This window comes from Balearica regulorum, chromosome 5, assembly GCF_011004875.1.
Source record: "Balearica regulorum gibbericeps isolate bBalReg1 chromosome 5, bBalReg1.pri, whole genome shotgun sequence".
NCBI classification, from domain to species: Eukaryota; Metazoa; Chordata; class Aves; order Gruiformes; family Gruidae; genus Balearica; species Balearica regulorum.
In genome coordinates this window covers 65,462,880-65,534,968 of record NC_046188.1, presented here as the reverse complement: position 1 = coordinate 65,534,968, position 72,089 = coordinate 65,462,880, and the positions used below count along the sequence as shown (strand labels likewise).

Below are 72,089 nucleotides of genomic sequence, written 5' to 3'. Positions count from 1 at the left end.
GTGGCTTATTTTCTGCATTATTGTAATTTTGCTGGTATAGCATAATGAGTTTGGGGAGCTGGGGTGTAAAATTAACTTTGGCCTGAAAGATTTTAATTTGAGATGCCTGGCATGCGTTTATCTGAACTGTATAGCTTAGATCAAGTGCTCTTCTATCTCTGCTGGCCAATAGCGTTTGCAGCAGGAGTTCCGGTCGTATTTTAGTTTTCACGGAAAAGGGAGAAAATGTGTAAGAGTGCCTCTGAAAAAGGTACATCCAAGGATGAACCAAGACTAACAAATGCAGAGGAATGTGTACAAGCAACATGCGTCACCACGCTGTGGTGACTCAGCTCAGTGGAATATTGCTTGTGGGAAGAGTTTGACTTAGCTAATGTGTCTGTTCCTTTGTAATTCAATTTTGGCACAGGGAAACAAAAAGGAGGGTAAAATGACAGAGATGATAAAACTGTCTCTGAGTTCCATGTTGTGTTCTGATCTGCGAGTGTTGGTGAAAATACTTATGGTATACGGTGAGAAAGGGCCTGCCTTCCTAATTATTTTTTTCTCCACTCCTTTTTCCTTTAAGGCTTTAATTAACTTAGGACATGAGAAGAAAAGGCATGAGATGATAAGAAATTCTAAGCAAAAAATAATCCCCTATTAAGTCCTCCGACTTCAGAGAGTACCTAGAAGAGTGAAGGAGGTAGCCTCTTCTCCCTCCCCCTGCACCCACACAATTTTTTCCACAGTAGGCTTTCTGTGTAAGGCCAGTATGGGGAGAAGATGGAATTTTTTGTTGTTGTTTATAACTAGCTGCCAGCTGTCACAGCTAATGAATATGAACAACCCCTAATCAATCTGGCCCCAATATAGGGGAAGAATTGAATTTTCAATCTTTACCGATAGTCAAAGCCAGCCAAAGCAATTGGATTCTGTGATGGCAGAAGATTGAATTTCTTATCAGGATCAGACAAGATAGTTTCCCTGCCTTCCAGAATGATGTAGAAGCTATCGTGTCCTGTTCTATAGATTATGATTATTTTAAAAGCTTATACAATCTTCCTCTCTGCTTATTTCTATATGTTATATGAAAACAGAAGGATTATGGATCTTTGTATGGAGTTTCCAATATGAATAGCTTCCTTTTTAATTTGTGATGTGAAGGGCTTTTTTCCTATTATTAAGTGAAGCATAAGTAAAATAATTCTCTTAGAGCTTTACTGCAAAACTAGGTATAATTCCATAAAGCACTCTCTTTGAAAAAGAGCTGACGTACGTGACTCATTCAGGTAATTTAGAGGTTACTGTGGGGTTTTGGGGGTTTTTTTGTTTTGTTTTTTTTCCTGCAATGATTTGTCCTGAATATCTGGATCTCAGCTTCTGTTTTAAGACTGCAAAGGAAGGTAACATTCTCCATCAAAAACCCTCAATATCTCTTTGGTATGAATATCTCAATTTTTAATTTTATCTTTTTCCAGCCATGAAGCTTCCATATTATTTTTGTATCCCTTTTGTCTCTTGGACTTAGATGAGCTGGTGGAGGAGACGTTTGCATACAAAGTAAATGCCACAGGAGCAGCAGTATTCTGGGGTGTGTGGGGTGACCCGGGGAGTCCAATACCGGAACTCTTTACCTTTTGAATCATAAAACAATAAAGCTGTCTCATTGGTTGTACAAAGGTAAATTTCATTTATTTTATGTATTTATTTTGAAACAGGCTCAATCTCAACAGCGATAGTTGTTCTTAGAGTCCCTCGGGCGGTCGGTGCCCTGGGAGGGGTTGGCTCCGGGCAGCCGGAAGGGTCCCTTGCTCACAACAGAATCGTTCTGGTTGTTGCAGTGGAAATCCTGAGGCACAGAGCAGTTCTGCGCCTGGGGTCGTGGAGCGAATAATCAGCAGAGGTGGGAGCAGAATAAAGAGCTCCAGACTTTCAGGCGTGTGTTTTAACCACTAAATCCTTTCTCCTGCTTAAAGCTGAGAAAATTTTTCCTCTGTCCATTTGATTCTGAACCTGTATATTCTCTCTGGCCCTCCTATAGCCTTGCTACAACTTACTGTCAGCATTCGTGCTCCTCCATACCTCTGCCACGTTTATCCTCTTCTCCTTCCACCTGTTACCTGTGGCCTTGTCCTGACTACCCCTGCTGCTCTCCACCCGCGGCGGTGCAAGATGATGCTGTTAGGGTGCTGTTAGGATGCTTTGCCTTTCTTTGAACCCTTGGGTTGGCTCCCTCTTCTGCTGTGGCCCGAGATGTTTCTTTTCCATCCAGCAGCTCTCCGTAACCCTTGTACTTACCTCTCTTTATTACCCCCCGCCTCCTACCCGCTCAGTGATGTGAGCCTCGCCTGAAGCTTGCTTGGATTCTCACGTCTATGCCATCTTGTCTCATATCTTTATCCTGTAAACATTCAATCCCTCCCGATGAGCTGGATACTTATGAGGCTGCAAAAATTCAGAGAGAATCTAGAGAGACAATTTTTGGTTTGTTTCTTCTTTGTGTCTTAAATTTGTTATCTTAGTAGGGCCACTTTTTTTTTTATTTTCCCTTCCTATGTTGTTGTTCTTTATCTTTTTTTCTGTGTTTTTGACTTCTAGGTTCATTAATATTTAGCTCCTCGCCTCTGCTGGTCTTTCCAATCCTCCTTTCATTTGGAAGCAGCACCCCCTTCCAGTCAAATTATACTGAGAATAAAACCAGCTCCTGTGACTTCTTGAAAAGATAAAGGTTTCGGAAATGACAGGCCGCCTTCATTTGTAGTTCAAGGGTGCATGAATATCCCGTCAGCACATTTGAACTTCTTTTTTTTTTCCCCTCAATGAACAGTGGTGAGAAGAGATGTGCTATAACTCAGGCTAAAGCTAAAAACATGAAATGCCTGGAGGAAATATTTGTAAATAATCCCTCATTTCCAGTCAGCTTTGAAAGTCGGTCAATTGGGGTGCCTGGAGCCCCAGACTGACTGTCACTAATCTTCCAGCCTTTGTCTCCAAACAGCTTGAACTCTCCTAGTCTGGTTTCCTTTAAGCTGGAGCTCTTCATGCTCCCCCTGCATTACATGTCGTGCATTTGCCTTACCTGCTTGAGATGCTGTCTAGGTGTAGCCTTCCACTCAGTGCTTCAGCTGGTCCGTGTAGTGTGTGTTGGTTTTTTTCCCTGCCGTCTGTGCCCTTGAAAAGACCAAATGCTTTTGTAATTATTCATTCTTTTAAATTATTCATGCTTTTAAAAGATTAACGTAAAGGCAGTGTGCATCTCCTTTCTGTATGTGTGTGTGTCTATATATATATGCATACATTTTTTTTAAAAAGTGGATGAGGTGTACAAGCAACACTACGTAAAAGGAAAGTATGTCAAGCAGCTTGGCTGCTTTCTGTCCCCGCGCTACTGTTCCTGCAGAAATGTTTGCTTGGTTACGTGGCACCAAGGCATCGCATCGCTCTGTAGCTGCTTGTTCTTTGGAAAATAATGGACACTGCTGCAGCTGGCTCTTTAATCCAAGCATTGACTGTGTGCTGTTGTGGTTAACAGCCAAGGACTAAAATTCATTAGTAACTTACACGAAGGAGAATTGTCAGAGGACTTTATGCCTGGTCAAGCGCAGCTCAGTCCTGTTTGGGTTTGGGGTTGGGTTTTTTTGATGGTATTGGGGTGGGGGTTTTTTGTATATCCAACAAAATTTCTGGAGACCAGTACTCATAAATAATTCAACCATGAAGCTCACTTGACATAATCAAGCCCTTAATAGCCTGTGGTCCCTAAGAAACCTGGTGAACTGAAATTCTTAGAGACGTCTAAGTGTTACACTGCCCATAGAGAAAAACGGCTAAGAACAACTGAGTTGAGGAGTACATGAAACCTAACTTTGCTGTGCTGTCAGGCACATTATTTTGTTTGATTTACCACACATTTTTTAAAAAATAAACCATATCTTGTCATATCTGTTGAGCACTAAAAAGATACTGCACAATTCCTGTATATTCAACAATTTTTAGAAATCTGGACACCATTATTAGATGCAGCACTCCAGGAATGTCTCAGTAATGATACATCATGTCAATAACCATTTTTTGTTTGATATTCTGCTGTGAACTCATTGAAGGATTGGATTTGCTACCATTTGCATTGTACTAGCATCTTATTTGTACTTGGCTGTTCTTTCTCTTACAGTTTTTGAATTCTTTGGCTTACCTGTGATATATATTCTTGGTTGCTGATACCAATTTGCATTGGACTGTGTTCCACATCATTTTTTACCAAAGCTTAACATATTGTGCAATATGAGATTTCTTGGGAAATAACTGTTGGCTTACTTCTGCATCGTCTACGAGGCTTACAACCGCTGCCTTTCTATCCTTTTCCATAGGATTCATAAAGATAATGAAAGTACTATTTCCAGAACAGATTTCCAAGGGACCTTCTTTAGAATAGCCTTGATTCGATTATACTTTGACGTTTACCACTTCAGTCTTTCGTTAATCTATCAATTAACTGTTTATTAATGAATGTAATAATAACAATTTCAGTCAGCATTTACTACAGTGTGAAAATTATTGTTGTACAAGGCTAGATTTATGAACACATAAGACACTTATCTCCACAATAAACACTAATTGTGAATTGGAAAAGCTCTGAAATTAAGGCTGAATGGGTATTCTTTACTGATTAAAACAACCCTTGGAAGTGAAGTGATTTTCTTCCAAGCTTATTTCTTCCAGGATAAGAACAGTGAAATTTCCAGTGATTGAAGGTAAATTAGAATGCCTTACTTGAAATTAGCTTAGCTCAGAATCAGACTTCTTTTATGGCTTTAATTACACTACTATTAATTAGTTGAAATAATATTCTTCTCTAAAATACTCTCCCATTTAGGTTACTAACTCAGCAAAATAATTTTCATCAACCAAACTTATTTTGGAAGGAAAAAAAATCAGCTTTGTTTAACAAAACCTGTTTGTTCCAATGTGTCACCATCCATCTCTTTAGCTAAGAGGGATGGGGGCATTCCTATCAGGAGACATCCCTTGATATAAAGCATAGGTGTAATTTGGTTTTAGCTTTCTGTTTACAGGATCTTTCCTGCAGCGGGTAAAAATAATAGCGAGCGTGGTATATCTGTAATAAAAACTAAATTTGGACGCCTTTGGTTTAGTTCATGTGTCTACATGCCAGTGTTTGGTTGGTCTACATACATTTGATGTTGGTGACGCTTATAAACGGTTAAGATGCATTAACCCAGACCTGCTCTTAAGGTGATACATCTAAATGGCACCCAGATAGAGCTGAGCGCACCCTCCCAGCCCAGTAGAGGAGTGGAATTAGATCATGACTTCCTATGCCTGCTCCTGAAATTGTTTCATGAAGAATGAAAAAACTTTTTGTCAAAAGTAGCTGAGGGGGTTTTTGGCTTTTTTGTTGTTGTTGTTTGGTCGGTTGGTTTTTTAAAGAAAAAAAGAAGGATACAAAGTTACAGAAAAATGATTTGGAAAATTCTCATAAACATCTAAGTGCTTCATTTTTTTTGAAATCTGATAATATGCCTAGTTATTTTTAAAATCTTACTAAATTATTCTAAGGTTGAAGATGAATGGTGAAATACTGATTAAAACTGGCCTTCCACTTGATTTTTTTGATATTTTCTTCAGCTCCAGGTGATATTTTTTTCTGTTTAATGGAAGAGGTTTATAGCTGAATGGAAAAAAACATTAAAAAACTCAAACAAACAAAAGCCCCAACAATCAACAACAAAAAACCCCACAAAAACCCAAACCCACAACATACAGGCAAATTGATCTGGTGCCTTTCAAGCTTTCAGTGAAACTGCTTCTTCTGACATAGCTGGCTAAAAGCCTGGGAAACTCTGACGAAAATTCATCTTACAAAAAGCAGATCCACCTCTGTAGTTTGTATGTGTCATGGGGTATGTTCTCTCTCTCTCTTCCCTGTTTTTCTTCTTTAGGTGAAGGAGGCTGTTGCCGGGGGTCCAGATAAATCCAAAGCAGGCAGGATGGAGAGCGGTGGGATTGCTCTGGCAGCAGAGATGTTGGGCTCCACTCTGCGTCTGCTCTTTGGAGCCCAAGAAGTTGGTTCTGGGTATGGATCGGTGATTGATTTCATTACACATTAGTAATAATATAACTGAAATGTTTCAGTTTCCTTAAAAATAAGGAGGCTGCTGATTGACTTGTCTTACTGTGTAGACTTCAAAATGTCTTCTGCTTCTAATGAAGAGTCTGACACTTTGATTTAGGATCACAGCGAGCCAAATAAAAATAGAGCTTTTTCTCTCAAACATAGAATGGGTCGGTCTGTCTTACCCAGCAGCTTTTTCTTAAAAGATTTTTTTTTTTTTTTAAAATTAAAAAAAGTATCATTTGTGCTTTCTCCCTATGCATTATCGTGGGCACTGTTTGAAATAGGTTACTGGGCCACTCTTATGCTAAGAAAGTAAAATACAAACCCCTTCACCTGTTTAATGCATTACAATATCTGTCCTGCAATTAAATTTTGTTGTAAAGTACAATTTTACGAAATAGAAAAGTACAAAGTGAGAGCAAGTGTGCTTGTAATCATATTTCAAGCTGAAAACTCTTAATAAAATTACTTTGGGAATGTAAGTTACATAAAAACATCAATACACTCTGTATACCTGGAAAAATCAGCAATGGCAAAATAGGTGAATTTGTAACTTTGAGGAAGTTTCAGTAAACAGACTTAACTTTGAGGTGAACCAGATTGGATTACAATAACCAAGTTTATGAGAAACTGGCATTAGCATTATGTTTCTTAAAATGTTATTGTAGAGCAGCTGATGGAGAAATCCTTGTAGTCACCTAATCTTTATTCATGTCTCTCTTGAAACACACTGTGCTGAGCATAAAGGTCGGCTTTATCTACTTTGAAATGATTGAAATTCAATTAAATATGCTGTTATAATCAGAAGAAGAACAAGATGTACTTTCCTCTTTCTGGAATCCCATCCTATTCCTAACAAAGAACATAGGTTACAGCAGAAATAACTGAATGAATATTGTTGTTTCCTATTTTTTTTTTTAATTAATATTCTTTAAATGATGGTTCAAGAGGTTTAACTTCTGAGACTTGCACAACAAATACAAAGTGAGTAGGACCACAACCGACGAAGGTAGCTGGACTAGTCTCCTTGTACAGTGGAGTTGAGATGAGCTGTCTTCGCTTATAACCAAAATTTTCATCCACTTCTTTCTTTTTACTATTACTGTAAGACAAAATAGTTGTAAGCAAACCAAAGGAATTCAACAAAGAAAGTGTCTTGGCAGCAAAACCCCCATGAAAGAAATAGTTCAGAGCAGGTTTATAATTTGTTCTGCCCGCAGGAACAGATTTTTATCAGATTTTTTTAACAGATTTTTATTTTAGGAATAAAAGAGATGCTTTCCTGGGAGAAATTGTGAGCATCTGGGTATTTTTAAGAATGAAATAGATAATTTCAAGATTAGAGACAAGATTTCTGTCTCAGCACAATCTAAATGAAATCATATTTTTGTAATTTTGCTGATATTGTAAGTATTAATTAGGCACACGTGATTCTGTTTAGACGTTCTTGGAAAACCACATTACAGAAACTGCAAACCTTTTATTAATTGGAGGACTGATAGAGACAAGTCAAGGTCAACACTATTTCTGGCAAAATGTTGCAAAAGTATTTACGAATATTCAAAAATCACATAATAATTTTACTAATACTGGAGACTTTTCTTTGTAAATTGTATGAAGGCAAATTCTCCAGTAGAAGATCTGGTATTTACAGGACTGTTCAGACTTGTGGTATACACAGCGATTTTGTCGGAGGACACATCCAATTAATGTTGATATACACTACTGCATTACTTTATACACAGTATCGGGAATAGGAATAACATGGGATTAATTTATTGTCTATTTTTTAAAAATACATTTACTTCAGATCACAGCTTAAGCTATGGTTATTTAGGATGGTAGAAAGAATAGAATGTTCTAGGCTTTGGGAAAATCAGTAATCATTTTCATCAGAATGGGCCTCATTTGGACTATACCTATTATTTTTATGTGATTTAATTTTCAATTCTGAACAAATATCAGAAAACTAGCTGCTATTGGAAAAACCACTTTAGAAATGGCTACCAAACACTGCAGTGATTCAGACCTTTGTGAATTATATCTATATTCCATCTTAAATGTTTCTCTGTTTCATCCTTCAGCATTCTTATTTTAACCATAACTTACGATGATGAGGTGAAACTAGTTATAGAAAAAGATGCTAGAGCTGTTGGTATTGAAAAGTTACAAGCTCATGCAGAAAGAGTCCTTGTTGTGTGTCCAGATGAGACCTTCCCTGGAACTTACTAATGTTGAAATTACCCTACAGGAAAGAATACCACCTAGATTACCAAGCGTAAGTAAAATTTTTTCAGTCCAATATCTGGATTCAGGAAAAGAGGTGGAAGAAGCAAGGGACATGTAATAACAGTATCCCTCTACTGAGCGTAAAAAACCCCCACATAAAAATTACTGTCTGGAACGAGGCAGCAATACCAAACTGCTTTAGGATGGCCAGTCCAGCTGTAAAGAGAAAACATGAGCTCTGGAATGGGCAAATTCTTATAGCACAGAGATGGAGAAATTCAAGAGATTTTCTCTGAAGAAGATATGTAATCTTACATATTTTCTTTTCGTTCCTTGGTTATTAAATGGTTAAATATTTTTTTTTTTACGTGAAAACATTTGTTCTTAATAAATGAAGTCACATTGCTTAATTAAATATAAAATAGAAAAGTGCTCTGAACTAAGTAGGGAGGAGAAATTGAACATAGAATGTATGCAAAATACACAGTGATCAGAGTTCTTTATTACTCTGGAAACTAGAGAAAATGGAGATGTTTCTGTGTCTGGTTTAATGAGAAAAAGAAAAAAGCTTTGAGAACTGTGGAAAAACACAAGCAAAAGAGCCATTTCTTCTTGTCTTGAGACTTTTAATCTTCAAACGCTTTGGCTTGAAAAAGTTTTCTCCCTTGTGACAAGCAGGCAGACAAGAACGGGCGCAACAGTTGTGTTGGCCTAATAAAATCTGAAGTGCAGTACACTGAGAACTACTGAGAAATTAATGCAAAGATTGTAGAGGTCGTTGCTGAAAACACCAGAGAGGCACTCCTGGGAGCAGGAATCAGCTACTCGGTGTTAACCTCTCTGCAGAAGAAGAGCAGAAGCGTTCTGCGTTTGAGGTTGCTGATGTTCGTCTCGGCGCTTCGGTGTGAAAGCTGAGAGGGGCAGAGAAGGCGACGGCGGATTTGGGATCGCGGCTCTGCCGCAGCAGGATGAAGGGCAGAATCTGAAGAAGAAAGGAAAGAAACCCCCAAACCTGCAGCAGTGAAGATGCAAAGGCGCCGGGGGTCTTGCTGTAGCCCCTGCCCAGGATGGGGAAGGCAGGGATGCACCCGGGCTGGTCCTGGCGCAAGGTCCCTGAAGTCAAAAACCGAGTTTCTCCAACTATTGCGACAAGCCCTGTGCTAGTCTTGGTTCAATTGTACCTCTGTGGGCTGGTAGAATGAAATATCTGCAGTAGTTGAAGCAAGTAGGAAATTACTCAAGCCAGGCGGTGAGCATTTCAAACTTATTTTCAAATGTTTTCAAACTTAGACAGAATAAATCCTGTATGCTTCATAGGGGAATAATTCAACTATGCAGGTTGTGAAATAAAAGTAAATTGGAGATAATGGGACGAGCTAGATGTTTCAGAATACCTATAATAGCTTTCTGAAATTTGGCATTAGTATCTTGACAACAAGTATTTCGGCGCTACTGTTTATAAATAACCAGGGTCTGTAAAATGTGTCTAAATGGGTTGGCATCTTCAGAAAAACATTTATATTTATGTAATCACTCTCAGACGTGGAAGACGTGAACTCAATATACACTTTAATTTTCTCTCTCTCTCTTACGCTCACCCATCAGAAGAAAACAGCCTCCCCACCCACCTCCGACGTCTGCTCTGAGATGTAAAAGACCCATTTGTGCACCATAGACGTGTATTTATTTGTGCTTCTCTGACGACTTTGCTAACGGTTGGTATTCCCTGGGTTCCTCCGAAGGATGGTCAGGAGCAGCGTTTGGCTGCTGGGAAGAGCGAGGCAGAGTCAGGTGGAGCATCCTGCGTGGTGGAGCATCCTGCGTGGTGGAGCATCCTGCGTGGCGTCGCATCCTGCGTGGCGTCGCGTAGGAGGGCTCTTGTAGAACCGGGAATAAAACGTAACTGTCTGCGCTCACGGATCTCTGCGGCATTGGAAACATCAGTGCGCGCATGGGAACGGTACAGACTAATGTGACTGACAGCTAAAATAATCCGCTGATTTGCAGGCAAGCATTCAAGTAATGCGTCGGTCTGATGGGTCTGAAATTTAACAAATTTAAAAGGTTTTCTATTGTATTCCCCTACTTGCCCTGCCCTCCCCAAGGCTTCCAGACTCAATCTTCTATTTCCAATTTACTACTTGAAACTTCTGTTGAAAGCAGTGTAGATTTTTATTATGAACGAACAGTTCTGGGGATTGAGAACAGCCTTCAAAATGTTTCCTCCTGTATTAATTTCATGGACAATATTTCTGACTATGCTTCCTGAAAAAGGACATTGCATGTTTGATTCAATTTTATGAGAGAATTGTAAAATACCTTCTGTGATATATTGCTTCCAGAAAAAAAAGGCAAATCAGACTGAAGTGAACCGAGCGGGATAAATTCTTGGCTATGCCTGAAATGGGTTTTAAAAAAAAAAAAAAGGGGGATGGATGAAGGATCTTCCATATAAGTGCCAGTCCTCGGCTCGTTTGCTGTAGAGGAAATGAGAGCAGTTTCTGGTTTCAGGTCTCTTTGTTTCTAACTGCCCAGGTTTGGGGATCACTGAAGCACCCTTCAGACTACCCAGAGCAGGATCTGTGCACAGCCGGCGGGTTAAATGGGCTTTTCATTTGGTTTGCTGGCTGAGCGGCAAAGAAGCCATCGTAGGGTGAGTAGCTGGCCCATTAATTCATCACATCTTTACTGGAGTGTGCACCTTCAGTTTTTAGAGACACGTTAACGATCTGCCATTTTTCATTACGATAAATGAAAACCCTCTGCATGTAGAGCTTGTCTGAAGAGTGAGTCTCTGAAAGAAAGCATCACTTCAGTGTTTTGCGTTTATTCTGATTCCCAGACAAAATCCATTGAATCACGGTACAAAACCCGTGACGTTGTGTTTTAACTGCGAGCTTCACCTGAAGCTGGGAATCAATCCCCGGGCTTTTGGCGTTACGGATTAATGATGGCGATAAGGACGGTTGCAGAAGCACTGGTAATTCTGATAATGGTGTGAAAAAGCAAGGAGGCCAGCTTGTTGTGCTTCAGCCAGCCGGGCTCCGCAGAGCAGAGAGCGGGAAGAGCTCCTGTGCTGCTTGCTGTAAATCCAGCAATTACAGCAGGAGCGGAGCGATAGCTTGTAGTGAGTATTGTAGTGAAGAACAGATTCAAGTGTGTGTTTGTGTATATATATATATGTAATCTTCTTTCTGTCCACCAACTGCAGTTCATATTTTTTGGGTGGGGTTTTTTTTTTGGTTTGGGGTGGGGTTGTAGGTGGTTTTTTTTTTCTTTTTTCCTCTCTCTTCCCCCCCCGCCCCGCCCCAGATTACTTGCAGAATAATTTAACCGATTGTTGGTTTGTTGATGTGACCTTAGAATGAGGTTTTTACACACAGAAAATTCCTCTGCACCTAGGTAAGATGTCCTTTTTGCAAGCATATATGTTACAATTGGATATAAAATGCTCTAGAGGAGCCGCTGAGATAATTCTGATCCAGAAAAGCCGAGGAGCATGTGCCTGAGCTGGTGCTGGTAGTCATAATATCCATTTGACTTGGAGTTGGAATGAATTATTTTGAGGAAAGGTTTGTGAGAATGTTTTATAATATTATTTGCAGCTGTGGGGATGTCATCACATTGTATGGAAATTAGATATGTGGGTATCGCACAGGTTGGAATCCAGCCAACGCTGTTGAATGTACTGGGTAATACTTTGCAGTTATTTTTCAACAGATGACCATACCTTGCTACTCTTTTTGAAGCATTAATTTGTTCCAAAAAGCAGTGATCAGAGGGAAAAACTTGTCTGACTGGTAAAACTACTGGGCTGGGACTCAGGAGTACGGAGTTCTTTTCGTACCGGTACTCTCCTTGACTTTCTCTTTCCTGAAAACAAAGATCACTCTCCTCTGTGAACTAAAGTGATTTTTAAGGGCTCACAAATTAAGACTGCTAGAAAACTATGCAGAATTTAGAGTTTCTTAAGACAAATACAATGCTTGTCTTTAAGATCCGTTTTCCAAATTTTTGGAACTAGTAAAATACGTGATATCCACAGGCATCAGAAACTCAGCCATAACCTTTTCTCAATTCTGCAAAGGGGGAGATAGATGTACGGAGGACTGGAAGTGATTTTCTGACACTGTGCTTTAGGGCCTGACACCCTGAAAGTAGGTAGAATTTTTCTGTTAGATATATCAGAATTAGGAGCGTGTTTTATCTCCGGATTTAGTAAAATCCGTAGACAGAAGTTCAATTCATGGCTCTTGAGGTATGTGACTACAAGGTAAGCTTTTGTTCACCTGTGTTAGCCAAGCAGTTTGACTGGAAAAATCCTCAAATGATGCTGACTGTGCAGCACAAACTTGTTGCAATGGGCTGCTTCAAGGACTCGCGTAAATCGCTCTGTCGTACTCTGCTCTGATGGCTTGCCCTCTTATTAGCTCTGTTGCTTCACCTTGATTTGTTTCTGAGTTTCTGTCTGCACTTAAAATCAACTGCCTTTTTTTCTCCTTAGCTTTCAAAACATCATAAATAAAATTCATTTCTTAAAATAGATGCCCTGTGTTTTCTGAAATAATACCATAACAGTATGGGGAAAAAAACCTGGAATGCTACTGGCTGTTTGAAGTTTAAATATCCATGCTCAGTTCTCTCATTCAATGCTTGTTTATCAAACAAGCACTTAATTGTTGTGTGGGGGTTTTGGTGGTGTTTCTACTTCTCTCCGAGTTCATGGTATTATTTGTCCAGTCATGGTTTCAATAATCTCTCATTCATCACGTCCTGCTCACAGCACAGAGTTACAGTCTGCAGTCATAAGGACAAAAATGTGCTCCTTTTCTGCAGCAGGTATTTTTCCAACAGCTGGCTAAGCATTTTTGTCTCTATGCTACTAATAAACTGGTTTGACAAAGATGACACTTCAATTTATTGGCAGAATTGACAAAAAAGAAAAGAAATCAAACCAGCTTTGTGTTTCACCTGTAGCCTAGGATGCCAGCCAGACTGCAGTTTAAAATCCAAATTTTTCAGTACAAGGAGAGCTGGGTTCCTTGTGCAGTGGCTATGTGTGTAGTCACTTAACTACTCTGATTTTACAAATACCTGGGTACCTGTTAGATCCCACTGAGAACACCGATCTCATAGATGGGGGGAAAAAAAAATAATCTCATGCAAGGAAATTTCCATCTCAGAGATGGAAAAAAAAAAAAATTGTGCAAGGAAATTTCCTCAGGCATTACATCCATGGTAGAAAAAAGAAGATTGAAGGGTCTTAGGGAGTCAGGCTGGTTTGCATAGCAAAACTGTGGCGATAGTTCAGAGAGCTGCCAGGTCGGTGACCGAAGGGAGAGCAGCCGGGCGGTGAGGACCACGAGCAGTGGGCCACGATAAACACACGCCACGGGGAAGGGTGAGCCTGCCTCCAACGCCAGCTTTTGAACAGGTTGGGGTCTTTTCCTGGGGCAAAACCAACGTCTTATTTCCTCTCAGTATCAGTACTGTCTCTGTAAACAATTTTTGTAAATCAGACTTTTCCAGCTAAGATAATTTCCTTGGGAAATTTCTGGTTGGCTGTAAGAATTTCAAATTCAAACCATGTGCTAGTGAAAAAGATAAAAATAAACCAGTAAGAATTTAGCACAGCAGGGAAGCTTTGATTTATGGTTTTTTCTTTTTCTTTTTTTTTTTTTTTTTGAATTATATTGCAAGGTAAAACTGGATTCATGTGCTTAATGTCATAAAAAAAAAAAAGGTAATGTTAACAATATGTAGGAGAAGAAGCTTCATTTACTGATGTTCTTGAGACCACAGAGGAGCAGTCTGACAGCTTTATTTGCTCTAAGTAAAAATAAGGAGTAGATAAATTCTTAAAAATAGTAAATGAAACCATTTGCTTATTTTAATTAGATAAAGATATGTAAAATTTTTTTCTCTGAGGAGGTCTGCATCTACTTAACTTCAGAGAATCCTTCTTAAGTAAAATGAGTCCTTAATCAGCAATGCGAGGAGTCTAAATTAATCATCAGGCAACTACTTTAGGCTTTAAATCCCTGCTTGATGATGCTTTGATCCACAGTAAATATTTAAATAAATGTCAACATAGAAACTCATTGTCCACTCCTGAGGAAAAAAAAATAAAATGAAGTAGCTCAATGTGTAATAGCAAAGCTGCAATACGGTGGGGTTGCCTGTAAGCAAAAGCTTTTGCAGATGTTGCATTTAAGGAAAAAAGGTCCAGACGAGGTCTGCAAATGGGAAAAGCATAAAAGTGCAGCGCACCCATCATAATACATCCCTTTTCTCCTTCCTGTCATCTGTAAACACCTCCACAATAGAAATTAACTTACTGACAGGACTCATAGGATAACTAGAGAAATTTCATCAGATATTTTTCCGTCATGCATAAAAAGGGAGCTTGTTGTATTTACCATACTGCTGTGTGCATTCCTCTCATTGCTTTTACTAAGCCAAAGCAATAGCCCCTATCCCTGCTCTTCCATTAATTAAGGGTGTGTTCAAGCCACTGCTGACCTTTGCTACATTTGCGAAGGTGTCCCGTGAAACAATTAAAAAAAACCCCCTATATAATGTATTAATGGCAACAGGAGAAATAGGTTTGGCCGCTGCGCAGAGCTGCGGGGTGGCCCTACCGCTGCCGCCTTGCCACATCCGAGTGTTTTCCTTCCTCAGCTGACAGCCGGAAGCGAGCAGCAGCAGGGCACGTTTGGTTTCTTCTTTTCAGGCAACAAAAGCAAAGAAATTGGGGCAACAAGAGTTCACCTTTGCGGCGCGGAAGACGTTGTGGAACAGGGTTGATGCTGATAGCCTCCTCTTATCTGGCCAAGCAGATTTATTTACAGATCTCATGTTTCCAGGCTGTTTGTAAAGGTCTAACGTGCCGCCGTAGATTGTATGCAATTCCTACCGCATCTCGCTCTTTCCTGGCAAGTCCGGGCTTCCTGTGTTTTGTGTCCAAAGACCAATTACTTTCAGAGTGAAGGAGCTGCTATTACCCAAGCTGTTACAGCAGCCCACACTGTATTTCATTCGGAAGAGGCATCTGGGTCACTCAGCTCTTTATTTTGTTGTTCAAGATGACAAAATATAAAAAGTTTAGAAAAAAAAAATCTCTCCAGCTGAGCTAAAGTACAGCGGCTAATGGAAATACAGAGCTTAGGAAATCATGACACATCTCGGCAGAGGGCTTTTGTTATCCTTGCACGAGCACTTCTCGGAGAAGATGCAACGTGACTTTCCTGTGAGGAACGAACCAGACGGGATTCAGGCAGTGAAGAAAGTCAGCTTGGCTGATATGGGAAACTAGGAGTGAGTTGAGACCAGAAATGATGCTGTCCCACTTAGCGCCTCTGACAGTTAATATCTTTTTTATTTAAGTGACTAAATCGGGATTATGTTTCTCAGTTCTGGGTAGAGTGTCTGGAAATTTTTGCTGTCGTGACAAACTAACATAAGCTGTTTTTTCTTTCATGCTGCCAACTCTGGATTTCTGCTTTTAAAATATCTTTTTTTTCAAAATGTTAGTAACAGTTGAGGGGGAAAAACCTCTACAAGGCAAAACTAATTTTAAAATTATATGAAATAAAAATATACTAGTTACTTAGCATAAGAGAAATGAGGGAAAAGAGTACTGAGTCTAAATGTGCAGAATAGAACTAGTGATCTTGGCATAAAAAAAATTTCAGACATTTTTAATAATTTCTTACATATCAAGAAAACAGTGATATCTCCGTACATCTGTGGAGGATTTTCATACTAAATTGAAGACTGTACTTCTGCTCAGAAGGACTTTCTGCTTTGCCTATCAGGAAATTGCCTCTTGTTTATTAAAATTCTTCTTTTTTTTTTTTTTTTTTTTTTTTTTTACCCCCAAAATCCCACCCATCCCCCAGGGATGCTCCTGGAGGAGCAGCGACCGATCCCAGCGGCAGGGCAGCACTTTGGGAGGCTGCCGTGTAGGCGCCCCGAGTGGGAAGCACACAACGTCCCGGAGTGGTCTTCTCAGTCGCTTTGACCCCAGCAGAAATGTCTTCTGCCTTCCCCCACGGGCCGTCTGCTGGCGGGTGGCTCTTAGCAGGGCTGGGGCATCTCTCTGGAAAGGAGGAGGTTGTCTCGCTGCATCTCTTCTTGCCCTTCCCCTGTAACACATTAGTGGCTGTCTTGAAAGGTTTTTGTTGTTGTTCTTTTTGTGGTTTACAACCTGGAAATAATTTGTGTGTAGGTCTCGTGGATGACTGAGGGTCAGTGTTTAGAAATGGAGTCTAGGCTGGGTACCACAGCGGTCCCTGCCCTAGGAGGACCTAGGTCTGCATCCTCTGGTTCCCCAAGGGTGGCACAAATCCCCTCGCAAGGTGGCACTGCCTCCGTGCTTACAGTAGACGGGCTCCTGGAATAAGCGGTGTGGGTGTTTTCCAATAGCAGAGCATAAGCATTCATTGGCGTGTCGCTGGGGGGACTGGTATGCGCATCCTGAATCGAAACAAGGATGCAAGCTGCGTTATTGTCAGCTGTCTTGTAAATGACATGACATTATTAACCCAGGGTCTGTCCCAGCGCAGGAGCCTGTACTCATATAGCTATGATGCTTTAGAGGAGAGAAGAGAGTCCTGTATTTTTTTTGCAGGACGTACCCTCTTGGCCGCAGCAGACTAGCACAGGCACGCTTCTCCTTCGCTGTAACCTTCCAAAAGGGGAGAAATAATGTTGAAGTACCTGATGGGCAGCACTTCTAGACTGCTGTGAATTTGGTGGTGGGGGGGGGGGGGGGGGGGGAGAGAAGGGGCAGGGCAATGCGGGGAGGGCAGAGGAGACAAATAAAACAAAGTCAGCTCAAGTCAAAAGCTTGTCAAGGGATGAGGCACCGCAAATCCCATCCCCAGCGCTGAGCAAACGTGCTGCGGACAGAGCCGTGACAGGCAAATCAGGTGATGGGGCGGCCTTTTACCAGTGAGAGGTGTTGGAAGAGCGAGCAGGACTTAAAGCTGCTTTAATTGTTAATAAACCTCTAGGCAGCGCCTGGCGATGCATTTAGAGGAAGAAAAAAATTATGCCATGTACTGAAAGATGATAAAAGATTATATAATGCGCTGCATCGTGTAATACAGTGGTGGAAAAAGAAAACCAACAAGATTTTTTAGTTATTGACCATGCCACTTAAATTGCACATGCATATATATATATATGCCTACATATATACAATGTTGGGTTGGTTTTTTTTAGCCCAGGCGCTAGAAAATTACTGCTTATTGTCCAGGTAAATTGCAGGGAAATGGGCTAGTTATTAATATCTACGTTTGCTGACTAGGCTCGGATCTGCAGCCACAAAAACTTCTGTTCAGTAAAGCAGTGATATTGCAACCAAGTGTAAAGAACTGTGTACGAAAAATTTAAGGCTTTTATTGAAAAGGATGCAAATAGTGGAGATGCTGTTTCATTTACCATAAGATAGAGAAGGAATGTTATACGTAGTCAAAGAATATGTTTGAAGAAAAAAAAAAACAAACAAGCAAACAAAAAGCAAAACCAAACCCCCTGCAAACTGATATCTGATTCTGCATAGATATATAGGGCATAATTTCACTAAGGAGAGGAGTTAACTGAAATTGGATTGAAATAATAATGCTGCATTCACACCAGCACAGCAGAACCTTTGGAATTTGTTTCTAACTTCTGGGTCGTGTAGATAGTGGGGTAATGCTTCAGTTATATAAAAAGATTATTTTTAAAAATAAAACTTTTGAATTCTGCAAGATGCCATGTGGGAAGAAGGAAGCTTCACCTGAGAGCTGAGCACCTAAATGCCATCAAAGGTCTGGCTTTAGTTTCTACGTTTCTCAATTTAATAGCCTTCTCCAGTACTATTTTCCATGTAGTCCGTTTTAATTAGAGATCAATAATAATGTCCCCGTAGTTTACTATTTCACTCATTTCAGTTGAAGTTGATTGCTTCAAGTATGTTCGGGGCTGTGTAGTGGGAAGGTTGCTCGGCAACTGTGATGTGCAGACAATAAAATTACGTGGACTTGGCCATTAACCGTCTGTAGGGATGAGTTTATTATTGTTCCACCCTACACTGAGACTAATCTTCCGAAGCTGCCCGCAATACCTGCCGCACTTGGAGGAGCGTGTCAGAAGAAGATAATCTAAATCATGTTTCCCCTGGTTTGCTGGGGCAGCTTGCTCAAGGGTCCATCCTGTAAACGGAGGGTTACACGTGGGACCCTCAGTGAAAATGGATGCTGAAGCCAGCTCTAGCAGGGACAGGCTTAATCCCACTGAAAACTAGTCTTGTCTTTTGACTCGTGTCAACGTTAGCTTAGACCATGCTTTCAGATCAAGGCTCATGTTCTAAGCTTTCAGTATTTGAATGCTTGAGAGCTTTATTTTTACCATCTTCACATGCAATGTTCCAGCAACGTAATGAAAGTTCATTACAAAGAGCCTTGATTATTGTCTATTTTTCTTGCAAAGCACAAGCCTGGGCGTAATCTGATGCAGATTTCATTGTACTTAAGAGAAGGAAAAAAAAAAAAAAAAAAAAGGTAGAAATTCCAGTTAAAAATTCCTGTTAAAGCTCCTGATTGCTCCTAATCAGGAATCAATCTAAACCCACTTTGTCCTCTTACTTATTTTGAAGTTTTTGTTTTGAACTTTCAGCAAGTGTAGGTATAGAAAAGATTAAAAAGGAAATATACAATTGTCCAGAATTATGAAAAAGCTGTGTAGTCCTTGCACTTCCAAAGGAAAACAAAAATTAAAAAAAACCCAACCCCTCAGAGCTCCTTCTATCTTGGAACAAATAATATCATAGTTGCTCTTGTCACTGCTGGACAGAGCCAGTTCCTGTGATAAGAAGATCCCTTTTTAATTAGGGAAATGGAACAGCAAAAACACCTGGGGTAACCCAAAGAAGGCATTAACTCCAGCATTTTAAAAATGATTTTTACTAATACAAGTATTGACTAGGTGCTTCGGTGAGCACGCGAGTAAAATGGAGCCTGTGAATTGGAAAGGTGCTCTATGGTACTGCATAGGGTACTGGCGTGCCTCATCGAGGTTCAGCAGACTCGAGCCTCTGCTGCTTCGAGTTGCTCTTTGTGCGGTGGCACAGAGCCACCGGGGAGTTTCCTTAAGGAAGAGACATTATGGATTTTCAAGATGAAAAGAAAGCTCTGAGAAATGAAGCAACTGTGACTAGACCTATACCATTTTCTCCCCTGTCCTGGTATGAGAAAGTCAACCAGAGAAGAATCTAATAGCCAGACCAAAGAAATATTCTTCTGACTGGTCCTTGTCTGGAGATCTGGGTCTGGGACTTGTCCAGTCCCCTTCTCTGGGACTGTTTCTCTCTTTGCTTTGTGCCCCGTGCACGATGATGTGCCTGAGCATCGCTAGTGCGGGATTCTTGTGAGCCACATGATGCTCCAAGACGCGGTGCTATGGCTGCGGTGAATGCAACGCAAAGCACGGCGATGGTACAGGAGGTTTTCTTGGGAGCCCTGAGGTCACCATCACTGATACATAGAAGTTAAGGTTAAATGTCTGTAATGTACTCATGAAGTTTTCAGACAGTGAATCGTGCTGGAGAGAAGACAGCAAGAATATGTGAACAGAAATTAGAGCTTTTCAGGTGTTAGGTTAGTGCTGTATAAACACGGGAGTGATGTATTGAAGAGTCCTTCGATTTTCCTATGCCTAATGCTTGTTTAAAGAAAAAAAAAAAAGGGAAAAAAAGCTTGCCTATTATAAGCAAAGTCTCTGTTTTCACTGTTAGAGCCTCACCAGAAACTCACATGGTGTACTTGACATAATTACGTGCCACGTTAAGTGCATTTTTCATTAGTTTTAGAAAAACCAACCCTCTATTCCCTTACAAAAATATAAATGTATACCTAAGCGTTCCATTTGCTTGCTTTCATGTCAGATGGACTAAAGGTAGAGAGGCTCTGACAGTGTTTCAGAAGAGGTGAGGAATTTTCCGTACTTAATACTGCAAGTGGGAATTGTCGGAGGGCTCACCCCCCTGCCTCCCCACACCCGGCAAGGCGTTTTCAAATTGTGTCGCAATCCGCCCCAGCTGACGTCAATGGCCGAACTTCAATTGCCTGGAGGCGGGAGAAGGATGAGGCCTCGGCAACGCCAGTTGCGGTTGTGAATGGTAAAAACAGAAATGCGGTCTTGCTACGTGGTGTGAAGTTATTTTGGTGGATTTCCAGAATCAGCAGGGATGACAACGGTAGATACTTTTGCAGGTCATCCGGTTTTCCTTACATTGGTAAAACTGCCTCTGTGTGTGAACTCATTAGCAGAAGAACCGTTCGTTGTACAAAGTGTTCCGGAAGGAGGGAGTGTCCATTAGCAGCTCCTCAGAAGAGTGTTAGATGAGTGCATTTTCTTGATGAGCTATCAAGCATCGTAAAAGCCGTGGACCTCTGTAGAAGCAGATCAAACACAAAGCTGTCTTTCCTGTGACTATAGAGGACCTCGCCTGTGACACAAGCTGCTGGTTGGAGGGGAATTAATTTCTGGGCTGCTTTTGAACGGGGATTTTCAATGCACTTTGTGCTTCGATGCTTAGTTCCTGCATGTTCTTGCTATTTTAAAGCTTCGTGGAACTTGGGGTGCTTGGAAACTGCCTTGAGGTAGAGCGAGCTGTGAAAATTAGGCTCTCGCTTTTATCCTGGGAGTCAGGGACGTGGCACTGCTGAACCACGCTGGGCAGCAGCTTTTGGCTGAAACTTTCTGTTCTGACGTAACTTGCCAAAAAGGAAAATTTCATTAGGGAAAAGTTGCTTTCAATGATTTCTTATTTTTTTTAATATAAAAAATTAAAATAATAATTTAATATATATTTAATACTTTTATCATTTGGTCTGGAAATTTTGGAGACTTAAAACTGCGCGGATTTTTCATGTGGAATAAAGATATATATGAGATGCGAATAAAAACAGACTTAAAGCTGAAAGCCTATTGAAATGGATTATTCTGATTGATGTGTATATAAAAATGTATCTATATTTGCCACTATGTTTCATTTGGGGATTTAAAAGGATTTTTAAATATCTAGCTTATCTGTATGATGGAAAATTTCAGAAATCTTCATCAACTTCAGACTTATGGTAATGTTTTAAGTGCTATTACTGTGTAATGTGGTTAGGAGGAAGAGAAAATGAGTATTTTTAGAGTTCTGTGACTGAAGATATAGGAAGAGAGGACTGGGGAAAGAAAAAAAAAAAGTCCAATTAATGAAACATGTTTCAGATTAAAAATTTCCTTAGGGAAACAATATAAAGTGAGTTTGGAAACTTTGGTTTGGAAGTTGAAATAGGCACTGTATTTACTTAATTTGAATTTGTTCAGATTCCTGTTTTTATTAGATGAGAAGGGTTTTTAATCTTAATTTTGAATATGACGAAACTTTTGGTCCCCAAGGCTCTAGAAAAGTAATATTGTTAGAAAGGCCACTTCCCTGTGAGTGTTTGAGTGGTTTCTCTGTGTACCTGTAGGTCTGGATGCAGAAATGGTTCCTTGAAAACAGCAGCCTGAAGAGATGGAAAACCAGGTAGCGTGCCAAAGTTTCCCAAGGACCGAGGAGCTCTGGTGTCTCCTGCCTGATGGTGTCTGCAAGGACTGGTGGATGCAGAAACCAGGTGCCAGCTGAACCTCTACCCGCCCCGTGGTGTGAATAACAAACCCGGCTCGAGTCTGTCCATGGTAACACCTGGATGAATGCAGAGCAGTCTAACAAAAACTGGCTCTAATCTGGGTCTTCCCAGGTTCAATACCGCAGCGGGGAAAAGGGAATTTAAAACAGTATTCAGGGAATTCCAGGCACAGGCAGTTTTCAGTAAAAAACAAGAGTTACCTCCTCTGGTCCCTGTGTTCCCAGCTAAGGTCTCTGACAGCAGGTCACTGGTAGGAAAAGCCACTTGGTTAGAAGTTTATCTGGATATATAGTCAACTATGAAAACATTTATTAACCTTACACATTAAGTGCAATAAGTGTCTCTTTACCTGAACCCAGCTACATGTCTAAACGTAGAACCACAGAATCATAGAGCGGTTTGGGTTGGAAGGGACCTTTAAAGGTCATCGAGCCCAACTCCCCTGGCACTGAGCAGAGACATCTTCAACTAGACCAGGGTGCTCAGAGCCCCATTGAACCTGACCTTGAATGTTTCCAGGGATGGGGCATCTACCATCTCTCTGGGCAACCTGTGCCAGTGTTCCACCACCCCCATCGTAAAGAATTTCTTCCGTGTATCTAGTCTGAATCTAACTTCTTTTAGTTTAAAAACATTACCCCTTGTCCTATCACAACAGGCCCTACTAAAACATGCTTCTCCAAAAGTTGAGTGAAAACTGCTACTGATGTCAGTGGGAGAGGAGCTATAGTAACATGACTATTTCTGATAGCATGCTGCAGCATGGGACCCAATGCTTTGCTCTCCATTCATACAGGCAAATCTTCCTCCTCAAGTAGTCCCATATGACAGGGAAACACCCAAAGGTAAAGCTTGAAGTGGAAGGTACCGCTGAAGCCATCCTTGTTAAAGATGCTTGGGGACCACTCGGTCCAGCCAGTCTTGTTGGCTTTCATTCGCAGTATCTGCGTTGGTGTAGGAGGTGGAGAGGAAATATAAGAAAATAATCAGGATATAAAGGCAATGAAACCATTGGTTTTTGGCCAACTCAATTTACTTCATGATGGTCCCTTGGAGGGTTGCTGTTCATTGGTGTTGTAAACGTTCAAAAAATACCATTTTGCGCAAAGATTAACTAATTCTCAGGACTCACCAGATAAGAAATACTGCGTGTGATTAGTTAACTTCTTCCAGTTGTGCATAATTTAAACATTTCTTGACATTCACAAACTTGATTTTGAAATTGAGATTCCGAATTTAGATTTTACCTGGCAAGTTCATAATTACACGTGCCCATAGCTTAATGAAGCCGCGTTAAATCGTTTGGCAGAGGCACAAAATGTAATAGCCCATGGCACCATCTGTCACCTGCAAAGTGGATTATTGTTGCTCTTCTTCATTTTGCTGGGTTAAGCACGTATTAAAGGCTATTGTCCCAGGAATGCATTTTTTAACAAACATACGGTGTGAATTCGTTGGACGTTTCTCTTGCTTTTTAATCTTTTGGAAGAAAGTTCCATCTGAAAAGATTTTTTAAAATTATTATGGCTGGTTTCAGATTTGATTTTAATTCTCTGTCATAATGAAGGCAATAGAGACTTGAATGAAATGATGACAGATCTACAAGTGATGCCTCATCTGCTACACTGTCTTGTAGAATATTATTCCTCAAAGTTGAACTTCCAAGATAAAACAACCTTGTAATGTAAAGGAAATTCAAAGATATATTTCATTAGAATTTTTGATGGCAGCAGGGAAAATTGGAGTTATTTTACTGATCTTGAAGGCTTAACGGGAGATATGAATGAATGTTTACCTAGTCATTTAGTGTTTCTCTGCAATAAGTGTGCTGGGATTTCAATGGGATCTTGTTGACGCTTAAGCTATTTATCCATTTTGTTAGTTATTTTTGCTTGGAAACGTGCTCAAGCCACCTCAGTACATCTAGCTGGACTCTCTCACCAGATCCAGACTTTCAGTCCTTTTTCAATGTCATACTCAATGACTAGCTCTGGACAACAACTTCTCTTTCCTTTTCCTAAAGGGATGAAAGGAGCACTATCACCTAGCAAAGGAGAGGTCAAGAAAGTTATACGGCTATTATAGTGTTGGTTTCCTAAAAACCAGGGTTCAGTTAGAACTATGCTAATTATTTTTTCCTTGGTTTCAGGAAAAAAAAAATAATGGGGCAAATAACTTTTGTACTGACCACCTACAACCATTCTGAAAATTATTTTTTCATTAAATTTTTAGAATAAAATGCTGCTAGCTCAAGGAAATATTTTGTTTAACTCTAAAATAATTTATCCTATTTGCATATTTAAAACAAAAATATTTTTTCTTAAATTAAAACCCGACTTGAAGTTTCATCGTAAAGCTGCTAAAGTGCTGAAAGTTCTGTGTCTTGAAGGGAGTATAGTTTGCCCTTCATAATCAGTCAGTTGAGTTAAATTCTACACAAATTCAAAAATGCTGCAGACCTGAATCTGAATACTTCAGTGAAAAATTGCATTCAGCTTTAATTTTCATCAAGTGTAGCAGTGAGTGATATTACCATACACAGTTACGTATAAATTCCAAGTTGAAAGTAGTGTTCTGAATGGGATTTAAATTCTGATGAGAGAGGAGGGAGAAAACAAAGAAGAGATGAATACAGGACAGGTTTTCCTCCTGTGAATATATTTTCAAAATTAGATCTGTTCCTGAGAAACTTCAGCCCCACTTTCTATATGATTCCAGAAATTGTGAGAAGTTTTTCAATAGCTTTGTAAATTGTTTAGAGTTTCCTGTAAAAGGAAGGCCAGTATTTACCAGCTAAGTCATGCAGCACTAGGTGTGTAAATCTGTGCAGTAGTTGCTGAACTGAGTGCTTTGATTTCAGAATCTCAGCATCTTCCGCACAGGGACTACTACCTTTGCAATTTTTTTATTTTATTTTTTTTTATCATGTATTGGCGGCGTACTAAAAGAAATTGTTATTAATGGAGAAAAGTACAAGATTTCAGTCTTCACAGGTGTAATAAATAATAAATGATATGTCTCCCTTTTAAACTTATGTATCCTTTTTAATTTTTCATGCAAAATGTTGTTGGCAGGTTTGAACCTGATGTATGAAAAGTTACCGTTCAATTCAGGGGGAAAAAAAAGTGATTTGATATCTGAAAATACCATGGCCTCATTGCACATGCATTAATGGGTGTAGAGCTTCTTGACAATGTCTTTGGGATGCTATTCTTCAGAAGGATACTCTGAGGGCTCAGTGACTCTGGAGACACCAGCTGTGTTGCAATGGATCAGTAATTCTTCATTGTTTTAGCAAATACATGTCTCTCTCGTGTAGCCTTTTTTGAAATGGAGAGAGTATTTTAATTCTATTAGTAGTCAGGTGCTGATGCATCAGGTGCTGTAAAGTCGAGATGGTAGATTCACTGGAGTGTATCTGTCTACAAATGCGAGCACGGAGTTGCATTAGAGAAAACACTGTGGCTTTTTTCCTTTATTCAATTTGCATTTTTATGTTATGCCACTCCGGATTGTACAAATCTTAACACCCGTTATTAGAATTATGCTTAGCCCATTTCTCCATTTAGAGAGCTTTTTCCCTAGAATTATATCCTTATGCAAGGGAACAAAGACAAATTACAGTGTGTTTTCAAGACATGCTAACAGCCTTCACTGATGCTAAATCCATTGCCTAGAATCCAGCCAGAAAGTTTTGAATGGAGGCAAATACTTGCAGTGTCACAAATGTGTGACCTTTTCCATACACCTACATGAGTCTACACAGGGTCTAATTGTTTTTCCTAGGGTTATATTTAGTAACTTATTGCAGATGGCTTTTAGACAGCAGGAAGGAGAAAAAGAAAACTTTTTCTATTATGTAGAATTGCGTTGAAACTTTCAAAGTGCAAATACATTTATTTAACAGAGACTGTCACCCTGAAAAGATTTCTTGCATCACCAATGAGCGCTTCTGATTAAAATACGTTGTTGTCTTGTTCTTGTTCCCTACCTGTTCACTTATATTTGCTTACTGTCCATTGTCTTATTAGTTTCATTTTAAACCCTTTAAACAGGAGCAATATTTTCTTCTAGAGCCACAGTGAAGTTGTGACGCGCTCACACCCTGGCACTCCTAAACACTAACACAGACACGTTTATTCTGATGTATTGCAACATTTGATATGTCTCATTGCTGCCATGGTATATAAATGCTTTTAAGGTGGGTTCTGTAGGATGTCACAGTCTTATCTGTGTTTTTTTTCTCATGGGTTGAAGCGTTGCTTTGGAGTAAGATTTGTGGGGGTTTTTTAATTTATGTAAACCTTGTATTTATTACAAGGAGTTGGAAGATTAAAATGAAAAACTCAAGATATTACTTCCCTCCATCGGGGAGTGAAGGGGATGGTGGGGCATGACGGTACGGTGGCGATTGACTCTCGGTGTGCTGGTGTGAGTACCGGTGTCCTTGCCAAGGCTTCACTTGCCTCTGTGAAACCTCTGCGGTCGGTAACGCCGGGATGTAAACAGCCCTGGTAGCAGCAGGATACACGTGAAAAGTTGTTCTTCATTTAGGTAACAGGGGTATAGATCTGTACTGCGCCAAGTCATGTGATATTTTTGGTGCATATGCCAAAAAAGTCATTTCATGAAAAGGAGTAACTTTAAAAGACAACAGGTCTTTTTTTTTAGAGGACAGACACACAGTGATGACCAAGATGCACAGAACAGATTTCACTGGAAAAATCAGCTTTTTTTTATAGAGTGGCCACGCTGTGATCTAGCAAGGATGCTAAGGTATTTTCCATATATTTAGCAGAAATAATAACATATCGGATGATATGAGGACAAGAATTTTTCTAACAGTGGTCTTTATTCACAATTTGGAAAGATTAAAATTGTTCCAAAGAGTTTATATGGCACGCTTGGAGATTTCAGTAGACGCAGTTATCTTGGGATGCTCTGTTTGACAGCCTTTGCAATCTTCAGGTTAGGTAGGTGAAATAGGAAGCGTAAGACCCGCGAGAAGGAAGAAATTCCACTTAACTTTCTGTTCTTAATTTCCCTAGGCTATCTGGAAGCTTTTCAGCTGCTGGCACAAATTTGAACAGCCTAAAATCTCCTGCAAGTTATATCCTGAGGAAGGGGACCCAGCAGCCTGCCCCATGGGTTAGAGAGAACAAGAGGGCAAGGCCGTCACGTTATTAGGCTTATTGTTTCAGATGAGTCCCCTGCACAGAGCAACTCCAAAGAAACACAGAGCTGGATTTCTCTGGGTCGCTGGTGGCACAGCTTCTGGGCTGAGGAACAGTGTACAGCAAGAAGAAAGCAGCCGAAACCCCGCGTCTATTTTCTTTTTTTTTAGTGACCTGACGGTAACTTGGAGCACGTGAGAGTTTTTACTGCTTGAGGTAAGTAATCAAACCGCTTATCCTTTCCCTCTTAGATTAATGAAACTGTCCTGGCGACAGGAATACATGAAGGAATGAATCCTAAAAATAAACAACATATAAGAGGGGAAAACAGATGGTTCACAGATATCTTTCGGGGAGCTGCAGAGGCGATATAAGAGACTTCTGAGGGCTAATCAGTGCTGTGAAAGCACTGCCGATCTGATCTGCTCCTATCTTAGCAGAAGGGGAAAGGAAAAGGGATTATTGATATTGCTTTTCTTGCTTTCGGGATTTGAATTCTGAAATGCTCACACAAAAGCAGAAAGGGAGCTCCGGGTACTGAGGAGCCCTGGTTTCCCCAGGGTCATCGGCCCGAAGGGACACTCAGCCAGCCAGCACACAAGCTTGTCCTCCCCCTCCTCTGCCAGTTCAACAGAAATAAACACCTCCAGCAAACTCCTTAGCATGCCGTTTCCACTTTTGTTGTCTTTTATTTTCCTTAAAGCTCTGTCAGTTATGTCCCACAGCACAAGAGCAAGAGGGCAGGAGAGAATTTCGCGTAGTGCCGGGTCCAACAGAGGACCGGCCAGTCACTAGTAAGTCTCCAGCTCCGTTGCAGTTTCGGTGCAGCAGCCTAGTTGCCGTATAAATCCAACTGCTGCAAAAGTATAAACGTTGTCATCTTGTCCTTGAAAATGCTGACTGAAACAAAGTGTTTTTTTCCTCTGAGTCTGAATTTGTGCTTTATTACCTTCATTATTTTCTTCATTATTTGTGTTTGCAAACTGAGCAGTGGAAAAAAAAAAGTATACACCATATGTTTGGGGTTTTTTCTCCTTAAAAGAAGCAGGACATAAAATGCCATTACCATTTCCTCAGACATTCAGCAACAAGGCATTTACATAAAGCTGTTATGCTTTCTGCTCTTACTTGTTTGTTCCAGTTGTTCAGTCCACGCTACAAGAAAATAAAACCAGGAAAAATACATTAGCTCAGCTCTCCCCAGGATCAAAACCCCGTTTTAAAAATCAAAATTTCAAATATAGAGTCATGTTCTTTCTCATTACTTTCTGGATTTGTACATGTGTTTTTTATCCCATGAGTATCTTACTTTTATTGCGTTTTATGTGAATCTTAAGCTTAAGGATCTTAAGATGTTACAGCATTTTCCTTCTGACTGTTAAGAAAGCTTTTAAATTAAACCGAAGATTTTTTTGTAGGTCATTGTGACCTTTATATTTTTGCATTCTACAGTCTATTAACTGTGGGAATGAAAGCTGCAGTTCACAAATATGTTTACAACCATATAAATGAGGATGTGCGTTAAACTGCAGGGCTTGGAAAACATAAGTAATGAACATTATTTGTACCTTGACAAAGCAAAAAAAGCATGATTAAGGATAATTGTAAGTAACTGTCATCATGAGAGAAACGTTTATGCAGTCAGAAGTACCAAACAGCATTTAAACGGTTTCTCTAAAGGGACCAGTAAGGAACTAATGGATGCCAGTACATGCCTCGAACAATTTAACTTAAAGATTTTCAGAATTATTTTTTTGTCCTTTACGAATTTAGAAAAATAGTTATTGCAATAAGCGTTGGTTTTAATGAAGGCTCAGAAATTTTCACTCTTACCGATGTTGTCACATAGCTTCTTTTGTTTGAAAAAACTAAATCTGAAAAACATTTCCTCGTGAGGTTCTTGATGCTGCCTTTCTAGTCGGGCCAGCAACCCATCTTACTGAAATGCAAGTTACGTTCATGGCTAATTTGGTTTTCATAGCGAGGACATTTCTACCCATTTTGGTGCCAGATAGAAGTTTGACAATTAAATTCACCTTAATTTTTTTTTTTTTTTTAAATAATCATTCTGCTAGTGTTTATGCATATATATATATATATAAAAACCAAATTATTTTAAGCAATAAGTATAACTCAGGGGAAGACTTCTTAATGCTTTTGCCTTCTGGGTATTGGCCATACTGCAAATTCATTCACATGAGGATAACTTGTGTGAGAGAGGAAAAGAAATGTCTCAGGCATTGGGAAGAAGTCTTGGTGATAATATAGGAAGTGAAATCTTTGAGGTGTAACTCCGTATTTTGTAGGACTGGAGTGGGGCGGGAACTTCCCTCAATTTTCTTCTCGGACGAGTAATATTGCAGCCCCAGGTTCTTGTGTCAATACCTCCAGGAAAACGTATTGGAAACTCCCAAATGCAGAATTGTCCTCAGAACAGGAGGTCCAAGGAGACGGTTGAAATTGCCCTCTCTAGGTGAGAGGCTGAATGAATGATTTTTGCACATCTTGTTTTGTAAGGAACCAGATTATGCCTTTTATTTTATTCATAAGAAAACCCAGAAGAAGATGATTCATATTTGGAAATGCGTATGTAGATTTGTATTTTCTATAAAGAGATTAGATGGTTTGAAAACTTCTCTGGAAGGCTTTGGTCCCAGCTGCAACCTCTGGAAAGCCTAATTTTGCTGATCTTGGAGGAACCTCTGGAATTATAAAAGCCTGAAGGATAGGACTAAGGAAAAGAAAAATGCTTTTGTTTACTTAATTTCCCCCAAATGCCTTGTCAGTGATTGTTTGCTGGTGGAAGTGGTTTGTATTCTGCAGGAAGTGAGACTGGACTATGTCTGCAGCTACTTATGGCCTTAGAATCCATAAAAAGAGAGAAAAATGGATTTGTGAGTCATGACAAGTGAGGATTCAGATGCTGGCTCCAAACTGACATTGCACAGTGTGCCTAGGCAAAAGATCTTGTTTTGAATTGTGTGATAGTTATTTGCATTTTTATTTATTAATTTTTCTAGATGTGTCAGCGCATTGAGTTTCACAATAACTTACACAAAATCAGACGCCTTAACGGTATTTATAGTTATTTCACACCACGCGCGTATTTCAGGATGCTGGCAGATAGCGGTCGTGATTTTTGATATTTCTGTGGTAGGAGAACAGCACATCCCTAATAAAGCGAAGGACTGGTTTACGCAATTGGGATTCTCACAGTTCTGCTGCCTTCCTATGAACTAACTTTTATAGGAGTGAAATATGATTCTCATTGTGGTTTCATGCTAAGCTATACTTCAAAGCTAGAGAAAATTCAGTGATCTTGTGATGAAAATTATTCCCAGAAGACAATGGAGGAAAAAGTTCTGGAGAAAAACAACAACTCCACAGGCAGAAAGAGTGGTTTATCTAATGAGCATTATGAGGAGTTGTACAAAAAAAAAAAAAAAAATCTCTGATGATAATTAAATGCAGCTTAAACTCCTACAAACCTTGATCAAAATCCATCGCTGGGATCAGACTCCCGTTACTGATCGGTACAAGGTGAGCTACCGCTGGTGCTAGGGATTAACAATTGCTTATTAGCGAGTGCTATATTGGTATCGCAGTAAGTGCCGACTGGAAAGCCACCTCTTAAACTGGTTGAACTGCTTCCATTTTCAGGCAGATTATACGTAGAGGCTGAGTTTTATGCAATGCATGCTAATACGTTTTTACGGGCAGGCGGTAAGCTTTAGTGCTGTAATGTGTCCCCAGAAGCTGCAAAAGACTCAATTTTATCTGGAATTATTTCTGCCTGACCAGGAGCCTGGTAACGTGGATGTACAGAACAAACCTCTTCTATCTGGATGATAGCTATTTGAAAGTGAAGCTGCGTGTTCAAATTAACTGCAATTTATGAGATACAAGCACCTGCTATATTTGCTACCAGCCGAATTCTGAAAAATGGCCAAGTTTGAGGGTGTATTTTCGTTACTGTTTCTCTCACCTGTAATTGAGAGGGCTGCAAGTGTGGGCGTTTGCGGCAGGGGCTGAAGAATCTGCCGCAGAAATCTCTTCAGCAGGTGATCCAGGTGCAAACACTAATTAGGCCACAGCTGAATAAGCCTGGCGTTTTTGTGCCAGCCCCCACATCCGTATTGGCATTGCCAGCAGTTTGCTGTCCTTCATCGCGGTGGCTCTGTACGAGAGCGTGATTGAAAAGGTTTATTCGGGGAAGTGCCGAGGTGTGCTGGCAGAGCCGCGGCGGGCTTGGAAGCCCACACGGTGTTTGCCAGCCTTTCCCTCTCCCCAACCTGCTAAATCTTGGCTTTGTTTTCACAGGGAGGTTGAAATTTCTGGGGCTGCTCGTCTGTGGGATGCTATCTTTCTGTGTGAAAAATTGTACATCTCGTACATGGTATCTCCTGAAAAAAAACCAACCAGAAAGGCCTAGAGAAAAGAAGTGGTGTAAGACAAGGGAGAATAATCCCTCTAAAGCTCTTGTTCCTTCCACAGCCTGCCTTGGCATGATAAGGTATACATTAAAACCAGACCGGTGGGTCCCAGATAACTTTGAACAGCATTGCCTTCAGAGCCAGTTCTTTCTACATTCTTACTAGGTTTCTACTCCTTTCTATATTTATCTTTGCTCTTTTTTCAAGAGTATTGTAATTTAAGGTCCGCTACCTGCTCTTTCTCACCCCGAAATTGTTACCCTGTACTTGCAACTTCATTTCTCATTGTAGTAAACCAAGGGTGACTACCAGTTCCTGGAGTGCCACTTTGCAGGCCGTATTCTCAAAGACCATACGGGCCATTTGCACATACAAACGTGCATGTTGGAGTGAGTTGCACTGGAGACAACGCTTCATCAGTTGGCTAGTGAAACTAGACTTTGACGTCAAGTCGTAACTTGCGTGGTGAGACCACTAAACTGAGACACACATTGCTAGTAAGACCACCCATGTCAATGTATGTCAGTAAAGGAAAATAAGTTTTATTTTAAAATTAGTAGTCTATTCTCAAGCTGTAAAAACATTTCAGTACGCACATGTTATGTGTTGTCTTGCACTGGAAGCAAACAAAGCAGGAGCCTTATTTTGCATTGGGAATAACAAGGTTTTCCTAAATGACAGGCATACTAAATGTCTCTTCTCCCTTTCTTTAAATGTGCACTCACAAAAAATAATCCTGAAAATATTCTTTATATTTATACATGGTTGTCTGTGAGTGGGAAAACATATAAAGATAATTCACTAATGAAAAAAAAAATAGTTCATTCTGCCTGTACCTGCTATTTAGCAACATAGAGTATTTTTAAAATATTCAGAAAAATGTGAAATATCATCAGGAAGCTCGCCAAACAAGACATTTCTTTTGTACTTCCAGAGTGCCTCTTCAGCTTTCTAAAGAAGATAAATAAGCCAGTACATGTTTATGGACTATATTTCATTCATGCATAAGACATGATGTAGAGTAATTGATCAAGGATCTCAACCATGAAAACCAAAGAGTTTAATTAAAAAAGTAACAGTGTTAAAGTGAGATCATGCTCAACAGATGAAAAATTAGACATCACTGAAATGACCAGGCGAAGCAATTTGCATTAAAAAAATACAGTAAAAAGAAAAGCAGAGGGAAGCAGAGACTGAACTAAGTCTCAATCTCCCACCAAAAAAAAAAAAAAAAAAAAAATAACATTCAGAACTCATAGCCTTTAATTCCTACTCTTGGACTGTAGGTCCTATTTGGTGCTTGTTTGTGTGTCCTGAGTAACAAACTCTACCAAATAAAACCCCTAAACCCCAAAACAACCCCCCAACAACCCCACCAAAAAACAAAACCCCCCAAAACAAACCTCCCAAAACCCAAACAAAAAAATCCACACCAAAGCTATGATTTTGCAGATAATTTTTTTTTTCTTTTGTAAAGATTACTTTTTTTTCTCTTCAGTAGTCCTATTCACTTCTAAATTTCACACAGCGGAGGAGTAAGATGTTACTTTAAGATGTTGTCTTTTGATGTCTTCATACATCCCAATCCCTCGTGCATTTAAAATAACACTATATACAGAAGAACTTCCACTGACTTTATGGCAGGTGCTCGTAGGGAAACCATGAGTGCCTTGGGTTAGAGCTGCGGGCTAACAAGCAGGACCGTTACCGTTTAGATGCCTACGGTCTCCAAAAGGCGCTGATGTGCTTGACGGGCGTCTGCGTGCTGCGGGCGCCGTGGGGCTGCCTCTCTCCAAGAGAAAATTCGTGTGTGCTGGAAAACAAGTTCTGGTGTGGGCTCGTTCCGGGTGAGAGAACTTCCCTTCTCTTCAACTGGTGTTGCAAATCTCATGCCTGATTACCGCGCTTTTAAAGTACAAGACAAATAGTTTTTATGTTTCTGCACTAACAGTGCTGTGTGTGTATAAGGGGGTGTGTCATTTTTTAAAACCATGAACCACACAGAAGAACAAAAAAAAAAAATACATATGTATTCATCTTTGTTTAAAATGCTACTGGAAAATTCTTGACGGCTTGATGATTGTGGCCATTCCAATTATTTTACTCAATACAATGAGATCTGAAATGGTACTTCCAGCTCAGCGGCTTTTCAAGAGAGTTATACTTGTCTTAATTTCTTTTATTGCTTCAGACACTGTACTTAGTACAAGTCAAAACTCAGGTATTAAATATGCTGAGTGTTTTCATCTCCTTGCGATATAGATTATGAATTGATCATACCGTTTGCAGCTTTAGAGGTGACTGTTGTCTGTTTTCACTTTTCTCATACTGTCTTTTTCTTTCAGCCTTACAAACTTTTGCTGCTTGTGACTTCAATTTATAATACTCCTTTCGCCTAAGAAGTAGAATACAGATAAATTACGCAACCTTAGTACTGCGATCTGGTGGGACTGAGACTTTTCTGTAAAAAATACAGAAAATACAGGTTCTGGAAAATAAAATCTGTCAAAAGGAAACATTTTGGAAAACATGCTGGTAGCCCCAAATCCCACCTGGAGTGGGGAAGGAGTTCAGACTAGAACTCAATTCTAGTCTGTTCTGTCCCGCACTAGAAACTGTTGCTTTAAAACGTTGATTTTTATTTGAAATTAAAATTCATGTTTTTTACTTTGCTGAAACAAAGTGTTTCTGCCAACTTTTTAAATTGACTCCAACAGGGAATTTCGTTGCTGAGGAGTAATAAAGGACTACATTAATCACCACAGCAAAATATACCGGCCGTGCTCACGTGACATTCACGTGGTCGTTTACTGAAATTAGAAGTATATAGTATTGCTCCCTGCTTCATGTTTTCCTTCATCAAAGGTGACAAAATTCGCAATGTTGGATGTCCTCTGGGCTTATGGCAGACCGAGCCCTGAAATCATCTGTGGTGAGGCTCTGAGCAGTTGTTTGTCCAGGGTGCAATCCAGTACTTGGGGGCGTGCAGAGCCCCCGTGAACTCCACAGACTTCTGCTTAGATGTAAACATTTTCCTGAGGAAATCTGTCTGCTAAACTCTAGCTGTCCTCTGAAAAGATCTGACTTAATGTGTTCAGTTTGCTTCGAGGGGTAAAACTCCCCTGTAATTTCTATGACCAACTCGACTGGCTCTGGAGAGCTAAGGGTGTACGCTCCACACGTGAATTATACCTGCCGCTACTGTCTGATGGGGAGGATGATTTTTCCATTGTATCAGAGTCTGAAGGCACTGTACGTGCAATTTTGGCAATTTTTTTCCCAAGATAACATCAATACGTGTAAGCTATTTCCTCCCTAGCCCTTCAGCTGAACATCTGAAAGTCCCTCAACCTGTCGTACCTGCAATTCATTAGCCAGTAGTTTTTACACCCGTAGGGTTTTTCAAAATGAGGGAAAGAAAAGCAATTAATAGTGCAACGACATACTCAGCAGCTCTTCACAGCAAAGCTCTTCACACAGAAGGAAATTTCTTGACGCATCTGTTAGCTACTGTCAGACGCATGATGAGAAATTGCTATGGGCTATTACAATGTATTTATTAACTTTTGTGGCCCTGTTATGCATAATTATTATGACATAAGTATCAATTAAAAGTGTAGCCATTTTAATTGCATTAGTTCAGTTTGAAGGTAATGTCTGCTCTGTGGTGGAGAGAACAGATAATTCTTTATGTTCCTAGGACTGGAGATACAGTTTTCCATTCCAAGACCTATTTCCAGGTAATCCGAACCTTCATTTCAGGACAGGATTTTCCATGCTTGTAACAATTTAAAAAAATAGATTTTTTTTCTTTCCTGAAGGGTGTTTTGAATTACTGGAACATATATAACTTCGACTTAAACATCTTGTAACACACTAACTCTGGAAAAGCTGAAAATCCAAATCCTGAGTTAGAGGAAGCGTGCACTGGACCCAAGGTATAGCTCTTATACCATTTTCTACACCTCTGTCACTGAAAAATCTATCCTGACATAAAAAGACAGGTATTATTTCTTCCATATACAAAGTGCAGATGTTGTTTTTTTATGTGCAGACTGCTTTTGTTTCCAGTTGCGGAAAGCAAGATGGAGCAAAAAGTGTCTTTGAAAGAGCGGCCTTTTCTGTAACCCCAGGGTGGGTCAGTGCTCCCGCATCAAGTGGCAGAAGAGTGCAAGAGCTGCTCAGGAATGCAGAGAGACAGAGATCTAGTGTTTGTTCATTAGTTTTAACTTGATGAGCATCTTATTTCTTTATTAGAGGAAAAAAAATGCCTGCACAGGTGTTTATGGTCTTTGCTTTTATTTTGTTGTGTGTGGGTTTTTTTGGTTTTTGTGGGGGTTTTGTTGTGTTTTTTCTTTTTTCTTTTCTTTTTTCTTTTCTTTTTTTTTTCTTTTTTCTTTTTTCCCCAATATACAGAATTTACAAAAATCCCAATATAGAAGTAGAGTTCTAAGGGTTGAAAATCCAGAATGGAGCCTCTAGAGAGCCAGAACCTGTGCAGCTCTGCCAGTCTCTCAGCGGATACTAAACCCCTGGGTCAGGGCAGTTGCTACGGACACGCGGTAAAAGCGTAGAGGCAGCAGAGGCAGGTGGATGTGTGGGTGACAGGGAGCCCCAACGCCTGGGACAGAAGCGGTCCTTCGCGTATGAAAGCTTTTTGAAAATGTTTTTGCTGCAGTCAGTTTTATTCTCTGTTACTACAAAGAAAGTAGACCATGTATCAAGAAATAGCGGCAGCTGGTATTGTTTTTAATGAGGAAGAAAAAGAAAATTATCTGCTAATAAGCTCATGCTAGTTAAAATGTATTGGCTGCAGCTTCCTACAGTTATAAAGTTTCAAGCTGAACAGGATCCAAGCTAAATGAATGGAGCCATGTTTCTGCAGATAAGGGACATCACTTGAATATTTCTCTACTACTCTGCTACAAAAAAATGGGAAGAGCTTCCTGGGCTTCACTGAGGTGGAACCATCACTTCAAGTGGGAGCCACCGGTGCTATATGCAGTAACGCACCTCAGAGATAAAGTAGGCTGCACAGAAAAGGATGAGGAATCATAACCATTTCGTAAAACTAGGTGAAGACTATAGAACAGACCCATCTGTTGCTAATAAATACATAGCATTAAAAAAAGTGCTGTCTGACTAATACGTTGAAATGGCGATAGATTCTGAGAAGGGGAGATGATACAAAAGATGGTACCCTGAGTAAAATCGAGATAAAAGAAAGTGATCTTCCAAAATGATGTGGCTAGGAAAGAACGGATCCTCGCGATGATTGTCGTGTAACATCTACTAGAGGTAATTGCAACCCAAAGGTTTGCTGTAAATTTAATCTGAGCTAAAAATCAGCATGTTGCTTGCCAGATTGAATGACAGTTTGAAAGAAGAGCAGAAATCTGCAGCTAGTTCCGGTAAGTACCTGGTAAAAGATGAGCTAAAAAGCGAAATCATTCAGTGTAGGAAAAAGAAAGCATATAGACGCGGTTGCGGTTGATACGCACCTTTGATGGCTACAGCCAGCCCTGCTGTGAAAATAATTGAATTATTTTCTAATACTACAATGCCACTGGAGGTAATCTGAGAAGTTCATTTCCAGAAATGGTCTGCCATTTATTTCTGCAACATTTCTTTAGCAATATATATTTGAATCTATCATGGGTTAACTCTCACCCTGCATCAAGTCAGTTGGCAAGTGCATTGTAGACACTGAAAGAAGCTAAAAGTATAGGAGCTTATAAATGTATTGCAATAAGGAGATTTCTTTTTGCATACATGTTTACCCCAGGGACTTCCCAGGAAGTAATTTACCAAAAATTTGAGGGGAAAGAAAAAAAAAAAGAGTGAAAGCTACAGAAAATATAGTTCTCTTTCTTGCATGAGTACATAGCAAGAAAGGGGAGAAATTAAGGTGATATATTATTAAGCAAATATAAACCAGGGACTTGATAAACAAAGAAATTAGGAAAAGATATTTTGATTGTTATGGGATAAAAACTATAGTTATTACAAAGTATGTCACCTGAGATAAGTAAAAATGATTGGTATGCACTGTTAGAGGGATAATAAAAATAAGAAGCAGATAACAGGAGCATTTCTATTTCTCTCCCTTTCCTTACTAAGGAAGAGCAATTACTAATTTGGGCGTGCATTTCTCTGCCAGACACATAGTTCTGAACATATAGCGAATTGAAAGCTAAACTTGTGGGGTTTATCTTTATTTTCTAATGCTGCTGTTATTATTTAAGAAATTTCTAGGGGATAGCATAGTGTACTGAGAAAAAAATGGGGTACATTAAAAGCATGAATGTAATATACATATTTCCCAACCACAGATTAGCTTTGGGAATGGCAGAAATTGGGGTTATAACTTTCAAGTTAATGTTTGAGTTATACTCACAAACAGGAAGATTTTCATGAGTGGACTTGGGGTGGGGGGGTACGCACTGAAACTGGGGAGTCTGGATCTTGGGTAAATTAAATATCATCCTTTTTCTTCAGAAGAAATATTACTATTTCTTAAACAGCAGCGCATAGTGCCTGCAGAAAACAAAAGCTGAAATTTTTTTGAGTGTTTCATTTTGTACATTAGATAAAATGCAAACACTTGTGCACAGTACCTTTGACTTTTCCAGCATAGCTCCAGCTGATTTTTAACAATCTTTTTTCTCTTAAGGACATAAGTCAGCTGCTTCTGGCTATGGGAGAAAACAACCAAATCCCTTTAAATTAATCCAGCTGATGATTTTTCTCTTTAGCCAACAATAAAATGTCATTCATCAAGAATTTAAGAAACAGTGAGTAATTTAAAGTAATCCTGAGAATACAATGGGGATGGAAAAGGGTGAAAGCTGATATACTATATAAAACGGGCTATTTTTGTATGGAACATGACTGTGTTTGGAGTACTTGCCACAATTTGGGTTTGGGTGCAAATTCTCATTGTTTCGGCAGGTTTACCCCATGCGATGAACCACAAGCAGATGGGCGAGGGCTGAGCGATGCCAGGTGACTGAGAGGTACAGGGAGCCTCAAGTGGCACTTTAAAGCAGTATACTCGACTGAAATACTGGCTCAGTGAAGAAAAAGGTTGAGATGAGAAATGGCAAAGAAAACACACCGTTAACCTTAAAATTGCAAATTGTACGTTGTGTTTCCTATATTACAGGGTGCTCTGGGTTAGTGGGGATTTTCAGCCACCCAATGTCAGTTTTACGGCATGGACACATGTTCCATGACAGTAATTTGATGATTCTGTACATATATAGCGTACATTTAGCTCATATCTAGTTTTTAAAAAAAGATAAACCTTTTCTTCCTACTCATAAGATTTCCTAGCAAAAAATACCCAGAGCTGCATGCTCTTTATAAACAACTTCTGATAGTTTTTCAAACCTCCTTAATATTCATAAAAGAAATTCCTATAAAGTGACTGTCTAATTAAAGATCTACTTTTATCAATTGTGCTTTACAATCCACTTGAGCTTTCAGAGTTTCAGTCAAGCACTTGAATTTTAAAACTTATGGATTATTGCTTTGAGCACCAGGGATCAAAGCGGTAATACCACCATTAAATCTCATGGTACTTGTCTCTCGTGTTGTCGATAAGCAGTATTTTAGTTCCTCATTTAAATTAGCCACTTCTTCTAAACGAGAGATTACTCCTCCTGTGGCTTCTTCTAAGGAGCTGGACTTTCAAGGAAGAGTGTTCTTTAAACACCTCATTTTGTAAGTGGTCGTTAGCAGTAACCATTGGAAGATTATTGATTTCCTTGCAGTCTGGAAATGTATGGAGCGCTGTATAATTACAAGTGGCTTTGAACAGTGGAATGTGCATAATTTGATGTGTTATAGTGACTATTTAGTCACATTTTTAATAGGGTTGTTAGGCAGCTTATGCATGGTTTTGTATGGAAGACTGAAAACTTAGGGCTGAGCTGGACCTCGTACCTCCCAGCAGCCAACTAGTATCATCTTCAGGAACTTGCTGGATAAGATGTCTTTAATGATTGTTGGATGGACGTCTATCCCATTACCATGTCAGTCCCTCGAATGGCTGTCATAGGCCCCGTTGGGAAGAGGTGTTGCAGGCCTCCTACCTCACATGCGAAGTTCTTTTGGTTTGATTTGAACGCAATCTCTACTTCCTTCACTTTGTCCCCCTAGATTTTTGCTAGAGAAGATGATGAAGAACCTCTCTGTACATGTCACTCATGATTTATTGACCACTAGCAGGGTAGCTGTATCTCTCTCTTTCTCACTAATAACTGTTCTCTGCCCCTTTCCCCCTCCAGAAAAGCAGAATTGCCTGTTAAAGACACTATGTGTGCTGAGTGCAGGAATTATGACTGAACACAAGCGGCGCTTGTCAGTTTTAGGAAGGGATTCAATTCGTTTGCCCTTGGCTCTTCTGACTGCTGATACTGAGAGATCTTATCCCCCAAAGGCTCATTTGCTGCTTCAAACCCAAGTGAATCATACCAAAGCCAATGGAGCGACTTTTGGATGAGAGGGCAGCAAGAGAAAAGCAAACTTAATGGAAAGATGCAAGAGTGGAATATATTATTTCACAGAATAAGTACACTGAGATATTCCAAAAAGTACATATGGTCCAACACCCAGATGAACTTACACTACTATGCAACTCTGAGATACAGGGCATGTGTTAGGCTAAGCTGTGAGGTTACATTACTTCTGTTGGTAAAGCTATTACAGTCTTAATATACCAATCTAGCCATGTCCATCTGAATATGAAATGTATTTCAGAATTGACTTTCCATGCAAAGGACCTCTGCCTAAATTAGGTTATTTGCAAATATAAATAGCTAAAGGTAATGTGAGAGAAATTTGTTAAATTTCACTTTTCCTGACTTCATTTTTTTGGTCCTTTCTGGTTTTAATTCCAGATTCCAACCAGGTAGGTTGGAAGAAAATCAAGCATTGTTTGATGCTTGACTTGTGTGACTGCCAGTTCTGATTAAAGTCCGCAGAGCATGTTTGTACACCATGAGGTCATTGTTTTTAATAGAAAATTGTTCTGGTGGATAGTGGAACTGCACTTCAGTTCCTCATCAGTCTTTCTAGAGAGGGATACTGACAATGCTTGGTAAGTGCTTTGATGCCCTCACAAAGATGCTGTGTAAGGGCAAAAAAGTCAGGTGAAATATTTTTCTAGACACAACTTTACTTCCATATGTATTGAATTTGGTTGCTAATTTGTAAATATTTATACTTGTTTTTTCTGTGCCTGGATTGTTAGCTTTTTTTTCCCTGAAAAAAATTATATATAACTCTAAATTTCATTTTCTTGTAACTGTATTTACTGCATTTTTTTCTTGTGGACTGAATAGTTAAGGAAGAAGCTGTTGATTCTGTTTTTCCCATTTTGCCCATGTTAGGAATTTATCACCTTGATGCAACTAATTTGTTATCCTTGCTCTGTGTAAATAGTTTCTGCCACTACCAGTGACTGTACTGGACTGTAGTCTTTAAAGAGTTTTCCGTGTCTGCGACCCAGGGCTTAGATCTCTTTCTTGTATCAGAAGCATTTTAAGTGACTAAAACTTCATGACATGTCAGGAGCAAGAGAAAAGTAATTAAGTAAATTAAATGTCAATTGTTGCTTTAGACAGAAAATCAATCTTTTTTTGCAGGAAACCCCTTCCAAATTTTGGCCTTTGCAGCATCAGACAGTTATCGGTCTTGTGATCCTGATTCAGGCTGTTGCCTCAGGGAAGTCAATAGGTCAAATTTAGCTACTCGTTTCATTGATGTGTCTAACCCAAGTGGAAGAAAACCACTCATTTCTATTATGAAACAAAACCCCCTGGTTTTGTTGAGGAGTTCTGGCCACTGAAGTGTTGAAGAAGAAGCTATAAAACGGTGCATGGACCCTGAGCCCTTTTTGCCTGGCAGTTCTGCTCAGCAGCTTCCCATAGCGCTTGGCCATCAAGCAGAAACAGCGGATTTGTGGGGTGGCCAAAAGGAAGGTAATTCATATGCATATACCCTGCAGAAGACTCTAGCAGAATCTGCACCGTTGGAGGCTGTTACAGATGGGCATTTGGCACATATATTGAAGCCAGATAAAGCTGGGAAGATAGACTGAAAAAAAAATTGTAGTATTTTGCTGTGTACTCTAGCTCTGGTACTTCTCAGTGAGTACTAGCGTAGAGCTGATTGCCGTTTTGAGGGGTATTTGTAGAGAATAAAAACAATGAGAAGAAAGCATCAGGAAGTGTTTCAATGGGTAATCACACTCATTATTTTCTTAGCATATGACGAAGATAATACTGCTGGAATGGACTCTTACTTGAATGGAAAGGCCAGAAAAGCTGCAGTTGGATAGCTGGCGTCCCAATGGAACGATGGACTTCTCTAGGATGGACTAGATTTCTAGTTGTACAGCTATGAATAAAGCAACAACATTTGTGCTTCTAAGGTGAGAAACAACCTCATTTAAAACTTTTAAGGAAGCTTTAAAAATTATACTTTTTTTTTTACCAGCTTGGACTTTATCAATATAAAAGCAATTGCTTTATTAAATCATAATCTATTGAATCAGAGGAAATATGCAATGTGATTTGGTTAGGAGCACATAACTTTTAATGAGTACCCAATGACCATTGCACAAATTAGTAAAAATTATAGCTAAATTCCAAATACTTAATCTCTGGAGTAACTGGTTTTGCTTTGGTAATTCTTGATGGAACATGCTCTCCATAACACCCTTCAGGCTGCAATGGATGCCGCAGGAGATCAGTCTTAGTCCATACTTTGAGGCTGGTTAGTAGAAGACCACTATCCCACTTCTTGCTATATGCAACAGAGAGGCCATTACAGTTGTGGTCAATTTGTGCTTATCACTTTTGGGATCCCTGAACGCGAGGACCGTGCTTATTCCTGCCTAGCTCAGAGATTTAGAAATTTCAGTTTTCTTTCCTCAGTAGGCAGGCCAAGCTACAGTTTTGTTCTTAATTGAAAATCCTGACTGTGATTGATCGGCTAATGATAACAGACTTCTAGACAGACAATGCTAATTAAGGATTACCTGTAGTCTGCCCATAATTCACACTGCTGGAAATTAGAAATAAAACTTCTGCAGGAGCTCTGGTCTTTGCTGGTGGAAAATTGTTATTTCAGCCGCTCTGTTTGCTGCCAAGCGGAAGGGACCTGACTGAGCAAATCCTGCTCCGCTCTGCCTTTATGCCATGACAGGAAAAAAGAAGATTCATCAAGTATATAATACTTCCAGTACATAAGAAAGATGCATTATGGACTCAGTGTCCACTAGTTTACCTGTATTTTATATGTCATTTATGAACACAGATGCCCACAAGTACACACATTGTTATCGGGAATATAAATATTGAATTTTCACAGAAACATTGGCCTGATTAATGATGGAAAATGAAAACAAAAGGCTCTGAAGTGCTCGTACAACTGCATGTTAATCTGTCCAAGGTAATGATAAAACCTTTAAACTAGTGTGCTGTAATTACAGCAATAAGTAATTAGTACGTTTTAAAGGGCAGAAACAGTGCTGTGCCTGAATCCAGTGGAGGGTAGCCAGGCAACAATATAAAATGGCATTTTGTGAGGCAAATGTGAGGAAACGTGTTTTGTCCTGAAATATAATTATCTCTAGATGGATGAAACTGTCCAGGTACTTTTATTAAGAGAGCGTTGGGCTCTCAAAAGCTGGAACTGTCTGAACCAGACATATATGCAGCATACATCAAAGGCTTCCAAGTCTCCTACATAGATGGTAAAGCAAAGCCAAGGTGACCGGGCAGCTTCCAAAATCAGGGGATGGAGGAGTTTTGTGGAAGGAGGGCGGACATGTACAGCGATCTCTAAGAGGATGCTCATGAATAACCCACGGCATCCTCGTTCAGTCTCTGGATGTTGCGTTTTGGTTTTCCCTGCTATGGTTACTCATTCCTATGTTCTTTCATGGGTAGGTGGACCGAAACAAGCACCCCTCTGCCAAACCCAAGAAGCTGTTTTTGCAAGAAAGCTAGGTGTAATACAGTGAGGGAAGAGTCTGCCTTAAGAAGATGGATGAGCCCCTGCCGTGCTTGGCACTGCCTGGCTCGCACCCTTCCCTGGCGTTACCTCTGCCGCTTTTCTGTCGCGGAGCGCCTCCTTGTCCTCAGCGCCATGCCCAACAGCTTGCTAAAGGAATCCCTGGCTTTGTGCCACAAAGACCCCATTCCTCGGAAGCTGCAACACTGTCCTATCTTGGTTTTGAAATTTTGAGCTGAGAGAGAAAAGAAAAAACTTGGGACTGATCTTTGGGAAGGATGTTTTTTGTATTGCGGGCATAGACAAGAATAGGTTCTTTTAAACACTGTGTGGTGGGTTGACCCTGGCTGAGGGCCAGGTGCCCACCAGAGCCGCTCTATCACTCCCCTCTTTCATTAGACAGGGGAGAAAAGGTACAATGGAAAAAAAACTTACGGGTCGAGATAAGGACAGGGAGAGATCATTCTCTAATTATCATCACGAGCAAACCAGACCGAACTTAGAGAGGGAATTCATCTTATTTATTACTAAGCAAAACAGAGCAGAGGAATGAGAAATAAAACCAAAATCTTAAAACACCTCCCCCCACCCCTCCCATCTTCCCGGGCTCAACTTCACTCCCGGCTTCAACCTCCGCCCCCCCAGCGGCACAGGGGGACGGGGAGTGGGGGTTACGGTCAGTTCCTCACGCGGTGTTTCTGCTGCTTCTTCATCCTCAGGGGGAGGACTCATTGTTCCCCCCGCTCCACCGTGGGGTCCCTCTCACGGGAGACAGTCCTTCACGGCCTTCTCCAACGTGAGTCTCCTCCACGGGGTGCAGACCTTCGGGAGCAAACTGCTCCAGCGTGGGTCCCCCACGGGGTCACAAGTCCTGTCAGCAAACCTGCTCTGGCGTGGGCTCCTCTCTCCACGGGTCCACAGGTCCTGCCAGGAGCTTGCTCCAGCGCGGGCTTCCCACGGGGCCACAGCCTCCTTCAGGTGTCTCCACCTGCTCCAGCGTGGGGTCCTCCACGGGCTGCAGGTGGAATCGCTACACCCCCTCATCCTCCCTCCATGGGCTGCGGGGGGACAGCCTGCTTCACCATGGTCCTCACCACGGGCTGCAGGGGAATCTCTGCTCCGGCGCCTGGAGCACCTCCTGCCCCTCCTTCTGCACTGACCTTGGTGTCTGCAGAGTTTCTTACATCTTCTCACTCCTCTCTCTGGCTGCAAAAGCTCTCTAACTGTTTTTCTCTTTCTTAAATATGTTATCACAGAGGCGCTGATGGGCTTGGCCTTGGCCAGCGGCGGGTCCGTCTTGGAGCCGGCTGGCATTGGCTCTATCAGACACAGGGGAAGCTTCTAGCAGCTTCTCACAGAAGCCACCCCTGTAGCCCCCCCGCTACCAAAACCTTGCCACGCAAAACCAACACACACTGTTTTGGTTTTAGATGCAAAATGAAATTATTAATGAAGGTTTCAATGATCTTTGCCTTTCTTGGTTCAAGGATGAAATGTGAAAGAATAGAAATCCATTGCTCTATTATAGCACCTTTCATAGAGTATTTTAAAAGATGCTTAGAAGAAGTTAGTTAAACCTCAGGATCTCTGTCTTTTTAAAATAGTATGATGTCACCTCCTGGTCAGACAGCAAGACAAACCATCTGATTCCAGTTTCCAAACCTGTGTACCTACAATTAGGCTCTCATATCCAGTGCAAACTACGGATGTTCACAGCACTGAAAATAGAGACGAATTTGACCATTGTCGCACCATTGACAAAAATCAGAGCTTGGACAGTGTTGCCCTGACTTCAGATCTCCTGCTCTGGATACAAGACCACAGTTATTTAGATTACATAGATCTGACACGCTACAGCTGTAACACAAAAAGGGACTTTAAGAAGGATAAAGCACTAGTCCTTGGTATAAAAATAGGCAAAATAATTTTGGAAATAGGTAAGGATAGGGAAGATATTTGGTTATTCATTTTATTTATGTAGTAGGGATAGATTTGATTTATCCACAAGGTTTTGTTTTAGAAACCTTCTTTGTAATTCCTCAGTTGTACTGAATGTCAAACACTGTATCTTGGATTCAAAATTCCAGTGTATCACTTGCTGGAAAAGAAAATACAAAAGCATATGGCCAAGAAGAACACTGAGAAACTATTTTAATTTTTTTATATTTTTTTTTAATTTTTTCACAAGGTAGCTAGCGCTCAGAACACAATGCTAGAAGGTTTGCTGGAGGGACTATTACTCTCTTCCAAAAGTTACTGTCTTAAGTACATGTATACATATACACACACAAACTCTCACGCTTTGTTTCATTGTTTCACTGCATAAGTTTGCCACCCTTCTTCCTCTGGTTTAGCCCCAGCCGCTCGCTCACCCCTCCCCCGGCGGGATGGGGAGGAGAACGGAAAAACAACGGCAAAGCCTCGAGGGTTGGGATAAGGGCAGTTTACTGGGACAGCAAGGGAGAGGGAGAACAATCAACAACAGTGCTGATAACAGATAGTAACAATGGTGATAACAGAGAACGATTTTACCGATCCGACGACCGACCGACCGGACGCTCGACCCGTCCCGGAGCCACGCCGACACGCCGAACCCGCCCCTGCCCGCCTGGCCCCCTTTTATGGGGAGCATGATGTCACATGGTATGGAATAGCCCCCGGCCAGCTTGGCTCACCTGTCCTGGCTCCTTGGGAAATTAACTCTGTCCTTGCCAGAACCAGGACATTATCCACCCCTTATTCCATACCATCTACGTCATGCCCAGATTATTTTACAGAACTCATTGCCTTACTCTATGGGCTATTGCTCTAAAATGTCTGTCGAGTTCATTTAGTCCAGGGTTCTGGGTTCCATCTGCCATTACAGTCTCTCAGAGCAGGAGCAATGGTGCGTGCTGCTGGATTGTTGCACGCTGCATCCGGAGTCTTCACAGCCGGTGTATCTGGTATGGTCCATGCTCACAGTCTGGATGCCAAAGATGTGATTTTTCGATGAAGTTTCTGGGCACCAGTTGAAGGCAGTTCTAGTTCCATCATCGTGGCACTTTGCTCAGTTTCAAAGTCCATCCTTCATTAGTTTTGGGTGATTCTTATGGTCATACCATTGATACAGTATATCGCTATTAATATCATGCAATTTAATTTATTGGCTATTTTCACCCAAAATCAAATCCCCTTGGGGTACACACCGGACTTCCCCATCTTTTCTCATCACCCACCATGTGCACCCTGGTCCCTGAGCAAAAGCAATCCCGCAGATGGGCTTGCCTTTGCTTGAAGCAGGGATAACCCAAACTGTTTTACCCAACATATTTTTCATGTGCACTACAGGAACTTTATCTCCTTCTACTGGGCGTGGGAATTTTGACTGGGCAGGGCCAGCTCGATTGGCAGATCCCCTAGTGTTAACTAACCAGGTGGCCTTTGCTAAATGCGTATCCCAGTGTTTGAGAGTCCCACCACCCATTGCCCTCAGGGTGGTTTTTAGCAGCCCATTACACCTTTCAACTTTCCCAGAGGCTGGCGCATGATAGGGGATGTGATACACCCACTCAATACCATGCTCTTTGGCCCAGGTGTCTATGAGGTTGTTCCGAAAATGAGTCCCGTTGTCTGACTCAATTCTCTCTGGGGTGCCATGTCGCCACAGGACTTGCTTTTCAAGACCCAGAATAGTGTTCCGGGCAGTGGCATGGGGCACAGGATATGTTTCTAGCCACCCAGTGGTTGCTTCCACCATTGTGAGGACATAACGCTTGCCTTGGCGGGTTTGTGGGAGCGTGATGTAGTCGATTTGCCATGCTTCCCCATATTTATATTTCAGCCATCGGCCTCCATACCACAGAGGCTTTACCCGCTTGGCTTGCTTGATTGCAGCGCATGTTTCACATTGATGGATGACCTGTGAGATGGCGTCCATGCTCAAGTCCACCCCTCGATCACGGGCCCATCTATATGTCGCATCTCTTCCTTGATGACCTGAAGTGTCATGGGCCCACCGAGCTAGAAATAATTCACCCTTACGCTGCCAGTCCAAATCCACCTGAGCCACTTCAATCTTGGCAGCCTGATCTACCTGCTGGTTGTTCTGATGTTCCTCAGTGGCCCGACTCTTGGGTACGTGGGCATCTACATGACGTACCTTTACAACCAGCTTCTCTAGCCGGGCAGCAATATCTTGCCACAGTGGGGCAGCCCAGATGAGTTTGCCTCTACGCTGCCAGTTGCTCCGCTTCCACTGCTGTAACCACCCCCACAGGGCATTGGCCACCATCCATGAGTCAGTGTAGAGGTACAGCGTTGGCCACTTTTCTCTTTCAGCAATATCTAAAGCCAGCTGGATGGCTTTCACCTCTGCAAACTGGCTCGATTCACCTTCTCCTTCAGCAGCTTCTGCAACTCGCCGTGTAGGACTCCATACAGCGGCCTTCCACCTTCGATGCTTTCCCACAATGCGACAGGACCCATCAGTGAAGAGGGCATATGGTTTCTCATCTTCTGTTAGTTTATTATATGGTGGGGCTTCTTCAGCACGTGTCACCTCCTCCTCTGGCGACATTCCGAAATCTTTCCCTTCTGGCCAGTCTGTGATCACTTCCAGAATCCCTGGACGATTGGGGCTTCCTATTCTAGCCCGTTGTGTGATCAGCGCAACCCACTTACTCCACGTAGCATCGGTTGCATGATGTGTAGAAGGAGCCCTCTCTTTGAACATCCAACCCAGCACTGGGAGTCGGGGTGCCAAGAGGAGCTGTGCTTCAGTGCCAATCACCTCTGAAGCAGCTCGAACCCCTTCGTAGGCTGCCAATATCTCCTTTTCTGTTGGAGTGTAGCGGGCCTCGGATCCTCTATATCCCCGGCTCCAAAACCCCAGAGGTCGACCTCGAGTCTCCCCTGGTGCTTTCTGCCAGAGACTCCAGGTAGGGCCATTCTCCCCGGCTGCGGTGTACAGCACATTTTTTACATCTGGTCCTGCCCGGACTGGCCCAAGAGCTACAGCATGAACTATTTCTTGTTTAATCTGTTCGAAAGCTTGTCGTTGCTCAGGGCCCCATTTAAAATCATTCTTCTTCCGGGTTACATGGTAGAGAGGGCTTACTATCAAACTGTAATTCGGAATGTGCATTCGCCAGAAACCCACAACGCCTAAGAAGGCCTGTGTCTCCTTTTTGTTGGTTGGTGGGGACATGGCTGCTATTTTGTTGATAATATCCATTGGGATTTGACGCCGCCCATCATGCCACCTTATGCCTAAAAATTGGATTTCCTGCGCAGGCCCCTTCACCTTACTTCGTTTTATGGCAAAGCCAGCCTGCAGCAGGATTTGGATTATTTTCTTCCCTTTCTCAGAAACTTCCTCTGCTGAGTTGCCCCATACAATGATGTCATCAATGTATTGCAGGTGCTCTGGGGCTTCACCCTTTTCCAGTGCAGTCTGGATCAGTCCATGGCAAATGGTGGGGCTGTGTTTCCACCCCTGGGGCAGTCGATTCCAGGTGTACTGGACGCCCCTCCAAGTGAAGGCAAACTGCGGCCTGCACTCCGCTGCCAAAGGGATCGAGAAAAATGCATTAGCTATATCAATTGTGGCATACCATTTGGCTGCCTTTGACTCCAGTTCATATTGAAGTTCCAGCATATCCGGCACGGCAGCGCTCATGGGCGGTGTGACTTCATTCAGGCCACGATAGTCTACCGTCAGCCTCCACTCGCCATTGGACTTCCGCACTGGCCATATGGGACTGTTAAAGGGTGAGTGGGTTCTGCTGATCACTCCCTGACCCTCCAGTTGATGAATTAGTTTGTGGATGGGAACCAGGGAGTCTCTGTTGGTGCGGTATTGCCGCCGGTGCACAGTTGTAGTAGCAATCGGCACCTGTTGCTCTTCAACCTTCAGCAACCCTACAACAGAAGGGTCCTCCGAGAGACCAGGCAAACTAGACAATGGTTCAATTTCCTCCGCTTCTAAGGCAGCTATTCCAAAAGCCCACCTGTAACCTTTTGGGTCTTTGAAATACCCTTTCCGGAGGTAGTCTATGCCCAGGATGCATGGAGCCTCTGGCCCAGTCACAATAGGGTGCTTTTGCCACTCATTCCCAGTTAGACTTACTTCAGCCTCCAACAGAGTCAACTGTTGGGATCCCCCCGTCACACCAGAAATAGATATTGGTTCCACCCCTTCATAGTTCGATGGCATTAGGGTACACTGTGCACCCGTGTCCACTAGGGCCTTGTACTCTTGTGGGTTCGATGTGCCAGGCCATCGGATCCACACAGTCCAATAAACCCTATTGTCCCTTTCCTCCACCTGGCTGGAGGCAGGGCCCCTCTAGTCCTGCTCGTCATAGTCACTACTCACATCTTGCAAAAAGGACTTAGAGGTCCCTTCAAGAGGATCAGAAGTGCGATCTGGCCTTTCACTTGGTCTGGGGGGCTGCCCGGTGGAAACTGGAGCAGCATTCTTTCTGGAAGAGTCCCTTCTTACAGCTGTCTTGCCTTGTAGCTCATGTACGCGTGCCCGCAGGGTTGAGGTGGGCTTCCCATCCCATTTCCTCATGTCTTCTCCGTGGTCACGCAGGAAAAACCACAGGATACCTCGTGGTGTGTATGCTCTATATCCCCTCTCTGGAGCAGAAAAACGCTTACTCCTAACAGCTGAAATGCGGGTCTGTACAGGTGGGGAGTAAGATATATCCTCTTTGAGTTGCCGGACATCCTGAGACAGTTTCTCCACAGCCGAGACTAGGGAGGAGGAAAGGCTCTCTTCATACTGCCGGAGCCGGCCAGCCACTTCGTCCACCGTGGGTGCCTCTTCACTTTTCCAGTCGATTACTGCCAGTGAGTTGGCGTACGAAGATGGTGCACTTCGCACAAATTTTCGCCACATGGGTCGGGTACAGTGGACTTCATCAGGGTCTGTGGGCAACTGTGCATTGTCTGGATCATAATAAACCATCTCCCGCACAGCTAATTCCCTCAGATATTGAATACCTCTCTCCATAGTGGTCCACTTGCCTGGCCGACATACGACATCTTCACTGAAAGGATACCTTTCCCTCACACTTGACAGGAGGCGCCTCCAGAGGCTAAGGGCCTGTGCCTTCTTCCCAATTGCTTTGTCAATGCCCCCTTCCCTAGACAAGGATCCTAGCTGCTTGGCCTCCCTGCCCTCCAGTTCCAGGCTACTGGCCCCATTATCCCAGCAGCGGAGCAGCCAGGTAATAATATGCTCCCCTGGAAGGCGGCTGAAATCTTTCCGCATATCTCGCAGCTCACTCAGGGACAGGGATCGAGTAATCACTTCTGGTTCTGGCTCTTCTTCTTGTTCTCGTGATGGTCCTGGTTCATCATCATCTTTCACTAAGCGAACTGATTTCCTTGTGTATTTCTTTTTGTGTATAGGGGCAACTGATACTGGTGTGGGTTGATCTTTTGGCTCGACTACAGTGCCTGTTGCGGGGGTTTGGGTAGCTGTAGTGCCTGTCGCAGGGGTTTGGGTAGCTGCAGTGCCTGTGGCAGGGGCCTGGGCAGCTGCAGTGCCTGTGGGTCCGCTCTCTCCCTCTGGATGGTGCTGTCTACTATCCAGCAGTGTTTGATAGATTGTGGCCAGGGCCCAGCACAGCGCAGTAAGTTGTGTCTCCTTAGAATCCCCACAGCATTTTCCTTTCAAATATTCTACCATTTTATCAGGGTCTTGCAATTGTTCAGGAGTGAAGCTCCAAACCATTGGGGGTGAAAAAGTCTCTAGATACCCACCCATACTCTCCCACATGCCATGCCAGCCCTGACCATTCAGCCTTGGGGAAGATCCCTGGGTGGTACTCTTGAAAAGATTTTTGCTAACCCTGAACAGGAGTGGGAAAGCATTCAGGAGACCTAGCAATAAGAATATAATGGCCTGAACATTCCAAGGGTATTCAAAATACTCAAAAATTGTTGTAACCAACCAAAAGGGAAAAGAGGAGGTGAAAGAGTGGGAGAAGGTATCCCCCCCTGTCTTCCCCATAGATTGGGTCCAATTATTAATCAATTCTGAAAGATACTGACCGAGGTACGGGCCTGACCTAAATGCTACATACACATACCAGCTCAGACCCATGACTGTCAATGATATCTTATCATAAGTCATTATCACACAATATAACAACATGAGAACACGAACCCCTCTTCCAGAGGTGATAAACAGCACCGCAGGGATTGCATAGAGTAAACATGGGTTTACAAAACAGAGCCATGTGAGCAAACAGAACATCATTATGACCAGTGACTGTTTCAATAACATCATAAATGCTTTTAACAACTTTGTTTTAACACACTTGGGTCAGACTTGCCGTTATCACAACCCCTCGAGCCCCACGTTGGGCGCCAAAAAGGACTGACGTGGTTTAGCCCCAGCCGCTCGCTCACCCCTCCCCCGGCGGGATGGGGAGGAGAACGGAAAAACAACGGCAAAGCCTCGAGGGTTGGGATAAGGGCAGTTTACTGGGACAGCAAGGGAGAGGGAGAACAATCAACAACAGTGCTGATAACAGATAGTAACAATGGTGATAACAGAGAACGATTTTACCGATCCGACGACCGACCGACCGGACGCTCGACCCGTCCCGGAGCCACGCCGACACGCCGAACCCGCCCCTGCCCGCCTGGCCCCCTTTTATGGGGAGCATGATGTCACATGGTATGGAATAGCCCCCGGCCAGCTTGGCTCACCTGTCCTGGCTCCTTGGGAAATTAACTCTGTCCTTGCCAGAACCAGGACACAGAGAGATGTCATTTAAAAGGATAGGACTCTATTTCAAATGTATTCTTTTCATTGTGCAAATGTGCTATGAGGTAAGGAGAGTGTAGGCTGAAAAGAAACTAATTATATTCATTTTGAGAACTTAGAGTAAACTAGTTACAGGTGACTTTCATTACAATATCAGACAATAAAAACTGACATCTATCAGAGTTAAAGACAGAAATGAAATCTGAAAGACCAGTCCTGTCTTATCTGCCTGGAAGTTACTTTAGGAAAAGCATGATTTGAAGTACCGATGAGCTAAATACCGTTTGTGCACACTAGAGCACACCTCCTGGTTCAGTTAGGTCCAAAAGGAAGCAAACCTGTGCTCCTGAGCTATGGAGAGAGAAAACCACAGCAAGGCAAGTAAAATGAGAGATTTTCTTCCATGTGAGCTTCTGATCTGAGCTGCAACACTGATGTAAGCGTATTTATTATGTCCATGTAGCTATTTCTGCTGAGAATGGGATGAAATTTCCTGTGCACACTGTATAAAGACTGGAATAAGAATCTGATGCTTGGTTAGTCAGAAGGGGAACAGTTTTTCAAAAAGAAAGCAAACCTGGCTGAGTCATCACCTCTGGGAGCAGAAGGATTAGTGAAGCAGAAGCAAAGGATAAAGCATGGAGTAATGTGGAAGATTAATGGAGACCGTTGCTGTGTTTCACTTTCATGATCTTGCCTCTTCAGCAAAAGTTTAGAAAGTTGCTGTGATGATTTTCAGTTGGTTCAAACTTTTAAGAACAAGGAGGAAATCCAAATCCATTTCACTAACAAACTTATTATACTCGATGGCTCAAGGTGATGGAGGTGGGAGAGCGCTTTGGTCTGCTTTTTTTGACCACTGATCTTAGATGCTGCAAATTAGAATATCCTTACTTAGGGATTTTTTAATATGATGCTCGAAACAGGTAAGATGATAAAAACAGCAGTTTGCGTTCCAGATCCTGACTTGTAAGTGTATATTGTGTATATGCACTTCAGACAGATGCTTTCAGGTTGTTCGTTGGTTTGTTTTTGGTTTTTGTTTTTTTTTAAAGGTTCAACAAAATGAAGCTCTGAGGATGTTTCCTAGACTTTTTCTCGATATTATTGGATATATGGAATTTTCTAGAGCGGTATGCTAACACTTTGGTTTCCATTGTACAGGAGGTGCAGAAGTGTCATCTTTCTAGCTTTTCAGGCTTAATTTCTACTCAGAAATTAACTGTTCATTTCAAATTTTAGAATTTTCAGTACTTTAAAGAACCTCTCATGCACTTACGAAATACAGATAATATGAATCAAAATTCAGCTCTAACTCACAACAAATTGTATTATAGAACACCTTGATAAAGATGAGGGTTAATTGAAAAGTGTGTTGGCCAGATCATTCCTCTGAAGGTTACCGCTGTGTGTATCACATGCAGGAGGCAGCCCTTGGATTAGGAACAGGTTCTGATGTGCTTCAAAACAGGATAAGGATGGGGAGACAACACTAACTGAGCCGGCAGGTTCGCATTTATCTGGGGAGGACAAGGCATGTTTTACCCTTTAGATTGAGGATCCTGCGCGTTGCTGGTGCGGGGTGTGCAGGTGGGACAGGTCGTGCGTGCATGGGGAGGTGCAGCACACACGCATAGGGTGTTCTGCCCAGCGCCTGAAGACATCTTTGAGCTGGTAACCATATCGATAATCAGGGCTGCCTTCACCTTAATGATTCGTACAGAGATTGTCTTTGTTCCTGCTGAAGCCTGTGACAAAATTCCTTTTATCCACGGCTGCTGCTGTGTTCCTTGTTGAGCATTGGGTTTGAACAGAGAAGATGCTCAATACACTAGCTTTTCTGATTAAACCCTTCCACAGTCTGTTCCTTCCAGTTCCAGCTGGCTTCAGCTTTCTCGTACGTAAACTCTCATCTGCTTGAGTTTCCATTAGAGGGTTAGATGTTGGGTAAATGGGGAAGGGAAAACTAGAATTCCTCACCAATTGAGTAGGTACGAGTGTACTTATATGCAATGTGCTACGTGCAGTTTTGACCCATTCCCATAAAATTTTGACCCCTTGCTTCCTTGTGTCAATCCATTGATTCCTCTGGGACTCTGTATCGAATCACTGGGCCCCATGTCGCTGTAGAATTGATGTTATTTACGTTTGCTATTAGATGCCATTGCATCTAGATCGTGCAGAATCCAGCCTGAGCCTGAACTCGCTGCCAACCCACACTGCCGATCTGCTGGAGAACCTGAGGGGCAGCGGGGCTGAGAGCAGGGCAGAATTTGAGGACGTTCCTTAAATGTAAGGTTACCCCCAAGGATGGATTTATCCCCTCAGAGAAACGGCCTGGCAAATCTGAAGGCTGTCTATGCCTTATTACAAAGTACAGTATACAGTTTCCAAAGATGTTTCCAGTTTATATGTGCTGTATGTTACGTTCCTTTATGGCTATTCATGCAGCTGATGGAAATAATATTTTAAGATGCAAAAGCGAGCAGAGTTAATGTGGAGATTTCAGCTTTGCTCTACACTGTTCCGTGCTCTCCTTGGTTTCCCATCCTTTATGTTATAGGAACCCTTTCAAATAGGGTATGGTTAAAACCTGAAGTCAAAGGCAATACCTGGTAGGGTCACTGTGATGAGGCTTATTCTGTGGGAAAGAGACTCAGCATTATTTTTTTTTTTTTTATTTGTAGTGATACATACACTCACATGTGTGTGCTCCACATCTGGCATATTTGAGCTGCTGTGTTAAAAATTGGTTTATTTGCACTCGGTTCTGTGGCTAAAGGCAGTCCAGTTTTATTTTACCTTTCCATTTATATTCTGAATATATTTACATAAAATATGAACAAATATCTCCTAATGAGTGAGTATTCACCAAAGTTTCCAATTTCAGGGTTTTTTTTTATTCCCTTAGTATATTTTACATACTTTTAGCACACAAATATTTTGGTATCTTTGTATTCTTCTTGCCAATGTTATTTTTCTTGTGCAGAGAGATCACTTATCTATTTTGTACCTGCAGTCCTTTTTGTGGAAACTCTCTTTCTTTCTCCCTGAGTGTTAAGAACAAATCAATAAAAAGTGAAATCTTAAAAATATTCCCAAGCTGCTTGTAAAACAAATGGGATTTTTAAATGCTGAGTTGACATCCCTTCCCACCACGCTTCTGAATGAGATATAAAACTGATATCCTGACCACATGCAGTCATTTAACAGATCCCATGGCACTTTTTTCAAGAGTAGAGGCGAAGCTGCAATGTCATGGCTTAATTTCAATCGGATAATTACATACTACCTACTTAAAAATTCCTCACTGGTTTCTGTTAGAAAAGATATTCCTATTTTTTCTCCTCAACTGTTGTGTTGTGCATTGCTAAAAGGCTTTTGCCCTTTGCCCCAGTAGAAATGCTTGTTCTCTGACATTTCAGTAATGAGTGAAGCGATCATTATGTATCTAATTTGCAATAAAATTTCCTAAAGCTTCTCAAATGACACAGGAATTGTGGAAATATAGCAGATACTCTCCTCTGCCCCTCATAGACTGTACAGTGCACCTCATTGTCCAGTGTTTTGGAAAAGTGATTAGGAAGTGTAAGCATAAAAGCAGCAGATGAAACATATTTTATAATAAAATATTCTTGGCATTATATCTAGCTTGTGGGCGGCATTTGTTGCTCAGGCGTGTGCGCACCAGCTACCCATATTTATAGTATAAACTAATTTAAGATTACAAGGCTAAAGCTAGTAAAATTATCTTAATATTTTTTTTAAAATCCCACCTGACAACACTCTTCTAAATATGTTGACACTGTGTCTCATCCAGGTGAAGCACAATTCTACTGAAGGTTCCTGAGAGCTTTGTGAACGTGATTTCAATGAAAACATAATTTAGCTGAAACCTGAGGACTGTGAGGACCCCCGGTGCAACAAGAATACCAAAGTATTTCTAAACGTCTACACTGTGTGAAGAAGATGCTTTGTGACCTGAGAAAATGAGTGGTGGAGCTTTAATCTGGTACCTTGCCTTTGCCCAAATAAGGAGGTAACTTGAAAAAGCTGGAGGTTATGCACACGGTTTAGGTGTTTTGAATCATCCTGTGTGAAGTTTAGCACCGTTAGGAACAAAGCTATTTTAAGGTTAGCAGTCTCCCAATTAAACCATCTAAAGTGTGTTTGCATGTTATAGTTTGAGCTCTTCCAAAAGCTCACCATGATGGATAAAGCCTGTTTTCCTCCCTTCTCTGTAACTCCCTGTCCCAGGCACGTGTTTCTGCTACTTACCTTGTAGTGGCTGTGGCACCTGTCTGACCAACCTTATTTTTGACGTGCAGAAAGGCCCTACAGGGCTGGACCCTCTAGCCCAGGACTCTGCCTCTGATGGTGGGCAAAACTGAATGTTCAGTGAAGGAGAGAAAAATCCGATAGTTATACCCCTCCCAAAGACCCTCCAGCAATTTGTGACTCCAAGACTTTTCTGATCCAGAAGCAGCATCTAGGTATGCGATAACCTTCAGTGGATTTTTCAGCAGAGAAGTTGTCAGGGAAGAGACATCCAGTCCTTCCTTGAACGCTTGTAAGTTTTTATCACTCACAGCGCCTGTGGACAGGAGCCACCATTTAGCTGTGTACTGTGCAACAGACCACCTCCTTCTCTTTGCTTTCAACCTGCCACCTGGTTGAAACCAGATCATAAATACCCTCTCCTTCTCCTGGAGGAGGCAGTGAACAGTCAATCTGCCATCCTCTCTCCAACAGTCACGTCTTCATCCATGTCTGTCTTACCTCCCTTTGCTCATCTATTTTCTAGGATGAAAACTCCTAACCTTGATCGTTCTTTGGCCATAAATTGTTCCTAATCTATGATCATCCTTGTTGCTCTTCTCTGAACCTTTTGTACATCTCCTCAGTTACTTTTGGGATGAGAAAGGCAAACCACATTATTCAGTGGTCCAAAGTTCGTTCTTTTGTTCTCTTTTCTTTCCTTATAGTTCTTAAGACTTTATTTGCTCTTTGACTGCTATTGAGCTCTGTGCTGACGTTTCCTGGAGTTATCTATCATAATCCCAAGATTGCTTTCCTGGTAAAGGTCAACTCAAAGCCCATTATTTTCTTTCTGAAGTTAGAATTGCTTTTTACTGTGTGTGCCATATATTATTCTACACTAAATTTTATCTGCCTTTTGACACAAAGCTGCTCAGTGTCATAAGGTCTTTCTAGAATTCTTTGCAGTCAGCTCTTATCTTTTCTGCTCTGAATAACTTTCTACCATCAACAAATTTTGCCATCTTGCTATTCAGTGCATTCCTATGATAATACAGATATGTTAAACATCAGAGATCTCAATGCAGAATACTGTGAAACACCACCGGAGATCATTCTCGACTGAGAAAATTATCCTATTCTCAGTTTCCTACCTGTTCACCAATTATTCTACCTATTTTTCCTTTAATATTTTCAGAGCCTATAGTAAGAGGCTTGGTGGGGAATCGTTTGGAAGTGTAAATGGATTTTACCAACTGGATCTGCCCATGTAAAAACCTTATGACTCCTTACAAAAGCATGAGGTCTGCGAAGCTCGACTTTCCCCGCAAGTGCTGATAACACTCATCCAAGTGCTTCAGTTCGTCATACACATTCAAGAGTAAAACGGCAAAAAAGAGAGCCAAGACAGTAAATCGGTAGTACGTTGCTGTGTTAGCAAGGTGAACTGACTTATCTCCTAGCCAAATGAGCACTGAGCATCGTGCTGGTGGGTGCGTGTGACCTCTCCTTCCAGCAGCAGCGAGCTGGTGCTTTGGTCAGGTCATGAAACTAGCTGTGTGGTGGGGATGTGACTCTGTGGGCAGCAGCTGTGGCTTCTTCTGCAGCAGATGGGCATGGTGGCTGGCTCATCTCACCATCCTTTTCTGACAGGAGGGGAGCAAGGCTCGTGATTTTCTTGATCCCTGCCCCCCCCCCCCCCAAAAAAAAAAAAAAAAGCCAGTGTTTTAGCATATAAATAAGTAATGTAAGTGCTCTCAACATTACACCATTTTTTAAACATGGAAATACAAGTCTGAGAGGTTTTCCATGCCTGTTCAGGGAAATTATTGTTGGACTTGATGATCTTAAGGGTCTTTTCCAACCTAAATGATGCTATGATTCTATGATTCAAGTGTGCAACATTTTCTGTGCACAAGTTCTTGCAGGTGTGAGGTCCCCGATGTGCTCCTCCCATTTGGCGTTCCTTGTCATCAACAGAAGCAGAAAAGAGAGCTGTGGATTCACAGGTCCCTTTTAACCACAGCAGAGGCATGGTGTTGGTCTGTTGTGGGACAATGTGCTTTAAAGATCCTCTTTTAAGTAGCAGTCTCTGGAAGAACCTGGTAAGAGTTAAGCTCTTTGACTGGACTAGTGGAGTTTCTAGGTGTACTCCAGAGACTCCATTTAACTTCTCTAACAGATCTAGTTAGAGAAGGCTCCTTAAAACTTCTAACTGAATTTTCAAAGCAAAAATGATTTAATTGTATTTAAAAGCATTCAAAAGAAAAAAAAAAAAAGGAATACACTAAATTGACTCATAACTATTTAACTGCAATAACATACAGTGTAAATTCTGTTGCTATTAAAATATACTGGAAAAAAGAAAGAGGTCATTTTTGCTTACTCAAATGTCCTACTGAATTCAAAACAACAAATTAAAATGTAAATTAAAGTCACTCTTTTTTAATTTTGGAGATGCAGAAAGACTGTGAAGATAAACTTCAAAGGTTCTGATGACTGTCTCTCCTAGGGAACTTACGAACACCATTGTAACGTGTGAACGTAAGATAAAAAATATCTTTTGGCTTTGCTAGGCTATTGTACTTCCATTTTTGCTTCAAATCAAACACCTAAGTTAAGTAAATTTAGAACTCTTGAAAGTCTTCCAACTGCTATAGTGTTCAAAGAGTAGGTTGGGCATGTTTAATAGACGGAGCCAAATTATTTTTACCCATTAAGTTAACTAATTGAAATCTAAGAGTACTCCATTACTTTGTGATTATTTTTTACAAGGAAATAAAAAATGCTTTTGTAGTTTCCTGTATTTTTGAACACAGAAAAAATCCTTTCATTTGAGTCCAGCCAGTAGCGGTTATCCATGAATCAGAATTTTCCTATGCAGTTGTTGATGTCTATTTTGTAATACTGTATTCAAACTTGATGGAGAAAAGTTAAGTAAACATAAACATATTCCACAGCAGCAATCATCTTCTTTATTTGTAGCTCTTTATTTACAGATGATGTATTTCAACCGATACACCAGAAGAGCTGCACTTGCAGGTCCTTATTATCTGTGTTTCATTTTCCACATTAAAGAAGATTGCAACTTCATTGCTTTGAATAGAGAAAACAAACGTATGTGTACTTTCCAGTTTTGCCAAAATTTATACTATGCAAGTCTCTGAATAATTTCTTAATTGTTTTTTTTCTAGGCCTGTTCAGTAAACTTAAATTAAGATTGTAACAAATATGCAAACATGCAAAAGCCAGTACTTCAGTTTTTTGAAAAGAAAGCTATTTCATGGAAAGAAGGTAATTCTTTAAATTTTCTATAAAGCAAAGCATATGGTAATTTAATACATAATCTGTTTGTGAAAGTAAACATTTTTAGGCACAAATATTTAAACAAAAATATTGGCTGTTGTGTTCTTGTTTCTCTTTTTTCTTAACGCAGTTTGTCCTATTGAATGTGGTCAGAATGTCCCATAAGGGGGCATGAGACAGGGAAGGTGGCCTCCATTTGTCCCCTCCAGCATACTGGAATGCACAGACTGCCTGTAAGCCAAATCTGGTTGCCTTCTCCTACTATTCTGTTTATGGATCTAATATTAAGAACAATCCATATCTGCTGCGCTTTTTGTTTAAAAATATGAATGGAAACCTTTAAGGTAGGATGCATATGAGCACTGAATTCAGCAAGGCACCTTGCAGCCCCACGAGATTCAGAGCATGCCAAATAGCTGCACCAGCCATCCTGCTGGTAAAATCATCCTGAAAAGGTGAGCCACTGCTAGGCTGAGTTATATACTTGGGTTATTTATGAGGTGTAGGAAAGAAATGGCATCTCTGAGGCATTGCTGAGGTTTTACTTGCCTTCCACTTACGAAGTGATCAGACCTGCCAAAAGACATAAACCTTCATTTGTTTCTGGCCTTTCTCTGTCTTCAGATGTGAAGTTTCTTTTTCTCATGGTGCTACAGCACGAACCTGCCGTATTTTCCTCAGTCCCTTTCAGGGAAATAGACTTTCTCCACATTGCTGTTTTGATAGGAAGTCATCTCTTCCTGTGACTCCCCATTTTGTTCACTGGTTTCTCTAGAGAATTTCGGTCTCCCCCTTAGACAGTTGGACTAGTTCAAGGGTTGAGAGATCCACGTGAAATACGAAAAGTAGATAGCTTGTCAATAAATGAGTGGGGTTTGGGGGGGTTCTGTTGTTGGGGTTTTTTTGGTTTTAGGTTATTGTTTCCTATCCTGTTGTCCCTTACAATATATTCTGGATGATGTGCTCAACCTGTAACATTTGCAACCTCTAATAACTTATGATGAGGAACCCATCATTCAATGTGCAAAATCTCTTTCTTGACCACAAAACAGTGGGCAGGTTCAAGCTGCTAGTATGTCTGCAGTTATGGGTAGCAGGCTGTGATTTCTTTTTGTTCTCAGTAGGTTTGGATTTGCATAGATTCCTATAATATTAGAAGATTTTTATTTAATGGGTCTTCATATGTATTTTAGATGGAATAAATAGCATGGAGGTCTAACTGCTTTGTAGGTTTGCTGGTTTTCCCTCTGGTAAGTCTAGCAGAAGTTATGAAACTCTGCATTTTAATAGTTCCATGGCCTATACGTGTGGATCTCTATGGATCTAAAGTTGCCTTTGAAGTCAATGAGAACATGAGACAAAGCTAATAGTGTCTGTGTTCACTCTTTTGTCACATCAAAACTAAGCTGTAGTGTGACATTCAATTTCTAGGTTGTATTTTCCAATGGCATAACAATAGGTGACACTCCACGTCAGATGCCTCGTACCTGTGACACCGCAATAACGGTGTTTGTTCATTTTCGGTTCCTTTGTTTTAAGTAACGTCCCCCACCCTATACCACGCATGCTTAAAATTACGTCTGCAGACATATCCCGTCACAATTTTCATCAGATTTCTTTCTTTTCTCTCTCAGCATTTGGGGTGGGGGTTTTTTGGCGTTAGTTTGGCAGCAGAGGGCAGGTCCATGCCATGCAGAGGCAACATGTCACAGATTATGACGTGCGACTCTATTAGTAGCACTAATTAAATCACTCTGGAACTGGAATTAGTTTGGTGCTACGTTTCAACTAACTAGTTGTGCAGAGAATGGGAGAGTTGTTATTTTTAGGACTGAAATGACAGTACTCTAACTATACTTTCTTTTCCCTGCATAGAATTTGGGTTATGTTCTCCCTGCTGCCAAAAGCCAACTCAAAATTTATGTACATCCGTGCTTGTAGGCTTGAGACTTAGCTGACACGTGGAGCTTACGTTCACTTACTGAAAAGGGATTAAATTCTCTCATGGAGTAATGTTTCAGGGTAAATAAGCAGATTGTATAAAGATTGTCACTTAAAATGAAAAGTTATTACAGTGTCTGAGCTAAATAACACTGCTGAGGATGCGCTGAGCATCAAATTTTCTCTTACTGAAACTAAATTGCAACTTTCATATCTTAGAAAGAGTTTATTAAAACTTGTCTCATCTACTTAATTAAAGGCAAGTGTCCCTATATAGAGACAGACAAACAAATTAACATAATATGCCTCGGCTTCTCCTGAGGAATGTAATATTCTTATCTTTAGAACCTAATTGCTGCAGTTAGGGTTTTGTTACAAATGAATTGATATTTGCTAAGAGTACAGATTTGACAGATGCAGAAAACATGAGTGACTACAACAGCATTCTGATACCCAGATGAAACAAGGTATTTAAATGTTAATATAGTTTTTTTCTAATACGAGGAAAAATATTAGTTTAGCAAATTAATCCCAGTGCATTGATGTCTTTCATGGGATTGTAGTGCTTTGTTCATCTATGATATTACAGAAAGATCCAAAGGAAAAGCTATTTCTGTCATAGTAAACTGTAGCAACATGTGTAATAACAGGGAAGATTAGTTCCTGCCTACACAATTAGGCAATGTATTGACTTAATACAGTTCATGCACGTACATAATAAATGGGAGTTTATTATAATATACATGCAGCCATCTCGAATACACTGATTAGCAACATAATACAGTCAAACTTAATCATATATATTTGTATTTTGTCAAGTGCAAATTAAGTCGACGTATTCCAATGTTCTGTATTAGCTGTGTTAAGCAGACAAGTTGTACGGAGACGAAAGAACTAACAGATAGTTATTTCAGTAAATCCTTCCTTACGCTGACAAGTAAATATTCCACGGACTACAGATTTCCTTGAGAAGAAACAAGGCACGTACTGGAACAGAAGCAATGTATTAATGGGATATATTAACAGTTTAGAAAATAATTTGTAGTGATCAGTAAGGTGCAAGTAACAGCTGAACTGATTTTTTCCTGGGTCTCCAGTGGGAAGCCATGTCTGTCGGGCCATGGAGCAAGAGCAGCCTTGCAAATAACTGGGAGACACTCTTTACCTAGAACTTCTCACAGAGTATTTAGCTTTGGTGTGTGCAGCCTTCTCACTCCCATTTTACCGTGCAGTGAAAGACTGGCCTGAGCCTTTTAGCCAGAGAAGTGCTACAGAGGTGAGATCCCTGGCTTCTGGCAGACATAGGTCCCCATGGACGGCTTGCTTTATTCTGATCCGGGGAGTTTATGACCTTACCTCACTGGTCTTGGTGTTGTCTGCTTGTCCCGAGTACTTGACAAAGATGGCGGTATAATTGAGGAATCTATTTAACGTGGCTCACCAGCTAGGTTTCTTGCTGATTGTACCAGTGTCCCTCAGCTAGACCTCTCTTACGTGCCATAGATGTGAGAAGAGCTGATTTCCCATCCTTGTAGGTGTGCCAACGGGTCGTGAATGGCTTCTCTAGGTCACGACACCAGTGTGGCTGAGGGCTCTTCTTGATCTTCTTAAAAGTACTTCTCATTTTTTGAAATTTAAACAAACCCAAACCAAACAACAAAACACCCCAAAAACCAAAACCAAACCCAAAAAACTCCTGACAAACCCTGAACTGCAAATACAAGTAATGGGTCTGTAGGAAGACATATCTCTGTTACTTGGAAGATGTTTCCAAGTAATTTGGAATTTACCACTAATTAGCTTGGAGCAACTGAACTGTCAGTGTAATTCCCTTCATCATGGCTTGGCTGTTAAATTCAGTTTACTAGGACCATCTTCTGTGAAACTGTCTAATAAAGCATTTATCAATCATATTAAAACATCTAGCAGTGATTTTTGCTAAGCAGCAAATAGATTTGTGTTTGGTATCACAGGCACGTTGTTAACACATTAACTCAGATAATAGTTTAATATGAATGATCATTGTTGTATGGTGCCATGTTTTGGATTTGTGCCCAAAAGAGTGTTTAGTTATTGCCGAGAAGCGCTTATACATCATCAAAGGCTTTTCCATTTCTGTCGCTGCTCCACCAGTGAGGAGGCTGGGGATGTCCAAGAAGCTGGGAGGGGACACAGTCAGGACGGCTGACCCCAACTGACCTAAGGGATACTCCATACCATATGATGTCATGCTCAGGATATGAAACTGGGGGAAGAAGAAGGAAGAGGGGGATGTTAGGAGTGATGGTGTTGGTCTTCCCATGTGACCCTTACATGTGATGGTGCCCACTTTCCTGGAAAAGGCTAAACACTTGTGTGTATATATATTGTATGAGTTTAAAAAGAGGGATAGACATATTACACAGCCCTTAACGAAAACTTCCAGTGGTAGCAAATACACGACTCTGCTTTCTTCTGCACTGAAATTCAAGCATTATGCATACTCGAACATTACCCACCAATTAAAAGGCAATTTGAGAGAAGTAACAGCATCCTTGGTGTCAAGGGAGCCAAGATTCACAGTCGTAACTGATGGGCTTCCCTGACTGCAGCCTCGGAGCTAGGCATCTCAGTGACACATAATTTACAAGATAGAACCGTGTTATATGAGTTATGTAAATGACTCTAAATTATTATTCTGCCATCAATAATACAGCAATTTTAGGAACTCCAAATTTACCCAGTAGGAGAGGGTTTCATTTGGCATATGGAAATGAACGAGCCACACATGCTTCTCTTGCTTAAAACAGAGAGATTTGGACTGTGCAATAAACCTGTAATATTCACATGTCGGGAAGGATTTTTGTAAACAGTAAAGTATCTGCCCCTGCTATTAAAGATAAGGGGAGTCCCGCTTGAGAAGGAGAGGGACAAGCCTGTTGGCTTGTTGCTGGTTTTACATTGTGCTGTCATCTTGCTTTGAATCTTCCCTAAAAATAACCCAATTCTGTCAATCTAGGCAGTGTATTCATTTTGTGTAGAAGCTACATTCATATAATAAAAATGCTATAAATATATATGTATATTTCTGTTAAAAGGACATGTTAAAATGTGGGGGCTACGTCTTTCAGCTTGGTATAAATTGACAAAAATCTCTTTGCTCCAGGTAAAAGCAACTTGATCTACAACAACTGAGGATCTGTTTTTTTCAATTTTCATGAACTGCTCTGGACTTCTAATGAGAAAATAAATTAATTAGAGTGTCATTAAGAGCCACATTCCTTAAAAATACTTAAAATTGAAAGTTCTTGAAAGAACATTGACTATCCTTGAATACAGCCACGGATCCTGAAAAATGCCAGGCTTCAGGAAAAAATTATATTAAAAAATTGTGCTATATGTCATGTGTACTTTTTACATAGTAGCAGGTGGGTTCCTTCTTATTTAAAAAAGGAATAGAAAAGGAATATAGTTAAGAATGTAAGAAAAAAAATCAATGTTTAATTTAGTAAAGGGTAACTCGAATATGCTTCAGGTGCTTATGGAAATTTATCTGCAGAGGAAATAAGGTCACAAATCTCTTTATTATAGGCAATTTATGAGGTAACTTCTAATTTATTGCTTAAGAAAAGCTGTAAAAACTGTCATTAATACCTTTGTAGTGTTGCTAATTCCTTATGGCAGCAACTAGGAAAACTACAAAAGTGAAAAATAGTGAAGGGAAATAAGATCATTAAAATAATAATAATAAAAAAATATTACTGGATCATGAGACTTAAGCACTTAAAATGGGTGGAAGTGAACCAATATTTTGTGTAGGTATCATCATTAATTTTTTCTTTATTAAATGCTGTGCAGAAGTAATATAAACACATTTAATAGATATTTTTCATTTTAAAAAATATACAAAAATCAGCCTCTTATTTTCCCACAATAGGCCTGAAATATTTTTTCTCTTATATGTAAAAATGTTTCCAAGGTGTCGATGTTCCTCCCTACACATGTTCTTTTCCCATTTTTCTAATATTCCCAAAGAAAAAATGGGAATGAGGCAGAGCAGGAATAAAAAGTAAGCAAATTATAGAAAGACAGGTAGTTTCAGTTTGGGGGGAGGTTTATAAAATTAAAAGGGTGAGAATTTTCTGGTAATGTAATTTCCAAAAAACCACAGTATTGGTCATCATTAAACACAAAGAGAGAATTTTGCCAAGGATGCAATACAAGAAATGATCACTGAAACACTTCACCTATGTTTTCTGATGGTAGTGTCAGGTTATTTAGGACAGGGTGTGTGCTTCATCCCTGAATTTAAAGAGGAAAAACCCAAGCACATGTTGACCGCAGCTGACCTTAGCTATTGAGTACCATTAATCTAACAGTGACAATCAAGCAGCATAAAATTAGGAAACGCATATTGATCTCAGTGGTGACCTAAAAGTGACGTACGCAATGATATCTCAATGTACCTCTGTGAGAACAAGGACAATGTTACTGCTGTTTGACTTTTCTGTCCCAAAAGAACTCCAAAACCTGAGCAATTTCCGTAGGAGAAGGTAAGGTTTGTGCAACGTGCCATGCTAGCATAACAAGAAAGTGGAGTTCTAAATTTACTTGCTCTCCCTTCTCCTACCAAGAAGACTCGACTTTGATCCTTAAGAAGGGAAAGGTGCAGCTGGCTACAGAGAAGAGTTACAGGATTTGGGTTTCGCAGTGTCGTTGTGTTACTGGACTACTTAATTTGATTGTAAATCATGTAGCAAAGTATTGCCTACCAAAGTTGCAAATAGCTGATGGAAAATAAATGCATATAAAACAATGTAACAAAATAATGAGGAGGAATTAGCAGTTGATTAATGAATCGGTATTCAGCCAGAATTGTCCATAAAAATACAGGCTAGTTAATAAAAACTTTCGTCTTACCTTTGTGTAGTTAACATAACTCCGCTTAGTAGAGTACTGAAGTGGACAACTAGAATTACTAAAATAATAAATAGAGTCAGTATTTAAAGATTTTGGAGTGGATAATGAGGAAAATAAAGACTGACAATTTACTGGATCATGTGTTATTTCTCTATAGGGACACAATTAATTCATTCTCTGTGTCAGAGATGTCTTTGATCTACTGTTAAATACAGTATTGATTTAACACAATTATTCTTAAATTTGGATTAAAATTAGGATAGTGCTCATACTGTAGTCTGTACATTTAAGAGACCGAGGTCAGTATTAGACGGTGCCTCAGTTTATTGCCAGTTGCTGTTCTACAGCAGCTCCGGGGCAGGGTGTCTGGCAGCTCTTTTCCAACTGTCTGGCAAGATACGCTGTTAGAGCTCTTACCCGTAGATAACGTCATCAAGATACAGACACATTAGTACCTCTGTCTCCTGCAGATTCTATTCAAGAAATGCTAGCTAGTTGTGTATGCAATACACAAATGTCAAATGCAGCTGATAGAAGGAGACACTAATAATAACATTAAATGCATTTAAATTGGAATGGCAAAATGAAAGAATATTTGTTGATTTTTTTTTTTCCTGAAAGAGAAATCACATAAAATAACTGCAGACCATATTATCCATTTTGTGTTCCTCAAAGGAACACAATGACATTGTTAGAAAACCATTAATAAATTGATACTAAAACTATTCTAGCTAACTTTCACATAGCCTTAAAGTAATAATAATAATAATAATAATAATAATAATAATAATAATAATAATAATTTTCTCTATAAAATTATGTAGCAGTACAAGTCTGTGCAAAACATGTTCAGCAAAATATGCAACTGAAGAGTTCGAATCCTCTTTCCCTCCAACAATCTTCCAGGTGGTGTCTAATAAATAGACTTCAGCATCTGAATTTGATCCAGGTTTGACTGTGAGTCTCCAGCAGCCCTGGAAGCAGCCTTTTCTAAAGTAGATTAATTCAAGAAGCGTTCAAATGGCAGCATGATCACCGCATCCTGTCGGTGTGACACCTGGGGTGAAAACACTTCAAAACAGGCTGTTTTGTACAGATTCAGTAGTGTCATGAGTTTTGATTTGGTGGGAGAAGTAGAAGTCAGTTCTGGAGCGCTCGGTTTACTGCCGTGCTGATAAGTACCTCATTTGCTGCTGATAATCGCTTTCCTCTTCCTTAATTACAGGTCTGTTTTTCTATTGACACTTCATGTAGCCAGTACTAGATATTCCAGTACTAACAAATTTGATTACGCTATACAAGATAATGGATCAAAATAATGCAGTGTCAACTCTTCTATGAAAGAATATAAACACCTGTATTAGTATTTTATCTGCTAGCAGCTTGCTGCTTTTTTCACAACATTGTACTTATTCTATCTTGATTTCTAGCTCTGAGCATAACGAATGCATATATTCTTAATTTCTCATAGGGAGGGTGGCAAGCACTGTAATAGATAACTTCAAGGCATAATGATAAGAAAAATGCACTGAGCCATATTTAGGACTCTAACCATTCTTTTTCCTCATCATTTTAACTGATGAAAATGGAGCAATATGATGTATGTGAATGTGCAATCCTTTTCTTACTTGGGAGGCTTCAAATGCTGCCTTGCCGGGCTGTTGAAATGGCACGATTATGACTGAATTGCACGTTGCTGAGAAGAATTCCATTTTTCTAAGAGCATAGTCAAGTAAAATTATCAAGATTATAAAGAAGTTATGATTTATTCGAGCCAGCAAAAAGACAGCTACAAACTGACCATTTTATCAGGTTTTTTTCTCATCACTACACGCAGTTTAACATTTGCACATTCCTATTAACTTTCCAATTTGTTTCTGAAGATGGTATTATGCATGGTCTAGTACAAATAAGCTTGATTTCTCCAGGAAGATTGTTAGAGAAAAAATGATGGGCAGACATCAGCTAGTGTTTTGAACATTTAGATCAGTATTTTGATTTAGGGAGTAGGGAAAATTTAATTCAAAACCATCATAACTCTAGACTCTTAAAACTGAACTTGTCTTGAAGAAGCTTCAAGTCTTTCAGGTAAACTGTACTAACCCCACTAAAATCAGAAATAAAATGCTTTTATAAAAGAAGAGTGTTAAGCCGACATATTACATTGCAAGCTATATTATTTAATCTTTCCAACAACCAGCTTTAGTTTTCTGGATAAACTAACATGATTTTCCCCTTTTCAAAGGGTCTTGGTGTGTTTTTAGACATATTCAACAGCAACAAAATGGACATGGGCACTATGGAAATATAGGCAATTAAAAAAATAGTCGTGATCGTGTGGCAGGATTCCTCCCAGAAAAAGAGTCCAGCTGACTCTACAGCAAGCTGTATTTAACGCAGAGGTGGTGGTCTCAGGCACTGGTCCCAATAACAAAGGTACTGCTGAAGGTGCAATAGCCAGGTTGGATTCTAAAACCATTTTCAGAAAAAGGTAGATTTCAGGTTTCAGAGTGATTCACTATTCTGGCTGTGTAATGCTTTCTGAAATGAAAATCCTCTTGATGAGAATAATTTTGAAAAAAACCTGAGGCTTAGCACTTAATTTTAGCAGAAAAAAAACCCCTTCAATGCCCGAAAATACTCCAGATATGGGAAGATGTAGGTTGGCTGACTGGTTTTGTGGCCTCTCATGGAGAAAAACCTAAGAGTTTCCAATAGCTCGGGTGTGTGGACAAGCAAACGAAGGTACGGTGGAGTCAGATGGTGACAGTACTGTCTCTGGCAGTAACCACACTGGTGAACTGGGCACCATTAGGCCAAAGCTTAAGAACCTGGTGTGACAATATAGATGAACAGCACCCACCGCGGTTTGGTCTGGAGTCTGTTTGTCCAGGTACAGTTTCTTCATTGGCTGGAAGAGATGAGTGATGTTTTAGTGGAAAGGCAACCAACACAAAACTGTGCCACACACGGATGGACTGATGATGGTGGAACCACTGCAGCAAAATGCAGAGTGCAGTTCTCAAAGCTGGAGCCAACGCATTTTTGAACCGTTTAAGGAGTCAGTATATTTTTCATGAGTTATTGAGTATTTGGAAATCTGAACAGATATGGGAAGTCAAAATAGCCACTTACGAGGTTGAAGCATGCCAAGTTCTATTTAAATGGAAACGCACTAATGCTATCTTGCTTTGTTTTCAGAAAACAGATATTCTGAGAAAACGAACTACTTCAGTCTACAGTTTAAAAAATTATGACTAGTTATTTTCCTTTCTGCTATTCCAGCAGTTTGGTACAGATTCTTGTGATATTAAAAGAAAAGCATCAACTGTAATTGGCTCTTGGTCCCTCAGGTTTATTGTTGGAAGATTATACTGTCCATAACTCTGCCATTGACTACAATGGGCCCAGGACGTTACAGACTACACAGTCTGAGCGCAGCCGTGCAGAATGTCTATCTCGTATCTTTAATGAAGTGAAAAAAAATCACCCATTGCTGCTCGAGCTTATTATATAACTTGATATAAAATAGCGTATATTTCTAGCTAACTACAATAAGTAGTAACTGTATATAACACATTTTCACACAGACATTAACATACACTTCCCTGGTTCAGCAGCATTTGCAGGAAACCTATAATGTGTAATTGCTCAGCCTTGCACTTGCTTTTTGTCTGTGCTAATTAATGAAAAATCTGCATGTGGTTGAGAGGGGTAAAAATGAAGGTGATTGGAAAAAGAAGACTATACCTCCATACACACACGTGCAGAAACCAAGGTGATAGAGTTCTCTATATTTTTCAGTTTATTTTTTATTGAGATCAAACTGGTAAGTTGCTATTTATACTCCCTGCATACTGTGGCATTTTGCATTATCATCAATATACTGTTGCATAACTAACATGGTAGCCTGCTGAAGCATTAATAGAGTATTTTATATATAGGTTTATGGGCCCTAAAATGTATGTTACATATCCATTTTATTTTGCAAATCTTCATTCCAGCTACTTCTGTAAAAGAAGGGTTTTGTGATATTGAAATAATTTTCCTCAAAAATATCAATAGCGAAGCTTAAGAAGGAAACATTTTATTTAATAAGAGTAGGGGGGATGTTGTTTTCAAAGACGATGCTCTTAAAAAATACAAAAAATGTCATAAGGACTTCCTTTAGTTGTGAAAATATTGCAGTTACGATGAGCACTGTAACTTCCAGCCCCACATAAGTAAAGGTGAGAGAAGCAATATTAACTGTGCCGAAGTAGTTGGCGCTAGTTAATGGAGGATTCCTCTCCAGGCTATTGAGAGATACAGGATGCTCCAGAGGAAAATTCATATCACCCATCTCAAGTGTTTAAAGACTGGATGGAATTGCTCACCTTCTGGAGAGGTCTGCCTCCCCTCAGTATAGAAGGACAATAAATAATATAGCTGAGGTGGCTACTCCTTACTTAATTAAGGCTTCATGACATATGAACAGTGGAGCTTAGATTTATTTTTTTCCCCCAGACATACATAAACTTAGTGACTAATGAGCTAAACAGAAACTTTTGTTTACTGTAGCAATAATATTAAGTAAGTTTTGAACCCGATCATTTAAATACAGTGGTAATCTGCATAGGCATCCATCGCAACTATATTACGGCAAAAATCTGTGTGCTCACCAGAAAAAGAGCATACTTACAGGATCAGTAACTTGCCTATTCATTGATGTTCAATATTCTTAGATGTATTACATCAGTGGCATTTGGGAAATGAATTGACACATCAGTGGTAAATTGAATTTGGGATACAGTTTCTTCATCCTCTGTAATATATATCTGTTGCGTATTGCATACTAATGCATCCAGTAAAGTTGATTGTTTTCCAAAGGTGGAAAAACATTTTGGAAAACATTGATGTAAGAGAATTGGGAGTCTAATCATACGGGGACATCTGTAATTGGATAGCCTATGTAGTGTACCGTGATTGTCAGTATTGCAATACTGTAGTAATAGAAGTCTTTCTCACCGCGTGTTTTCACTCTGTTAGCTTGATGAAAGCGGGAGGAAATTTCTGCCACAGAGCTGACAAAGAAACTCATTTAAATTAGATGCTACCACAAACACACTAAATAAACAAACAGAGTTTTTCCTGAGTTTTTTTGTTTGTTTGTTTCTTTTTGTTTTATTTAATCCCTTGAGCTGTCAGAGAAAAGGATTTTATTTTAGTAAGTCAATAAACCCTCTATTTTATAATGAATCGTTCTTTGTGGGATTTTTTTTTTTTTTT

General features: G+C 40.6%; 1 long non-coding RNA gene across 1 annotated transcript; it reads left to right on the top strand.

The window, feature by feature from the left end:
* Nucleotides 1-36,329: 36,329 nt before the first annotated feature.
* Nucleotides 36,330-43,950, top strand: LOC142601940 (uncharacterized). Its single transcript, XR_012835514.1, has 6 exons — nucleotides 36,330-36,925; nucleotides 38,301-38,421; nucleotides 38,579-38,767; nucleotides 39,919-40,224; nucleotides 41,899-42,065; nucleotides 43,588-43,950. It is a non-coding gene; the product is annotated as an uncharacterized LOC142601940 (long non-coding RNA).
* Nucleotides 43,951-72,089: the final 28,139 nt, after the last annotated feature.